The following is a 55872-nucleotide window of genomic DNA, read 5'->3' as shown; positions in this document are numbered from 1 at the left end:
TCGTGTTGCGCCGAGTTCGGACAGGCATGATCAGTGGCAGCTGGTGCCGGAGCACACACGTTGAGGTCATGGATCATGGATCGGTCGGTCGCGGATGCCGGATGGTATGGCCGAGGGCGTCGTGGTCGCTGGCCCGGCGATCGGGAGTCCCGAGGCCGGATCTTGTCGTGCCCCTGCGCGTCGGAGCCGCGCAAGCTGACATGACAGGTGTCGCGTGAGGCAGAGCAGGATCCGTTCCAGGATCAGGACGCCGCCAAGGATGTAAAGCCTGCCTGAAACTGAAGAGCCCGGCCCAGAGATCAGCCCATCTCTCTCTCGCGCGCGCCTTTTTTATTTTTGTATTTTTCAAAAAAAAAATTACAGAAATATATTTTTGGTTTTAGATTTTACGGATGTATACCCCTACCGCCCAGCAGGGGGGCGGTAGGGACCTAGATATAAATAAAAATATTTTTTTTTGCGCATAGGTCCTTAGCGGGATCCTACCGCCCCCTACCGGGCGGCAGGCCCCTGCCGCGTCCCCCCCCCCAAATATAAAAATCCGCTCCTTCCCTCTGCGCCCTCATTTTCTGCCCACGAGATCCAGAGAGGGGAGAGGGAGAGAGGAGGGGTGAGGGAGGTAATTCCACCGGCGAAGCCCTGCCGGATTTTGGATCCAAATCGCAGGTAACCAATATTTCTCAACTATTATAGACTTGTTTCTAAAAAATTATGAATTAGAATAGATTTAGTTTTTTATAGTGAAATCTAGAATAGTAAACTTAGAATGACAGTACTTTATTGTTATTTCAGCATAAGGCAATGGCTGCCTCCAATTCTGTTGGATTTTCATGGACCGAAGAAAAATCTAGTATATTTCTTGAGATCATGACACGTCTTGTAATCAGTAAGAAGTTGGATCCATTAGCGGATGGTACGATAGAGATGGTGTTGTCCAAATTAGTTGAGTTTAAAGATTTGACATTGTTTCGAGGTATTACAATGCAAGATTTAAAGGAACACCTGCTAGAACGTCGGAAGATATACATGAGGGTATGTGAACTAGCGAATCATCCTTATGTTATTGGATTCTTACAAACTACTTGTAAGATATGGATGCGGCCAGAGGTGTATGAGATGCACATTAAAGTAACTCTTATTTAGTTCTAATCACGTCCGTTATTTGTAATCCATATTTACGAAATAGTAAAAATTTTGTGTAATTATATGCTAGGATTACCCCGAGGACACGGAGTTGATTAACAAATCGATACCAAATTTCCGTAAATTGGTATGTATCTTCGGTGGAATTATGCCGCAAACTAGACGAAGGAGGTGGAAAAGATCTTCGGGTGATAGTTCTCGGCCTCCGCAAGAACAGATGACCGGAGGTTCGTCAAGTCATGCTGCATCACCTCGAGCACCTAGTTGTGTTAACTGGGATGACGATATGGATGACTTCATGCCCCCCAAATCATGGCCTCGAACACTTGATGTTCCTCCCCCTGTACATGAACCTAGAACCAGAAAAGAGAGAAAAGGAAAGTCGAGAGGTTCGTCAAGTAATGCTGCACCACCTACAGCACCACCATCTGTCAACTGGGATGACGATTTAGATGATTTCATGACATGATCTGTAACATATGATGGACATCAGTTTTAGATTGTGATGTAAATTATGACGGGACGTCTGTACCTTTAATTGCAATACTTATATGTTTGCTATGTTTGATTGTAATGATTATATTTATGATACAATACAACATAAGATACAATGAACGAAATATAAATAGAACGTTAAACAAAATACCACATAACATATTACATTGAAGGTTTCATTCGTTACAACCAAATTCGAGACAAATACATAATATATTTAGTTTCGTACACACAAATACATTGCAAGCTGTTACGTGCACAACTAGATGCGGCGAATTCTTGTAGGTGGAGCCGATCCATCCGTCGGATTCCCGGAAGGTCCAGTCTCGGCAGCAGCAGTGGGTACTGAAAGCTGTGGGCACTTCTTGTAAGTGTGACCGTCCGCTCCACACAAGTTGCAACGTTTTTTCTTCTTTCCAGCCTTGGACTCGTCCATTCCGTTCCGGATCCGACATGTCTGCCGTCGGCCTATGCCCCGCTTCGTAGCTGCATCAGGGATGAGAATTGGATGGGGATTTTTTTTGAGTGAATGGGCCTAGAATGCCAATGCCGTATATCTCATGACACCAAGTATGTGCTGCGGCTTCTTTTGTGAAATATTGAGAAACATAGGACGCAGCATCTAACCCAGATACAGAACAAGCCGCGATGACATGGGGAGCATGGTAAGTGATGCACCTTTGGCTTCTGACATCGGCAGAACACCCTCCCGTCAATGGTTATCAAAACTTCTTGAATTACCCTTTGTCTGCGGACACCCTGTCCGGTCCTGTCCCTGCATGATACCTCAAATCTTTGCTCATTTGTGCCCATCGATATGACTGAGTGAAATCGAGCCTTTTTAATTTTTTTCTCCATGTACTCATTGACCCTTCTGCAAAAATGCACTCCTGGATCATTAAGTAAGGGAGCGACTGATGTGTATCGCTCCCGAAAATACCTTATACATCCATACATGATGAACTCAATAATGCCAACAAGAGGAAATCCACGAACAAGACGCATTACCATATTGTAACATTCAGCATGGTTGGTCGTCTCGATCCCATAACGTCTCCCATCTGTGTCATACAGAAGTGACCACTTCTCTTTAGGCGCACCATCAATCCACTGTGAAAATGGCTTAGCATGTCCAACTAATGAATCTGTAGAACGCCTCCTGCTGGATGATGAGGCTTGGCTCTTAAGCAATTCAGCGCTCATGTCATCAATTATACCCCACAAAGCATCAAACTTCCTCTGCTGATTCTGAGTGCACAATCGCTTGAACAAATTCATCAGATCCTTATTCTTGAACCGCTCATAAAAGTTAGCAGCCATATGCCTCACACACCACCTATTAACAACATCTGGCCATATAGGAGGTGAAAATTGAATACCTTCTTGGAGCTTCCTTATAGCTGCAAGTAGACATGCATGCCTATCACTGATAAGGCAAACATTAGGCCTTCCAGCAACAACGTGAATCTTCTGACGTTCAAGAAACCAGTACCAGCTTTCTGTGTTCTCATTCTCAACAAAGGCAAAGGCGATGGGAACTATCTGCTTGTTGCAATCAATTCCGATTGCCGTCAATATTGTTTCCTTATATTTCCCTGTCAGAAAAGTGCTGTCAATACACAGAACAGGAAGGCAATAAATGAATGCCCTCACACATGCTCCAATGCAGAAGAAAGCTCGCAGCAGAATGCTTGGCCCCCCTGACAAGCTCGGTACACTGTATGTATCAAAAGCACTTCCATAATTTCTGTGCACAATTGCTTCAAGCATACGAGGTAGGTTGTCATATGGTGCTTCATAAGTGCCAAACCTTATCTCAAATACTTTTTGTTTAGCCCGCCAAGCCTTTGCATAGCTGATCATATACTGGAAATTCTGTTCAATGTCCCTAATTATCAATGCAGGCTCATAATCCATTTTGTCAAGAATCACCCCATACATCTTCTTAGCCACGAAAGTTGATGTGATATTATGATGATGTCCCACAACACCTGTCAATCTACAAGTATGTCGTGTAAAATTGGCACTAGTTGTGAAAATGGGGTAAATATGAACTAATTTTGGATTCTAGCCACCAATTAGCTATTATCTGTACCAATCACTGCATAAGTGACTTATATACTTATTAGTTTCTCTATATCTACGTCCAAATTAAAAATTACTAATCTTAAGGGTTTTTTTAAAGAAAACGATGATGTCAAGGTTCAAACGGAGCCCGTATGTCCTGTATGTGTCTGCTGCGGTCAATTGCAGCGTGCTGACTGCTGATTCTCCTAGGTCGTGGTGGCATACGGGCATAAGGATTGGCAATGGAACGTCGATGCAGATAATGTACTCCATCCGTTTCAAATTATAGGCTGTTTATTTTTTTACTTCAAATTTGATCACTCATTTTATTTAAAAATTTATACAAAATATCACTTCTTTTATTATGAGTTGCTTTATCGATATATGATCTTTAAAAATAACTTAAATTTGACAATGTTTGCACAATTTTTTTAAATAAGACGAGCAGTCAAATTTTTTAAATCAATAAATCAAACAAACAATTTAGAACGGAGGCAGCACTAGAGCGCAACGTAGTCGACTGGTCACGGTCAGCAGCGCAACGGATTCTTGCGCGCGGATTGCGATGACTAGGACAGGACCTGTAAGAGTAGTTTATCAGAGGCCGCTTACTAGTCTTCGCTCATCTCTTGGGCGCTAAGGAATATACATATATATTAACCGAGTAGGTTTGGAGCATATCAGAAGAGATTCTCGGATCGTTTATTTTCCGAAGTATTATATTCGTGAGCTTATTCTTCAAAAAAAAAAATCGTGTAGCTTTCAGCGAGTTCCACAACGCCCCTTTTTTTCTTTGGAGATGATGATGGCTACGTTCCTATCTCTCTTGGAGATATCATCTTTATCAGTCAAGTCTGCATACGAGCAGCAAATACAATATCAGAAGGAAAGCTCCAAGGTTCCAAACAGAAAAAAAAACAAGAAGAAGGATTCACACATGCTCCAATGCAGAAGAAAGCTCGCAGCAGAATGCTTGGCCCCCCTGACAAGCTCGGTACACTGTATGTATCAAAAGCACTTCCAGGATTTCTGTGCACAATTGCTTCAAGCAAACGAGGTAGGTTGTCATATGATGCTTCATAAGTGCCAAACCTCATCTCAAATACTTTTTGTTTAGCCCGCCAAGCCTTTGCATAGCTGATCATATACTGGAAATTCTGTTCAATGTCCCTAATTATCAATGCAGGCTCATAATCCATTTTGTCAAGAATCACCCCATACATCTTCTTAGCCACGAAAGTTGATGTGATATTACGATGATGTCCCACAACACCTGTCAATCTACAAGTATGTGGTGTAACAATTGAATATTCCCAGTGTGTCTTGAACTTTCCCTTGTATGCATGCACTCGCCATGTACAGTCTCTATCTGCACACCTCACCTCGTATTCTTTACTGCTAGATTTCAGTACTCTGAATTCCTTCCTCAGAGATACAGCTCAGAGCTTCACAGCATCCTTCACATCCTCAATGGTACGATACTTTGCCCCTTGTATGACCTCATTCACTCTGTATTCAAACTCCGGACATCTAATATCTTGTACCACTGGATTACCAAAACCCTCTTTACGCCATTCACCTAGCACCGGGAAGCGCTCATCGTCCTCATCGTCCGATGAGTCCCCACATTGCTCTATTATTTGTGCATCCTGGTCTTCTTTCTCCATGTCCTCCACAATTCCAGGTATCCGCTCGCCTTCATCTGCTAAACCTTGTGGTTCTGGTTCTAGTTCTGGAGCTTGCATGTTCTCTTCTTCTTTATCCTCTTCCATCTCTTCATTGCAGTCAGATGTTGTGTGTGTTGACCCTTCACCTAAATCACCGGTCTTCTGGTGAATCTGAATTACCATTGCGAGAGGCCACCCACTTTCAAGAGCTGCGTGCATGTAATGTTGTCATTCTTCCGTACTACATATATGCGTCAACTCCCAGAAATCCCCATTAGTTTTCCAGGAAGTCAAGGTATGAACCGTAAGCAAATGGGTCTTTGGATTCACATTGAACATCCTGTGAAGGCATTTTTTGTATGGACTCAAAACTCCTCTCTAGGGGGTTTATCTAGACTCCACTGTTTTCTTTTCAATGCTGATAGATTTACTCCATAGGAATCATGAGTAATTCTATAGAAGTCACCATAATGAACTTGAAATGCCACTTTGCTCGACATATCTGGCCATGCAAAGACTTCATTTTAATTAATCTAATATCTACAAATATACTATGGCCATAATTATAACCACTAATCCGAACCCTAAGTGCTTACAATAATAAAAAATATTAACCATAAAATTAAACATACAAAAAATCTGGAATGACAAAGTTGAGAAATATTGGTTACCTGCGGTTTGGATCCAAAATCCGGTAGGGCTTCGCCGGTGGAATTACCTCCCTCACCCCTCCAATCTCCCTCTCCCCTCTCTGGATCTCGTGGGCAGAAAATGAGGGCGCAGAGGGAAGGGGCGGAGCTTTATATTTGGGGTGGGAGCCTGCCGCCCCCCTACCTGGTGGGGCGGCAGGGGGACTGCCGCCCGACAGGGGGGTGGCAGGATCCCGCCAAGGACCTCTGTGCAAAAAAATATTTTTATTTATATCTAGGTCCCTACCGTCCCCCTGCCGGGCGGTAGGCCCCCTGCCGCCCCCCTGCTGGGCGGTAGGGGTATAGATCTGTAAAATCTAAAACCAAAAATATATTTCTGTAATTTTTTTTTTGAAAAATACAAAAATAAAAAAGACGCCTCGCGCGTGCGGAGTGGGCTGCTGGGTTGTCAAGCGGGCGGAGGAATTGCAGCATCTCCCTCCAGCGACCCACCTGCCTGCTAACTTGCATGCAAATTGCGCGGCCCACCCGGCGGCACCCGGCACCTGTTTGAAACTTCGAATCGGTAGCTAAAAAATGAGGGATTAAAAATTGGCACTAGTTGTGAAAATGGGGTAAATATGAACTAATTTTGGATTCTAGCCACCAATTAGCTATTATCTGTACCAATCACTGCATAAGTGACTTATATACTTATTAGTTTCTCTATATCTACGTCCAAATTAAAAATTACTAATCTTAAGGGTTTTTTTAAAGAAAACGATGATGTCAAGGTTCAAACGGAGCCCGTATGTCCTGTATGTGTCTGCTGCGGTCAATTGCAGCGTGCTGACTGCTGATTCTCCTAGGTCGTGGTGGCATACGGGCATAAGGATTGGCAATGGAACGTCGATGCAGATAATGTACTCCATCCGTTTCAAATTATAGGCTGTTTATTTTTTTACTTCAAATTTGATCACTCATTTTATTTAAAAATTTATACAAAATATCACTTCTTTTATTATGAGTTGCTTTATCGATATATGATCTTTAAAAATAACTTAAATTTGACAATGTTTGCACAATTTTTTTAAATAAGACGAGCAGTCAAATTTTTTAAATCAATAAATCAAACAAACAATTTAGAACGGAGGCAGCACTAGAGCGCAACGTAGTCGACTGGCCACGGTCAGCAGCGCAACGGATTCTTGCGCGCGGATTGCGATGACTAGGACAGGACCTGTAAGAGTAGTTTATCAGAGGCCGCTTACTAGTCTTCGCTCATCTCTTGGGCGCTAAGGAATATACATATATATTAACCGAGTAGGTTTGGAGCATATCAGAAGAGATTCTCGGATCGTTTATTTTCCGAAGTATTATATTCGTGAGCTTATTCTTCAAAAAAAAAAAATCGTGTAGCTTTCAGCGAGTTCCACAACGCCCCTTTTTTTCTTTGGAGATGATGATGGCTACGTTCCTATCTCTCTTGGAGATATCATCTTTATCAGTCAAGTCTGCATACGAGCAGCAAATACAATATCAGAAGGAAAGCTCCAAGGTTCCAAACAGAAAAAAAAACAAGAAGAAGGATTCACACATGCTCCAATGCAGAAGAAAGCTCGCAGCAGAATGCTTGGCCCCCCTGACAAGCTCGGTACACTGTATGTATCAAAAGCACTTCCAGGATTTCTGTGCACAATTGCTTCAAGCAAACGAGGTAGGTTGTCATATGATGCTTCATAAGTGCCAAACCTCATCTCAAATACTTTTTGTTTAGCCCGCCAAGCCTTTGCATAGCTGATCATATACTGGAAATTCTGTTCAATGTCCCTAATTATCAATGCAGGCTCATAATCCATTTTGTCAAGAATCACCCCATACATCTTCTTAGCCACGAAAGTTGATGTGATATTACGATGATGTCCCACAACACCTGTCAATCTACAAGTATGTGGTGTAACAATTGAATATTCCCAGTGTGTCTTGAACTTTCCCTTGTATGCATGCACTCGCCATGTACAGTCTCTATCTGCACACCTCACCTCGTATTCTTTACTGCTAGATTTCAGTACTCTGAATTCCTTCCTCAGAGATACAGCTCAGAGCTTCACAGCATCCTTCACATCCTCAATGGTACGATACTTTGCCCCTTGTATGACCTCATTCACTCTGTATTCAAACTCCGGACATCTAATATCTTGTACCACTGGATTACCAAAACCCTCTTTACGCCATTCACCTAGCACCGGGAAGCGCTCATCGTCCTCATCGTCCGATGAGTCCCCACATTGCTCTATTATTTGTGCATCCTGGTCTTCTTTCTCCATGTCCTCCACAATTCCAGGTATCCGCTCGCCTTCATCTGCTAAACCTTGTGGTTCTGGTTCTAGTTCTGGAGCTTGCATGTTCTCTTCTTCTTTATCCTCTTCCATCTCTTCATTGCAGTCAGATGTTGTGTGTGTTGACCCTTCACCTAAATCACCGGTCTTCTGGTGAATCTGAATTACCATTGCGAGAGGCCACCCACTTTCAAGAGCTGCGTGCATGTAATGTTGTCATTCTTCCGTACTACATATATGCGTCAACTCCCAGAAATCCCCATTAGTTTTCCAGGAAGTCAAGGTATGAACCGTAAGCAAATGGGTCTTTGGATTCACATTGAACATCCTGTGAAGGCATTTTTTGTATGGACTCAAAACTCCTCTCTAGGGGGTTTATCTAGACTCCACTGTTTTCTTTTCAATGCTGATAGATTTACTCCATAGGAATCATGAGTAATTCTATAGAAGTCACCATAATGAACTTGAAATGCCACTTTGCTCGACATATCTGGCCATGCAAAGACTTCATTTTAATTAATCTAATATCTACAAATATACTATGGCCATAATTATAACCACTAATCCGAACCCTAAGTGCTTACAATAATAAAAAATATTAATCATAAAATTAAACATACAAAAAATCTGGAATGACAAAGTTGAGAAATATTGGTTACCTGCGGTTTGGATCCAAAATCCGGTAGGGCTTCGCCGGTGGAATTACCTCCCTCACCCCTCCAATCTCCCTCTCCCCTCTCTGGATCTCGTGGGCAGAAAATGAGGGCGCAGAGGGAAGGGGCGGAGCTTTATATTTGGGGTGGGAGCCTGCCGCCCCCCTACCTGGTGGGGCGGCAGGGGGACTGCCGCCCGACAGGGGGGTGGCAGGATCCCGCCAAGGACCTCTGTGCAAAAAAATATTTTTATTTATATCTAGGTCCCTACCGTCCCCCTGCCGGGCGGTAGGCCCCCTGCCGCCCCCCTGCTGGGCGGTAGGGGTATAGATCTGTAAAATCTAAAACCAAAAATATATTTCTGTAATTTTTTTTTTGAAAAATACAAAAATAAAAAAGACGCCTCGCGCGTGCGGAGTGGGCTGCTGGGTTGTCAAGCGGGCGGAGGAATTGCAGCATCTCCCTCCAGCGACCCACCTGCCTGCTAACTTGCATGCAAATTGCGCGGCCCACCCGGCGGCACCCGGCACCTGTTTGAAACTTCGAATCGGTAGCTAAAAAATGAGGGATTAAAAATTGGCACTAGTTGTGAAAATGGGGTAAATATGAACTAATTTTGGATTCTAGCCACCAATTAGCTATTATCTGTACCAATCACTGCATAAGTGACTTATATACTTATTAGTTTCTCTATATCTACGTCCAAATTAAAAATTACTAATCTTAAGGGTTTTTTTAAAGAAAACGATGATGTCAAGGTTCAAACGGAGCCCGTATGTCCTGTATGTGTCTGCTGCGGTCAATTGCAGCGTGCTGACTGCTGATTCTCCTAGGTCGTGGTGGCATACGGGCATAAGGATTGGCAATGGAACGTCGATGCAGATAATGTACTCCATCCGTTTCAAATTATAGGCTGTTTATTTTTTTACTTCAAATTTGATCACTCATTTTATTTAAAAATTTATACAAAATATCACTTCTTTTATTATGAGTTGCTTTATCGATATATGATCTTTAAAAATAACTTAAATTTGACAATGTTTGCACAATTTTTTTAAATAAGACGAGCAGTCAAATTTTTTAAATCAATAAATCAAACAAACAATTTAGAACGGAGGCAGCACTAGAGCGCAACGTAGTCGACTGGTCACGGTCAGCAGCGCAACGGATTCTTGCGCGCGGATTGCGATGACTAGGACAGGACCTGTAAGAGTAGTTTATCAGAGGCCGCTTACTAGTCTTCGCTCATCTCTTGGGCGCTAAGGAATATACATATATATTAACCGAGTAGGTTTGGAGCATATCAGAAGAGATTCTCGGATCGTTTATTTTCCGAAGTATTATATTCGTGAGCTTATTCTTCAAAAAAAAAAATCGTGTAGCTTTCAGCGAGTTCCACAACGCCCCTTTTTTTCTTTGGAGATGATGATGGCTACGTTCCTATCTCTCTTGGAGATATCATCTTTATCAGTCAAGTCTGCATACGAGCAGCAAATACAATATCAGAAGGAAAGCTCCAAGGTTCCAAACAGAAAAAAAAACAAGAAGAAGGATTCACACATGCTCCAATGCAGAAGAAAGCTCGCAGCAGAATGCTTGGCCCCCCTGACAAGCTCGGTACACTGTATGTATCAAAAGCACTTCCAGGATTTCTGTGCACAATTGCTTCAAGCAAACGAGGTAGGTTGTCATATGATGCTTCATAAGTGCCAAACCTCATCTCAAATACTTTTTGTTTAGCCCGCCAAGCCTTTGCATAGCTGATCATATACTGGAAATTCTGTTCAATGTCCCTAATTATCAATGCAGGCTCATAATCCATTTTGTCAAGAATCACCCCATACATCTTCTTAGCCACGAAAGTTGATGTGATATTACGATGATGTCCCACAACACCTGTCAATCTACAAGTATGTGGTGTAACAATTGAATATTCCCAGTGTGTCTTGAACTTTCCCTTGTATGCATGCACTCGCCATGTACAGTCTCTATCTGCACACCTCACCTCGTATTCTTTACTGCTAGATTTCAGTACTCTGAATTCCTTCCTCAGAGATACAGCTCAGAGCTTCACAGCATCCTTCACATCCTCAATGGTACGATACTTTGCCCCTTGTATGACCTCATTCACTCTGTATTCAAACTCCGGACATCTAATATCTTGTACCACTGGATTACCAAAACCCTCTTTACGCCATTCACCTAGCACCGGGAAGCGCTCATCGTCCTCATCGTCCGATGAGTCCCCACATTGCTCTATTATTTGTGCATCCTGGTCTTCTTTCTCCATGTCCTCCACAATTCCAGGTATCCGCTCGCCTTCATCTGCTAAACCTTGTGGTTCTGGTTCTAGTTCTGGAGCTTGCATGTTCTCTTCTTCTTTATCCTCTTCCATCTCTTCATTGCAGTCAGATGTTGTGTGTGTTGACCCTTCACCTAAATCACCGGTCTTCTGGTGAATCTGAATTACCATTGCGAGAGGCCACCCACTTTCAAGAGCTGCGTGCATGTAATGTTGTCATTCTTCCGTACTACATATATGCGTCAACTCCCAGAAATCCCCATTAGTTTTCCAGGAAGTCAAGGTATGAACCGTAAGCAAATGGGTCTTTGGATTCACATTGAACATCCTGTGAAGGCATTTTTTGTATGGACTCAAAACTCCTCTCTAGGGGGTTTATCTAGACTCCACTGTTTTCTTTTCAATGCTGATAGATTTACTCCATAGGAATCATGAGTAATTCTATAGAAGTCACCATAATGAACTTGAAATGCCACTTTGCTCGACATATCTGGCCATGCAAAGACTTCATTTTAATTAATCTAATATCTACAAATATACTATGGCCATAATTATAACCACTAATCCGAACCCTAAGTGCTTACAATAATAAAAAATACTAATCATAAAATTAAACATACAAAAAATCTGGAATAACAAAGTTGAGAAATATTGGTTACCTGCGGTTTGGATCCAAAATCCGGCAGGGCTTCGCCGGTGGAATTACCTCCCTCACCCCTCCAATCTCCCTCCTCACCCCTCCAATCTCCCTCTCCCCTCTCTGGATCTCGTGGGCAGAAAATGAGGGCGCAGAGGGAAGGGGCGGAGTTTTATATTTGGGGTGGGAGCCTGCCGCCCCCCTGCCGGGCGGCAGGCCCCCTGCCGCCAACTGGTAGGGCGGCAGGGGGCCTGCCGCCCGGCAGGGGGCGGCAGGATTCCGCCAAGGACCTCTGCGCAAAAAAAATATTTTTATTTACATCTAGGTCCCTACCGCCCCCTGCCGGGCGGTAGGCCCCCTGCTGGGCGGTAGGGTATAGATCTGTAAAATCTAAAACCAAAAATATATTTCTGTAAATTTTTTTTTGAAAAATACAAAAATAAAAAAGACGCCTCGCGCGCGCGGAGTGGGCTGCTGGGTTGTCAAGCGGGCGGAGGAATTGCAGCATCTCCCTCCAGCGGCCCACCTGCCTGCTAACTTGCATGCAAATTGTGCGGCCCTCCCGGCGGCACCCGGCACCTGTTCGAATTAAAGATGGCAACGGGTACATACCCGACGGGTAGTGGCCACCCATACTCGTACCCGCTAGAACTAAGTTTTACCCATCGGGTTACCCGTACCCGTACACGGGTAGGAAAATGGTTCCATACCCGTACCCAGCGGGTAATTTATACCCGACGGGTAACCCGTACCCGAAAACATACCCGAGAATTACATATAAATATCACATATTCATATGAAAAATAATTCATTTCAAACTAAAATTGGAGTGAGTGTGGAGTAGGATTTCAAGTAGAGTCCAACAATATATATACTAGGAGGGATTAATTGGATTTGAGCAAAATTCATGGGCCATATGGGTTTTTGTTCGGGTATGTCTTACCCGCGGGTAGGCGGGTATGGGTAGTATACATCCGCACCCGTACCCGCCATACCCGACGGGTATAAGATTTTGCCCAATAATATACCCACGGGTAGAAAACTTATTCCATATCCGTCTTCTTATCGGGTAAAATCCGTCGGGTACTCGGGTTTCGGGTGCCCATTGCCATCTTGAGTTCGAATCGGTAGCTAAGAAATGAGGGATTAAAAATTGGCACTAGTTGTGAAAATGGGGTAAATATGAACTAATTTTGGATTCTAGCCACAATTAGCTATTATCTGTACCAATCACTGCATAAGTGACTTATATACTTATTAGTTTCTCTACATCTACGTCCAAATTAAAAATTTCTAATCTTAAGGATTTTTTTTAAAGAAAACGATGATGCCAAGGTTCAAACGGAGCCCGTATGTCCTGTATGTGTCTGCTGCGGTCAATTGCAGCGTGCTGACTGCTGATTCTCCTAGCTCGTGGTGGCATACGGGCATAAGGATTGGCAATGGAACGTCGATGCAGATAATGTACTCCCTCGTTTCAAATTATATGCTGTTTATTTTTTTACTTCAAATTTGACTGCTCATCTTATTTAAAAATTTATACAAAATATTACTTCTTTTATTATGAGTTGCTTTATCGATACATGATCTTTAAAAATAACTTAAATTTGACAATATTTGCACAAATTTTTTTAAATAAGACGAGCAGTCAAATTTTTTAAATCAACAAATCAAACAAACTACAATTTAGAACGGAGGCACCACTAGAGCGCAACGTAGTCGACTGGCCACGGTCAGCAGCGCAACGGATTCTTGCGCGCGGATTGCGATGACTAGGACAGGACCTGTAAGAGTAGTTTATCAGAGGCCGCTTACTAGTCTTCGCTCATCTCTTGGGCGCTAAGGAATATACATATATATTAACCGAGTAGGTTTGGAGCATATCAGAAGAGATTCTCGGATCGTTTATTTTCCGAAGTATTATATTCGTGAGCTTATTCTTCAAAAAAAAAAATCGTGTAGCTTTCAGCGAGTTCCACAACGCCCCTTTTTTTCTTTGGAGATGATGATGGCTACGTTCCTATCTCTCTTGGAGATATCATCTTTATCAGTCAAGTCTGCATACGAGCAGCAAATACAATATCAGAAGGAAAGCTCCAAGGTTCCAAACAGAAAAAAAAAAACAAGAAGAAGGATTCAGAGACATTTATCCTGGCCTTCTGCCATCGATTCCGAGCAAGCCAACTGCCAACCTAACACGTACACATTTGAAAGGTGCAGGATACACAGCCACCGTTGCTTTTCCATGGCACATATTAAAATCTAGAGATAATTATTTCTTTAACCTTAAAAAAAGTTATAGTTAGTTTACTGGCCCTTTTTTTCTATTGAACTTGGCTGTTTAGCCCCAAAATGAGTTTCGTTTAGTTTCTGGGCCCTTCCGACACTTGCAGTTAGGTCTACCATCTAATTATATTCAAATGCATTAGTTTAAGTTTTTAGCCAAGAAAATGACAACATAAAGAATTCATAAATTTTTTATATTTACCCACTAGTAAAATAATTTCTAGACTTTTATAAATCTATTTTCAGTTTTAAATCACAGAAAATTGTAGGAACCAGGTAAAACAGTGAAAATTCACTAGAGTCATATATCTAAGAATGCTGGATCCAGCTAAAATCACCAACATGTCATTTGAGTTACTGAAAATTAGATATTGCTATTAATAGATAACTACATGTGACAAAAAGGGCTAAGATCTATTAATAACCATATCTACATTTTAGTAGCTCAAATGGCATGTTGGTGATTTTTTTTTCTAGATCCAGCATGCTTAGATATGACTCCAGTGAATTTTTCACTATTTTACTATGTCCTAATTTTTTTGTGATTTAAAAACTGAAAATAGATTTATAAATACCTAAAAATTATTTAACTAGTGGGGAAAAACTTTATGTTTTTTTGTTGGTTAAAAACATAAACTGATGCATTTGAATATAATTAGGCTGTAGATCTAATTGCAGATAACAGAAGGGCCAAGAAACTAAACGAAACTCAATTTGGGGTCAAATAACTAAGTTCTAGAGAAAAGGGGCCAAGAAACTAACACAACATTTTTTAGGCCCAAGAAAATAATTCTCTCTAAAATCCACTACTAGATTGCAGGGGCGTTGGTCCGGGTATGTATGATCAGATGGCCTTCAAACCTTAAGTTCAAAAAAAAAAAAAGATGGCCTGCAAACTGCACTACATCCACAAAGTGCAGGCATATATGCAGCAGCCCAATGAAAATTAAACCTCATGTCCTCGTCCAAGATGCCAAGATATAGAATCTACTTAAAAGCCTTAACCCTCACAATGCGTCGCATGATCTTGACAAGGACAGGGCCAGGAACATCATGAGTTGATGAGTATACAAGGCTAGGTGAACACACAAAATGTGAACTGAAACCTCTGACTGCATACGACAAATGCAGCCCTGATCGTTCATATCTTCAGCACAAAGAAAGCTCACTGAGGATACGATGATACCGAACCCACTTAACCTTCACAAACTCAAAAGGGTCCCATGTTCTTTATTAACAGGGGACAGAGCAAATGACATCATGAGATGAGCACAAAGGGTTAGGTTAGGTCGTTAGGTGAAAAACTGAAACGGTAAGCTGAGAATCCGGGACTATGAATGTAAATGCAAGGGCGTCTCTTTCTTTGTTGACTTGGTGATTTACTTAAACTACACCCATTTGCGCCATTACAGAAAAAACAAACATCAATCTGTGCCGGACTTTGAGTGTTGTTTTGAACTTTCGCCAGATTAGCCTATATGTATATCGAAAGGATTTATCATTAAATAAATGAATAACCATGGCGACAACTCTTCGATGCGAAGGAAACTAAGTCATGGATGCATGCAGATATAGAGATTAAAAAAAAACCCCACCTCGTTCAGTTTCTTGTCTGCACATGATAGATGCAAGGGTGCTTCCAAGGTGTCACATTGACAAGTGGTGGCCTAGCCTGCGTTTATTTTGGTCTATAAATACGAGCCCATCTGCATCCAACCATCCATTGCTCTGCACAAGGTAGAGCCGTAGAGGAGAGCCGAAGTAGAAGCAGTACTAGCAGCAGAGCTCGATCGGTTATATTAGCAGGAGAGGAGGAGAAGAAGAAGGGAGCGAGGATGTACAACGCGCCGCCGCCGCAGGACATGTCCTACTACGAGCACTGCCAGAAGCGCCACCAGGAGAAGGGCTGCCTCTACGGCTGGTGAGTGAGATGGGCCTGGTTTGTTTAGTTGTCTCGTGTAAAGTTTTTGAAATGATATTTTTTTATATTTGAATTACTAAATATAAACTAATCACAAAATAAATTACAGAACTCGTCTGTAAATCGTGAGACGAATCTAATGAGCATATTTAATCCGTCATTAGAGGGTATTTACTGTAGTATTACTGTAGCAATTTAGCGTCTAATTGCGGCCTAATTAGATTCGTCTCGCGATTTACATGCAAACTGTGCAATGCGTTTTTTATTTCGTCTAGATTTAAGTTTTCATGCAAGTGCCGAATTTTTTTTTTGAAATTTTGAACTTTGCAACTAAAAAGGCCCTAATTTCTTTGACCTCCTCGTCTGTTTGTTCAGTCGTGCTGTCATGGAGTACTAGTGCCTGTTCCGTTTGGTTACCGGGGTTTCAGAGCTAGGGAACTGCAGGGGTTCGGAACACCGTAGTTGACCAACAAGTTGATCGAAGTTTGAATTCAGTATTTCCTTCAAAAAAAAAGTTTGAATTCAGTAAAACATGCATGTATGCGCCACTCTTTAACTTTCTTTATTGGGTTCGGATTCAGCACATTTTCATGTTCGGAGCCACCAGAGATATCTTTCTGCAAATCCTAGTTGGTACTATCAAGTAGTAGAATACAACGAGTACTAGCAATATGCCAGTAGACTGCAAGTTTCTGTTACTACACATAGCGGGCATGATCCCCAGCTTCCTAATGGAGAGGCAAGTTGGAACAAGGATCTTGCTCCTGTTGTGTCGCGCATCGACGGCTACTTGGCGTTGGTGCTCTGAGACCACGGGCTTTTAGCCTTTTTACCATTTTCTGCTCCTTTTTCCAGTCTACCGGAAGTTGAGAACTGACCTGACTTCCATGTAAGACTACCTCATTCCAAGAGAAGTCTATGAAAAATATCCTGAGTCAAATAAACAAACAACGCTCTGGAAACAAAGACTAGAATGTGACACCCCGGCCCAGAGTTTAATGGGATTAATAGGATACTCATACCAACAAGTTGTAACTTCTTTTCCGAAAGCTGGTCTCCAAAAAACTCCGAGGTTAAGCGTGCTTAGCCCGGAGCAATTTGAGGATGGGTGACCGACCGGGAGCAATTTGTGGATGGGTGACCGACCGGAAAGTTCTTCCCGGGTGCACACGAATGAGAACAAAGTGTGTAGAAAAGACTAGTGTTAGTCCATGAAGACAGTCTATATCCTAGAAAGTAGCCAGATGTAAACGGGCCTGACTTTGAGGAGGCGGAACGTTACATAGAACACGCACACCAAGACTTGTCCGTATTCCAGCAGAAATCTAGCCATTTTGCGTGAAATTCATGCTGGCCAAACGGGGCTTTGTGGTAGAAAAAAAGATGACACGGATTCAGGAAACAATCACTGGCAGGTGGGCACACAGTGTCCTACTGTCAACCGCCGGGCACAGTGCACCTGTCTTCGGTTCTTCCCCTTCCCCGGTCTATAAATGCTGTCCTCTCCACCACTCCTTCCTTCCAAGTTCCAAGAGAGCAGAAGAGAACAGGATAGAATCGAAAGAACCCTTGCCCAGTTGCTGCCCCTCCCCTACCTTTGTCATCAGCTGAGTAGTTCACCACCACCAAGTCAGGCAAGATGTACAACGCTCCATCGGCGCAGGAGATGTCCTACTTCGACCATGTGCAGAGGCGCCACGAGGAGAAGGGCTGCCTCTACGCATGGTAACTCCGATTCAGTTTCAGATATTCAGTTCAGTTTCAGTTACGCGGTCTGAAACTTCAGCTGGCAGATATTTCACTCCTTATTTGTCCATATTATTTCCTAGAAATATACTGCTAATATCTGCAGCTTCAAGAGAGCAGCCTTTCTGAACTATTGCTCCATGATCATGAATATTCGGTCCTCTGTGTTTTTCCCCAGAACCATAGAGTTAAAACTACTCAATACATGTCTCCGATCCTTTTGCAGTATGTCAGATAGCTTAATTTTCTATTGATGACTATCTGCTCTGCATACTCCAGTTTCTTCAAGAACTTGCGCAGCTGCGCTTGTAACCAAGCTAATCACACACCATCCAGCATGCCCTCACATCTACTATTATTCAAGTTCTCCGTTGACTTTGTTTATTTGCAAATGAAATCGATTCTCGCTAACATTGTTCTTTGCCAGAAGGCAGGGTATATTTTCCCCCCTCCTTCTGAAGGTTTCATTGTGCTGAAGCTGAACTAACTCTGCTTCCTCTCATGTGCCTGCTCAACTGTCTCGCAGCATCTTCACGGCTCTGTGCTGCTTCTGCTGCTACGAGACCTGCGAGTGCTGCCTCGACTGCCTCTGCTGCTGCTGCAACTAGGCCGCCGCCTGCAGCTCCAGAAGGCCGGATGGAGTTGGAGATGGCCTGTGTCTTTCTTACCTGAAAATCAAGTAGCCTGCTTGGCTGCTTGCTTTAGTCTGGTTGTGAAGAACATAATAAAGCACGTTGTAGTTATTCTGTCAGTATGAGTATTTGTGTGTTCTGAACAAGGTTCTGTTAGTACTGTAACCAATCGTTTGAACTGCCGCATCATATTGTTAGTATCCGATTCCGATTCTGAACCCACTGCATTTCTCTCGCGTTAATTTATCTGTACTGCTGCTACGCGTTCTAATGGAATTTTAATATTCTTCTTCATTTGTTTAAAATCATCTGCGCATTCAGGTTCAGAGGAATATGTTCGACTATCACAGTGCCATTTTTTTGGGGTCTAAATTATCATTCGCCGCGTCTGGTGCACCAGATCTTGCCTACCTGTTGTGACAGGTTCAGCAGGTTAACCTGCCACGCTAATCAGCATGGACTATGCAACTAGTTTCCCAGAAATCAAAAGATGAACTTTTTTTGGTGTACTACTTTTGCAGTTGGTGCACCAACCTTCATGGCAAGACAAAACCTCGATTGGGGTCATTGTACACCAGCACAAAGGTAGATCGACGACAATTTTAGACCATGCTGAGTTGCTGACAATGGTATGGTAGCCGGCATTGAACTACAGTCTACGGAGCAACCGTTTGTTTGCACAGAGCGTCATGGCTGCAAGCCCACACTTCATATCTGCTGGCAAGTCTCAAAAGCGGCTTTGCTGCATAGTCGTCCATGGTTTCAACTTAGAATCATTTGAGAATATGGGGGAAGGGAAGGCTCCTAGGCTTGAACAATGAGCCTCACCTTTATGAGTTATGATGGATCACTTCATTTTTTTTTAATTTGATGGATCCCCTTTGAGAATACATCATAATTTCTCGTATAAACCTTGTTCAATGCCGGACGAGAAATATAGACGCTTGGACGCAAAGATCAGGGGAAACAGAGCAACTGCCTCCGCAATCGGGAAAAAGTATGGATGATTTGTCAGCTAGATGATCTCAATTACAGTTTATAAGTACCAAATCCTTGGAGAATGTGTGCTCAATATCCAACGCTCCTGATGCTTTCTTTCTGGGTTCCCACTGATAAGGAATTTCCTGGTTGAACTTTTACTGAATTGACGGTAGGAGCACAGCTCTTACAATGCTGCTAGAAGTTGTGTAGTTTTGCATGTCTACAGTCTTGTACTGCTGTATGAAACATATAAAAATCAAAATAGCCCCACTGAAAATGTACTGGTGATCTCCTTTAAGCAAAACTAGAAGTGCATATAACTTGACCGGTGCCACTGTCTGATGAACTACACGGTTTTCATGGTCTGCAAATTTTGGACCGCTATAGCATTCCATTCCAATTTCTAAAATTTAACTTCTTTCTGACTGAAAAATCACGCTGGCACACATGCAAAAGATTCCTTAAATTCCAAAATTACTAGGATAAAAGATCCCCTACATCCTAAAATTACTAGGATTCTTCAGCCCCTAAACAAACAATGAACATGGTTCTATTCCACTAAGGGCATGTAGCGAAAATGACCTCTCATGCCATATTTCAATATAATATTTTGGCGATTGATGACACACACAATAATGGACTAAAATGTGTGTTAAGATGATCATTATCAGGCTTATAGGTCCAAGGGATGAAAAGATACAAAACCCCGAAGAAATCAGGTCAAAAGGACCAAGATAGAGGTAATTTGCACTCACCGGTTAAACCGACGTGAGGCAAATTACACTCACCGGTGCAATGGGCTCAGTGGAGACCAAGTCAGCAGATTGCACCGGATGAACCGACGACAGGAAAAATAAAGGCGTCGGTGCAATGGACCCAGAAGCTGAGGCTAGGGTTTAGCACCGGTTAAACCGACGATGCTCAAAATTGAACGTCGGTGCAGTTGTCCAGAGACTCCATTTTTCGGGGGGTTTCTGAGCTTGCACTCACCGGTTAAATCGACGGTGATTTCAAGAGCGTCGGTCGATTGATCAAGTAGCCGTTGGAAGACTGTAACGGCTAGAAGAAGGGAAAGTACACTCACTGGTTGAACCGGTGTTGGCAAACCTGGAGCGTCGGTTTAACCGGCGTTAAGAAATTTTGTAAGCCTTTCCCAACGGTTCTTTTGGGGTGTGTGGGTTATATATACCCCCAAGGCCGGGTCATTTGAGGGTGCTGGAGACTATGGAAGCATAAAAGAGTTAAAGATCATCTCCAACCATCTTAGAGCTTCATTGTACATCATATAGACTTAAGCACACTTGTGAGAGTGCTTAGTGCTTGATTAGGCTTAGTTCTTGAGAGAACTAGCTTGAGCGAAAGTCTTGCTGCGGCAAGCATCTTGTGTACTCGTCGTGTGACCCTCCGACTTGGTGTGGAGAGACAATGACACTTTGTGCGGGGAAGGAGACCCCTCTTGGTGAGAAACTTCAATAGTGAAGACGGTGCCGTTGGTGACGCTTCGAGAGAGACGGTGGCAGTGGTCTTGTCTTGGTGACTTGGGGTCACTTAGCCTTTGCTTGCCATGTATCTTATGGCACTAGGTAATAACGATGTAAGTAATGACTCCTCCTCCAATGATGAATCCGATGTTAAAACCGATGAAATTAGTGAGATGATGACACTTCTCCATAATCAACAAGAATATCTCACTAAACAAAATGAAGAAATCAAAGCTCTAAAGGCTAAAGAAAAACTTCATGCTTCATTTGCCTCAAGATATGAGAACTTGCTAAACAAATATAATTTGTTAGACAATGAGCATGAAGAGCTTAAAATGAAATATGAGAGTCTTGAATCTAAAAGTGAATCATCATCGGATAAATTTTTTCCTTGCAATGTTCCTTGTGCTATTCCCATTGTCAAGGTAGATGCGTCTACCTCTTGTGATCTAACCCCTTGCAATGAGGATGTGATTGTAGAAACATGTGATGATCTCATTGCTAAGAAAAATGATGAGCTTAAACAAGAGGTAGAAAGGCTAATGGCGGACTTGAGGCGACTCAAAGGAAAGAACACTCAAGAGCAAGTCCAACCTTCTCAAGATAACACCTCCGCGGGTGTGAAGAAGCTTGAGAAGGGAGAAACCGTGACTTGCTTCAAGTGTTGCAAAGAAGGCCACAAGTCCTACCAATGCAAGGAGAAAGAGGGCAAAGTAAAGGGCAAAGAAAATGGCAAGCCCAAGAACTTGAACAAGAGCAAGAAGGGACACAAGAAGGCTAAGGAGATCAAGAAAAACACATCTCCATACTTGAAGGCTTCACACATGTACACCAAGTTCACCCACAAGAACAAGCAAAAGAGCAACCACTACTTACTTGAAAAGAAGAAGAATGGCAAGGTGGTGGCTCATATCATGGGGTGGAGAATATATGGATGGAACCGGCCTATTTGGGTGCCCAAGGATATTATTCATACCATGGATGGCTCTCAAAAGGTTTGGATCCCTAAGACTTAGGCGCCAAACAAGATGCACGGGGAATTTGGAGGCTTGACAAGGTTTGGGATGCATGAGTAGGAATGCATCATGCAAAGTTAAATTAAAGTTAAGTTATGGATTAAAGATTAGTGATCCAAATTCCACTCCCCTACATATGAGGTAATGATCAAGGTAAAAGGATGATCTCAATTCATTTGATATACTTCATGCATCATTGTAGCTCAATGCCTCTTTAGGATTGCATGATCTTATCTTTACTTTTGGTCTTTCATTTGATATGTCTTCCTGGAAATTTCATATGATAGTTTGCTTGTGCTAATGTTTATTCTTAAAGCATTGTACATGAGCTTAATCTTGGTGTGAAATGCACCACTCTTGCATGGCACATGGACTTCAAAATGGTACCACCTTCCACAAATAAAATCTTACAAGTGGCATCTCAAATTCAACAAAGATATGTTGTTTAAATTGGTGCCATATTTTCAATTTGTAGAGTTTGATCCCCATTATGTGAAATACAAGTGCATACTTTTAGTTAAGTGATTCAAACACTATTGCACACATTTAGGGGGAGCTAACTCTATAGCTTGTGTTTGTGTGACTAATATACTTTACAAGTGCTATTTGTTGTAGTCACCTAGAGCTATCTCCATGAGTACAAATTTCTTTTGAACACTACTCCTACAAGTCACAATTGGCATCACAATTAGTGTTAAGATAGGATGTGCCACAAGCTTTGAAAAAGGGGGAGCTTGTTCAAACAAAGGGAGATATGCTAAAATTAGTGGGTATAACACTCTATCACTAGTAAATTCTTTTTGCTACTAATACTATTTGTTGCTAGTGGTTATAAAGCTTTTAGGTGTTTGATGACAAAGGGGGAGAAATGTACCCTAAAAGCAAGCAAAATTTTAGAGTAAATGATGTCATTAGTAAGGGGGAGGAATGGAAAATGCAATGCAAAAGGATGCATGGTGATAGGGGGAGGTACTTAGTCAATGTGGGGAGAAGTGCAATTTGATGATCCCATGGACTAAGGTACAAAATTTTCATTGCTCATATGGTTCAAACCACACAATTGTCTTACATTGGCCATAAGCCATTGTTTCACAATTTCTATCAAACCGGAAGCATTTCGTCCTATGGGCTAATCAATGCCGGTAGCTTTTAAAATGAGCATTGAAATGTCATCCGAGCAAGCTAAGTAGTTTCTAACTTTTCAAACTGGTATCAATTTCATATTCTTGCAATTCATCTTGCTTCCTTTGGTTGTGTTGTCATCAATCACCAAAAAGGGGGAGATTGTAGCGAAAATGGCCTCTCATGCCATATTTCAATATAATATTTTGGCGATTGATGACACACACAATACTTGGACTAAAATGTGTGTTAAGATGATCATTATCAGGCTTATAGGTCCAAGGGATGAAAAGATACAAAACCCCGAAGAAATCAGGTCAAAAGGATCAAGATAGAGGTAATTTGCACTCACCGGTTAAACCGACGTGAGGCAAATTACACTCATCGGTGCAATGGGCTCAGTGGAGACCAAGTCAGCAGAGTGCACCGGATGAACCGACGACGGGAAAAATGAAGGCGTCGGTGCAATGGACCCAGAAGCTGAGGCTAGGGTTTAGCACCGGTTAAACCGACGATGCTCAAAATTGAGCGTCGGTGCAGTTGTCCAAAGACTCCATTTTTCGGGGGTTTCTGAGCTTGCACTCACCGGTTAAACCGACGGTGATTTCAAGAGCGTCGGTCGATTGATCAAATAGGCGTTGGAAGATTGTAACAGCTAGAAGAAGGGAAAGTACACTCACCGGTTGAACCGGTGTTGGCAAACCTGGAGCGTCGGTTTAACCGGCGTTAAGAAATTTTGTCAGCCTTTCCCAACGGCTCTTTTGGGGTGTGTGGGTTATATATACCCCCAAGGTCGGGTCATTTGAGAGTGATGGAGACTATGGAAGCATAAAAGAGTTAAAGATCATCTCCAACCATCTTAGAGCTTCATTGTACATCATATAGGCTTAAGCACACTTGTGAGAGTGCTTAGTGCTTGATTAGGCTTAGTTCTTGAGAGAACTAGCTTGAGCGAAAGTCTTGCTGCGACAAGCATCTTGTGTACTCGTCGTGTGATCGTCCGACTTGGTGTGGAGAGGCAACGACACTTTGTACGGGAAAGGAGACCTCTCTTGGTGAGAAGCTTCAATAGTGAAGACGCCGTTGGTGACGCTTCGAGAGAGACGGTGGCGGTTGCCTTGTCTTGGTGACTTGGGGTCACTTAGCCTTTGCTTGACGGGAGCCTTGGTGGCGAACGCAAGACGGTGATCAAGCGAAGAGACTCGGCATCACACTTGTTCTTGTTGGACAAGTGGCCATGGACGTAGGGAGAGACTTGGTGTCCTAACCGAACCACGTTAAATCGTGTGTCTTGGTGTCTTCACGGGAGTTAGCATATTCTCTCCCTTACCTCTTTACTTACCGTATTATGCTTCCGCATTTACTCTATATTGCGTACCTTTACTTTTCTAGTTAGTTTGATTAGGATTGGCTATAGGTTGCAAGTCTTTTAGGGGTAAGTAGAGAGTAACATAGATAAACCTTAGTAATAATTAGCATGTGTAGGACGTGTTAGGTTTATCTCATGCAAATAGTTTGAGTCCTAAGATAAAAAGCGATTAGCGACCCTATTCACCCCCTTTAGGATTAGACACCCCGGTGATCCTTACAAGGCCCTTTTGACATAGTTTCCCGGTGCTTCAGCTTCGTCACGGTTCACGCACTATAGCGAAAAACTGGCTTCACCAGTTTCACATATTCACCAGTTGGCTGTAGCACCTCGGAGTCCGTTTTTAGCTTCGCTATACAGTGCAGTGCAGTACAGCGCCGTAGCAGTGTGGCACGAAGCTGAAACTCTCTAGGCACAGCGGTGCCAAAGGGATCCTAAATCAGAATGCTGGCATGGCTGAAAACTATTATAACAGCACTATGGGGACTCGTACTGAATATGGCCACCTAGAGAAAGTGCCACGGCTTCAAGCCACAAATTTAAATGTTTTTTTCATACCAAACCGCGTTTCAATCAAGAAGTACATATCGATTGAGCCTGACACACACTCACACAGACAAATAGGCTCGAGCAGTCGAGCCCCATGAAAGCACACATGAGATGAAAAAACAGGAATTTGGAGAGACTCGGGAGGGAGAAGGTCTAAGGAGGCGTCACATAGATTTCTCTGGTCACCGTCCAGTCCAGTCAGTTTGAAGTGTGAAATATCATTTTTATCCTCTATCCATAAAACAAGTTTAACACGCGCAGCTTCTAGCTCGTATCGAGCCACACCTCCTTTCTTGCCAGGTCGCCGATCCTCCTAATTAACGCTGTTAGCCATCCTCTCACCGCCCCATCCCTACCAGCGTACCGCCTCCTCTCCAGCCAGCTGGGCTCGCCGCCTCTCACCCACCCCTGCTAGCGAGGCCGCCGCGGCTATAATTGTGTTTCACACCTCCGCGATGCTGGTTAAGGAGAGCAACCTACCTGCAGATGGTGAGCGGCCTGGCTGTGGCGACCTCGCTACCAGGGAGAGGGGTTGGCGAGGGGTGGTGACCAGGGTTCACCAAATTGGTGGGAACCGGACCGGTTTGACCGTCCGGCTCGGTACCAAACCGGCCCAAATTTAAAATTCAAATTCAAATTCAAAAAAATGAAAAATTCTCAAAAAATTCCTAAAAATACTTCAAGGTGCGACGAATTTAATGGTGTCAAATTTTCTCAAAAATTCGTTCATTTATTATAGTTTGCGGGGATTTGAAATTAAACAAAAAAAGCATGCATACAAAAGTATACAAATACAATGTAAAAGTAGTAAAAAAAAGATTGGAGGGTTCATTTAGACTAAAACATGTTATACAAACATTCATTTAGTATACTTTGCGGGCATTTGAATTTAAACCAAAAAAGAAAAAAAATTTGAATTTGGCCGGTAAACCGGTCAAACCGACCGGTATACCGGTACGAACCGTTTGCACAGAGGATTTTAAATTCAAATTTGACTTCGACCGGTTTCCGGTATACCGGTACCGGACCCCGCCGGTTTGGCCAGACCGGTCGGTAATTTAAACCCTAGTGGTGACTCAGCTGGCAAGAAAGAGTGGCGTGCTGGCAGGAACAGGGTGGCGAGAGGGCGATGACCTGACAGGGGTGGAGCTCGATGTGGGCTGAAATTTGCATATGTTAAATCTACTATGTGGATGGATGATAAAAAAAGATATTTTATGCCCCATGATGATTGGGCAGTGACTGAAGTAAGGATGAAGTTGAGCCGTTTAGAATAGTTTATTTATAGATTAAATTGATTGTTTTCATGGTCCAAAAAGGCCATTTTATTTGCGAAAATTTAAGGATCAAATTGAGCCAAATCCATTGTTTATGGACTATTTGCTATTTTACCTTTATATTTTCATGTCACAGTTTTCACAGATTAGCCCTCGCGTAAGCAAAAGGCGCCGCAATTTGGCTACAGCTCGCCGCACTAACGAAGCCGACGTGGAGGGAATCATTGCAAGACAAGACCAATTAACTAGGACTCAAAAAAGATTAGAAATTTCTGCTGGGATTAGCCTCTCTGTCATGTTGCCAGTACATCGCGACACTCCGCATCCACCCAAATCGGAGCTAGGGCTGCTGGCCTGCTGCCCCCCACACGGAAGGCGCCAGGAGCCGCCGCATCCGGCCGCATCGCCGCCGGTCCCGCGCGAGGAGAGACAGCGGCGGCGTCTTCTACCCGTTTGAGGAGCAGGGGAAGCTGGATTTGAGGTAGCCGCGGCCATTTCAGTTTGTGTTTCAGCTAATTGGCAAGTTGTTGGTTTTGGGAGGGGGGAGAAGCTGCTTGCTCGTCAGATTCAGCTGTCTTACTCCAATTCGGGTTTTTTACTTTGTTCATAAATTGGTTGTCAAATCGCAGGATTTGGGGCACCAACTAACGGCCGGCTCCAGCATGGACACTGCGTTTCTTCGTTCTCCGCTTGCTCGCAATCTAGTTTATGACGAGTTTGCCGTTCTTCACTCCCCAAGCTACCGTTTCCATCCTCTGCGCTATTCGAGGTGCAATCCGACAAACTCGACGCCCTGCCAAACGTTGTCTGCTTCGCCATCAAGGGTATGCTCTTTCGAGCGTTGCAATGTGTAAATCACAAGGACTTTTCAGTTTCAGGGTCGATGCTTAGCTCCAAACTTTGCATATGCCGTTACAGACCTGGAGTAAATTCCGAGTTTTGTGATCTGATGGTACAACTCTTGTGCAGGGCTTGACTCAGCGAGTGGCCGCATTACCTAATGTTGATGATTTTTTCTGGGAGAAGGATCCTACTCCGATCCTGGACACAATTGATGCGCCCATTCATTTGAAAAATCTATCTAGTAAGGTCGTCAGAGTCATACCTCTTTTGGGCTTCCTTTCTCATAGTATCTATGATTTGAGAAAATTTTGACATTTGCATTCCTAATAAAAACAGGAGCTCAAGCAGTTAGCTGATGAAGTTCGTTCTGAAATATCTTTCATAATGTCCAGCAAATGCCAGCCATGTGGTCCTGGTCGCTCAGTTGTGGAGCTGACAATTGCTATACATTATGTGTTTAATGCCCCAATGGATAAGATACTGTGGGATGCTGGTCAGCATGTAAGAAATCCCTGTGATAGTGTTTCCAACTATCAGATGTCATTTTTGCTCAAGTTTCTCATCTTCTATCCTTTTCTTTTCGCTCAATAGTTTCCTCTTTTAACAGGCGTATGCACACAAGATTCTCACAGGAAGGCGCTCTCTCTTCCATACTATTAAACAAAAAAACGGCCTTTCTGGTTTCACATCTCGATATGAGAGCGAGTATGATCCCTTTGGTGCTGGACATGGATGCAATAGTCTTTCTGCTGGCCTTGGTATTGCCTCTATTTGTTCATCACCATCTTGCATGTCAAATTATACATATGTAATTCAAGAGACATATTCTATGCGTGTGGAATCGACATGTTTCTTAGGAGTTATTTTCTCAGTATTTTTTCACTACTATGCTTTAATTGATGGGTTGTTTGTATGAGAAATTCAAGAAACTTGGATTTAGTTTCAAATCCAATGATGTATGCAGCACTAGTTTTTTTTTTTTTTTGGATAGAGTCTGATATAAATTGTTATGCTCAGTGCTGTCTGTTCCTATTCTTTATTTTTGTATGAAATTGCATGGAATCCTCACAGTATAAATTGTTTACAGTAGACAGATTAATCATCACAAAAGTTTACATAACTTAATAAAACCCAAGCTCTGTTCAGTATTTCCTAAATCTTGCTTCTTTTGTACAGCCTTTTAAGATTTCTTTTCCTTTCTATAGTTTGAGAGTTGATTCTTATCAGGGATGGCGGTTGCAAGGGATATAAATGGGAGAAAAAATCGAATAGTGACAGTTATAAGTAATTGGACAACCATGGCTGGCCAGGTGTATGAGGCAATGGGTCATGCTGGTTTCCTCGATTCCAACATGGTAGTTATTCTAAATGATAGCTGTCACTCCTTGCTTCCTAAAGCTGATGGCCGGCCAAAGATGTCAGTCAGTGCCTTTTCTAGTGCTGTCAGCAAGATTCAATCCAGCAAAGGATTTAGGAGGTTTAGGGAGGCTGCAAAGGTAAATGTTTATATCCCTTTGGAACGTATTGTGAACACAGCATTGGACCTTTCAGAATGCCTGTAATTTTATAGCTCTGATTTCTTTCTGTCGGAAAACAATTTTGTCCTTGCTACTTTGAGATTTATGGTGTAGCCTTATGCTATATGAATGTTCCTATTTTGATATTTGGACTTTCCTCCTAGGGACTCGCTAAATGGTTTGGCAAAGGAATGCATGAGTTTGCTGCCAAAATTGACGAGTATGCTCGTGGTATGATAGGTCCTCATGGAGCAACTCTTTTTGAAGAACTTGGATTATATTATATTGGTCCTATTGATGGGCATAACATTGATGATCTCATCTGTGTATTAAAGGAGGTCTCAACTCTAGATTCAACTGGCCCAGTACTGGTACATGTAATTACTGGGACTGAAAATGACACTGGTGGAAATATGAGGAGTGAAATAACTCCAAATGACGAAGGTTTGTGATACAGGTCATGAGGTCACTATCAAAATATGTGCTTCTTTACTTTTCTTTTGCTAAACTAGGAGGCGTGCTTAGTGTTTTTCTTTTATAACTCTCTTGCTCTGTTACTACTGCACTGGGGTTCCTCGTGTATGGGAGGAAGAAAGATGGGAAGGCAAGGAAATAGAAGTACTCATGCCAAAAAAAAAGGGCGTACCCAGTGCCATAGGCTTCCCGCACTGTGCGGGGTCTGGACTCATGCCAAAAAAAAGTTTCTTAAAAATCACATGTATGCAAGTCATGATTAGCATTTGGGCTCAATGTCAGCCTGAAATTTTACATGTTCGTTTGCGTTTCTACATTCTAATTAGTACACTACGAGTCTACTGGTGCTACGTACTGATCCTTTTGCAATTGTGGTATTATCGTCCTTTAAGATTCATTACAAAATGTATGTTCCTTGCATATACAAGCTATATGAATCGGAGGAATCTTTTATGGATTAACTTTCTTTTTTTACTGATAACAGGGCCTCCAAACTCAAGTCATGATCTTCTTAAATTTTTAGAAACTGGACTTTCTAGGACATATAATGACTGCTTTGTAGAAGCATTAACAGCAGAAGCTGAGAATGACAAGCGCATTGTGGTAGTTCATGGTGGCATGGGAATGGATCGATCACTCCGCTTATTCAAGTCCAGCTTCCCAGACAGATTTTTTGACCTGGGCATCGCTGAGCAACACGCTGTTACCTTTTCTGCTGGTTTGGCCTGTGGAGGTTTAAAGCCTTTCTGCATAATTCCATCCACATTTCTTCAGCGAGCATATGATCAGGTGCCAGCACATACTGCTGCTAAATTAGTATGGGCATAAGCTCTGCTTAGTTTGGTAAATCTGCAAGGCTGCTCTACTGTTATTACATTACATTTTATAAATCTCGCATCTATGGCAGATAGTTGAAGATGTGGACATGCAAAAGATACCAGTTCGATTTGCTATCACAAATGCTGGTCTAGTGGGGTCTGAGGGCCCAACTAATTCAGGACCGTTTGATATAACATTCATGTCCTGCTTGCCAAACATGATTGTCATGTCACCATCTAACGAGGATGAACTTATTGACATGGTGGCAACAGCTGCAATGGTTGAGGACAGACCTATTTGCTTCCGGTATCCTAGGGGTGCCGTTGTTGGGACTAGTGGCACTTTCACGTATGGGAATCCACTTCAGGTAGGTTCCTTTCAATTTATTTTGCCATGTCGTCATAACTTGTAAATAGTACAGCTTTCATATTTCAAGCACATCTACCGTAATTTATTGCCAGGAAGGATAACTGTTACAAACAGCATACAATTTCTATGTATTTCTTACCATTACAAAATATAAAGCAATTTGTTGCTTTGAAAAACAAAAGATTGCTTATTTCTGCAAAGTACATGACTTTTCATTTTATCTAAGCTCCATGGATATTCATCATGAACAATTTTTTTTGTGAAAGTGTATGTTGTAATGGTCTCTGTGGCCTTTTTCAGATTGGTAAAGGAGAGATTCTTGTTGAGGGAAAAGAGATTGCTTTTCTTGGCTATGGTGAGGTGGTCCAGCGATGCTTGATAGCTCAATCTCTTTTATCAAACTTTGGCATTCAGGCGACAGTTGCAAATGCAAGATTTTGCAAGCCACTTGACATTGATCTAATCAGAACGCTATGTCAGCAGCATAGTTTTCTTATCACAGTGGAAGAAGGAACAGTTGGCGGCTTTGGATCGCATGTCTCTCAGTTTATTTCACTAGATGGTCTACTTGATGGCCGAATAAAGGTATCTTCTCCGCTTTGCTTTGCTGTTTGTAACTACTCTACCTAGATCGAAACTTGGTCTGTGTTTTTGCAATGGAGCCTCCAGCCCCAGTCCTCTTGATGCGCTAATTAGCATTAACTTCAATGTTAGTGTTCGTTCATTTTGTTGGTTCCATATGCTGATCTCAAGGTGTCCTTTTCTTTGTAACTTGCAGTGGCGACCCATTGTGCTACCAGACAGGTATATTGAACACGCTTCACTCGCTGAGCAATTCGACTTGGCTGGCCTAACTGCTCATCACATAGCTGCAACTGCACTGACCCTCCTAGGGCGTCACCGAGATGCACTTCTGTTGATGAAGTAGAGAAATTGAAACAAGAAAAAAAGTTAAAAATCAATTCGTACTGTGCAAAAAGTTTGACAGGAAGAACACTGAACCTGAACCAGTCGACTGTCTTGGGAAGTGGCCAAGTGCACTACTCTGAAGAGCGACGGCAAAGGCAACATTGTGTTTGCCCTGTGCGTACTATAAACCCCAAAGCATTTACAGGACAATACGCTGTAATGTATTGTGGATGTAAATACTAAAACGGTGGTGCTATTTTGGTGATTAGGTGACCCCGTAAAGCATTTACACGATGATACGCTGTAATGTATTGTGGATGTAAATAAATAGTTGCTGAGGTGCCATGTATCCGTCACTTAATAAGGCTACTGAGTTTATGATGTACCAGTTCCACTCTGAATGAAATGATATGGCGAATTTGGGGGCGTGAACACTGAAAAGAACAGATGAACCCAAGAAAATTTTGTGTCAGATTCCAGTAGTTGAGCGATCTAGCTGGGCAAAATTTCTACAGCTATTCATCCAACTCTATCGATCAATGTTGGCAATTGCCATACATAATGCAGGTCGAGATATTACTTGGATAATGTCGAGAATCTTGCTAGCACCCGTCATTTTTTGATGTCAGCGATTGAGATAGAGCAATGTGTGGTTTACGTCACTTGTGCCACACCATTTGCTACTTATCACGACCATTCAGCTAATCTGTAATTCCAACAATTCCTTCAGCTGAAGATCCGTGTCTGGTGCCTGGCGCGAGCCGTCAAGCACGCGGAGGACTGCAGAGCCAGGCTTCACGTCAGCGGCGAACCTCCTGTTGTTTAGCCCAGTCAGCAGCAGCAATCTCAAGCGAACACAGGCCACCAAGGTTGCTCTGCATCACGCTCGGCCATTATAAACTGATTTATCAAACTTGACCGAATGCAACAAAATTTTGTACACAAAGTTAATAAATACTGTACTGTAGATCAAAATCGGACAACACATCGAGGAACAATGGCTCCACTACTCGAGTAATCAAACAATAAGATATTATCAATACAACAAAATCTCTGGCACTACATCATGCCTCATGGTATCCTTGTACAAATCATGGCCTTGAGGCCATCTATGAATACCACACATCATACTAGGGATTACAGTTGCTCAGCTTCTGAGCAAAGATTTAAAGGTTCAGCGACAGCGACACCCGGACAATTGGTAAACGGTGCCCCGTCTTTCATCGAATGAACCAGGTATAGTCAGCATTCTGTCAAAGCATAAATCACAAAATGAACAAGGGTTAGGTTGAGCCATGTTAGCAATAGAAAAGCAATGCAGTATGCTTCAAGCAGGGGTACCAGCAACCACATGCCACTACGAGTGAATCTGGCAAATTCTCAAACAATAGTGAATGGTGATGTTCATTATCCCCACAATGCATTTGCATATGATACAATAACAAAACAATAAATTCAATAATCAAAATTCATAAGCAAATTAGAGTTTTGTGAACCGAACCTTGCTCTACTCCAAGTACATCTTGGTTGTGATTGCTGGATGCTTCCTGCCAGAGAATTCATGCAATTCATATGTGAACTCCATATCCATCAGTCGATGATTTTCCTTTGAGCGAACCATCGAGAAGGAAACATTAACATTGTCTCCTTTAGATACTTTCAGAGGTGGAGTCAGCAAGAATACCTTCAAAAGAAAACAGAAACTGATGAATTTTTTCAGGCCAGCAAACTACTTTAAGAATGTCATGCACTTAGATAATGACACAATCAATAGAAAAGATTGCTGTTTTGCAAAAGTTACCACATCAAATAAAAACGTTCATATGTAGACTAATATCAGAGAAATAAACATGTATATTTAAATAAGTCTTTTTTTTTGCAAGAGAAGGTTTGCTCCCTGCTCCTGCCTATAATAAAAATTCAAAAAGAAAACAAACATTTATTTTCCTTCTATTCACAAATTTTCTTTTGTTATGAGTCAATGTTTACAAGCTGAAGGAGAAGACATGATTGAACAATTTCTAATGATAAGCTAAGCTCATAATTCTAGGAATAATAACCAAAGAACAACGGTTCCAGGAAACCAACCTGCTGGCCCCAATGAGTCCCCCCCTGCTCATCTGGAGCTGTATTTAACTCAACTTCCTCCACTGCAGGGTTTTGCGCACTACCCTGAAATTATTATACACATAATGAGCACCTTCCTTGATTTGTAACACTGTCATAAGATGAAGTGGGCTGATATAAATTTTGACATACTCTGAAGTGAACATCAAACCATCCAGCCAGAGCTGATAATCTAGCTCCTTCCATGCTGATTGGCAACATAACTTGTGCTCTAACTTCTCGAATCTCATCAACAGTGGCTGTTAAGCAATCAATTTCCTTAATAACTGCAGGTTGGCCAATGACTTGGTTTGGATGAAGATTGTTCCATATCGAAGACTGCAGAAGAATACAATCATGTGTACAGTAAGTGAGCGGGAAAGGCCCATGAAACATACCGGCTTAGTCATTCACTACTCTTGCATGCTGATTTCTTAGCAAGAGCTTTTAGGATACCCAGGTTTAGGATAAAATCTAGGCCATACGTCATAAGATGAAAAAGCTAAATGCCTCTAACCATGTAAGCAAGTTAATCGGAAGTATTTCAAGAAAGAGAAAAGGATATTATTTTTTTTCTGCATTGATGTCCCAATTGCTCAGAAGGGCACAACACATTCATTATACTTTCTTAAAACTTAAAAGAAGATACATAATTTACCAATAAAGATATAAGGTGTTCACAAGCTAAGAAAATCCATGAATTTTACATTCCAAGACTGCAGAATGAACTAGAAGAAATAAGGATAACATACCTTGAGATAGTATTTTTCGTGTTCTGCACGATATGGCTTTGTTAAGGCATTCATATTGACCCCATAATAAGTTTGAGTGTCCTGAACAAATAGATTCCAATCATCCATAGCAATATCCAAGTCTTCCATCTTTTTGTCACCCAAACCCGTTCTTATGGGTGCTAGCCACATCCTAGCATGACTAGGATACCTGCAAAAAGAATGATCTTACACTAGGTAAATGTGCGTTGTTGGTGCAGGAACAAAAGATTGAAAAGGGATTTGGTTTTCTATTTAAGAAGAAGCTTGATAGTGTTTGTTAACATAACTTGCAGCATACACTTACATCACACCATCTGGCTTCAACCACCGATCACGCGCACAAATGACAGAATCAAACATGGATTCTCTCAAAAGAAAGTAGCCCATCCATTCTGATATAATGACATCAACTGCAGTTCCAAACAACATACAGAAACATAGTCAATACTTTTTTTTCCAACACGGGCATAGCCCTGATTTCATTACATAGAGTAACGAAATTGAACGAGTTCAGGATCCAACAGTCAATACTTGACACATGGTAACTACCATATCTCAATTAAAGATTGACGAACCACACTACCACAGTAAGAAGAAGAATCAAGAAATTAAGGCTCACCTTTCTCCGGCAGCTGAACGTCTTCCACGGTGCCCTGTATCACCTCGACGATATCCGCCACACCGTTGGCACGCGCGAGCTCCCGCGCGTGCTCCGCCATATTAGTCGCCTCGACAGCGTAAACCTTGCTGGCCCCGGCCTGCGCGCTCCAGATGGCAAGGATGCCGCTCCCGGTACCCACGTCAAGGACTACCTGACAGATCCGCCAAATTCATCAAATCAGACACCCAAATTGCCGGAAAAAAAATCGAAATTTTAAGTGGTTTCAAGGGTCTCCTTACCTTTCCCTCGAAGTGGGGAGCGTTACGGAAGACGGAGGAGTGGTAGGCGTCCATGCGGACGCGGTCGCATAGCATCTCCTTCTGGTGGTAGAGGTAACCGTAGGTGCAGAAGTAGTTGGCGAAGTCCACTTCCTTGTCCACCGGGCGCGCGCCGGAGGAGCCGCCGGCGGCGGCGGCGCCGTTCGGGAGGGACGCCATGGGTGGAGGCGGGAGTTGGGGGCAGCCGACAGGAGGTTTTCGCGTGTTTTGGGAGGAAAGACGCTTGTTTGCTAGGGTTTATGCAGTCGTGTATTTTAAAGGGTGGTTTGGATGAATCTCAGCCCTCGGATCTTGTCTGATTTCGTGCACAGGGTTGATGGTTGCTAAATTTGGAAGCTCAGTATCTTTTTTTTTTAAAAAAAATGGAAGCTCACACTCGACAGTTGAAATCAAGGTTCGAAAAAGCGCGATTAGGTGCGCGGTTAAGCGTTGAGCGGAGGGTCAGCGCGTGGCCTAGCAGCTAAGCGCTCAATTAAGCGTGGCGCCTCCCTGATCTGCTCTGCTGCCCGCCCCGCCCCTCCCCCGCTGCTGCCAGGCCGCCTGCTCTGCTCTGCAGCCCGCCCCGGCCCTCCCCCGCCGCCGCCCGGCCGCCTGCTATGCTCTCCTCTCCCGCTGCCCGCCCCATCCCTCCCCTGCCGCCGCCTGCTCTGCTCTGCCCGCCCCGCCAGGCCTGCTCTGCTCTGCCCGCCCCGCCAGGCCGCGCTGCTCTGCTTTCCTGATCTGCTGCCCGCCCCACCAACCCCCGCCTGCAGGGGAGCAGCACAGCACAGCAGGGGAGGGGAGCACACGGAGGGGAGCAGCACAGCACAGCAGGGGAGCACAACAGCACAGCAGGGGAGGGGAGCACACGAAGGGGAGCAGCATAGCACAGCAGGGGAGCAGCACTTCAGGGGAGCACAGCACAGCAGCACTTAAGAAACTAATTATTTTGTTGCACTTTGTGTAGGTACACCTGCTCTCAAGAAAAGAAGAGGACAAGAGACAAGAAATTACTGCTGTAAGACACCTATCCCCTTTTTTAAGCTATATAATTTGATTTTTAACAATATTAGCAAAAACGCTTAATCGCGCGTAATAACGCTTAAGCACGCTTAAGCTTTTTCACGGTTCGAGCGCGCGCTCAGCGCGTAGCGCTTTTTTGAACCTTGGTTGAAATTCAGGCGATTTCAGATGAACTTAAGATTTGGTAGATTGATATGCTTGTTTCCATTCACATATCTTAAGCGTAACAAAGTAGAATTGCATAAAATTTCCTTTTTCTTCTTTAACTGGTAGGTAATAAACTAGCTTTTATGATATCATACACCCTTTTTGAAAGAACAGCTGGCTGGGCTGAATCTGCCGTTCGGCGGCCCAGCCAGCCGTTCGGCATCGTCGCCAGCCGCAACAGTATACAAGTAAACATCTAGCAGTCCCTAAAAAAAAAAGTAAACATCCAGCACCTTCCCAGCTAGTCTGAAATTCCAGCCTGCCGAAAAGACAATGTTTTCGTATTTATTGCATCCCGATCCTTACAAAGGAAAAGAAAAGAAATAAGAGAAAATTCTTATTTTTCATATGGGCATAGATATCCACAACTTCCACTAAAAGCTTAAAACTCTATATCTTATATACTTTAGGTAGGTGTATGAGACTCTACTAAAAAAAAATATGAGTTATACTTGAATGAAACGTGAAAAGAAGTTAACATGTCTCCTTTTGCCTCGTGGGTTAATCTTACTTATTAAACCCCTTCACCTTTTTATTCACTTAGATTTTATTCACAAAAGTAGGCAACAAACAAAATGCTCTTTGCCTCGTTCAAATCCTATGGCATTTATACGAAAAAAAGGTGCATATTAATCAAGCAATTTAATCTTTGCAATCATCACAATTTGGCGGATCCATCATTTTCTTTGGTAAAATCATGTACCTGCCTATGGTGGTTGTTTGAGTTAGGCATAAAACCTCAGCATCTGTGTTGTGTTTAGTTCCGCCAACTATTCCAAATTTTTTAAACTTTCCATCACATCGAAATTACATCGAAACATTAAATATAACAAATGACTCATGCATGGAGTAGTAAATGTAGGTAAATAAAAAAACTAATTGTATAGTTTTGATGTACGTTGCGAGACGAATCTTTTGAGCCTAATTAGCCTATGGTAGGATAATATTTATCGCATACAAACGAAAAAGTGCTACAGTGCTTTTCGCAAATATTTTTCGCATACTTTTTGCAACTAAACACAGCCAGCATCAACATTATTTCATTTTGTTAAAATTAATATTTCTGAGATTTAATCAACATTCACCCCGTTCGGGAGGCTGGAGCTGGAGTTGTGTGAGAGAAAAATACTGTTGTCTGACTGGTGGCTGGAGGCTGGAGCTGAAATTGTGTGAGAGGGAAATACTGTAGAGGCTGGAGGCTGTCCACCAGCCGAACGGGGTGATTCTTTCAATTTGCAAAAACTTTACACCCAAGTGGGGCCCATATACCGGATGTCAATATACCGTCCACTCGTGCTCGTGCCGTCGCTGTCTCCGCCGGCCGCCATGTGGAAGCGCGCCACCTCCCTCCTCCTCCGCTACCACCGCTCCGCCCTTGCCCCCCGATCCCCGGCGGCCTCCGCCGCCGCCGCGCCTGGCCCCTGCCGGACGCCGGCGCCCCTCTTCTTCTCCACTCTTGGTACCGACCCTTCCCGTTCCTCAAAAGCTTCAGGCGGTAGCCCCGATTTGATGGCAAGGCCGCAAGGCTGCGTTTTTCTTCAGATGCCGCAGGGACGAGGACGAGGGTGGAGGACGTGATGCCGATCGCCACGGGGCTCGAGCGCGAGGAGATCGAGGCCGAGCTCCAGGTCTCTCCGGATTTGCCGCCGCTTCATTTCTTATAACAGGTTATTTGTTGGTAAAAAAAAATAAATTTTGTTGGATTTGGTTTGTTTTTCTGTACAGGGGAAGAAGAGATTCGACATGGACGCGCCCGTCGGTCCCTTTGGCACCAAGGTGAGCGCTTTCTGTCTGCATTTCCTTCGGCGCGTGAGCAATTGGGACCACTGAATCGGTTACTTAGGATGAGATTGTGACTTGTGAGCGTGTGCTGAAATGTCAATCAGTCAATGTGTGGCCATCTGACTTGTGCTTGTGGATGCAACATGTTTATTTAGATTAATTTGTTTGTCAGCGTGAAATGACATACTTGTTTGAACATATACTGTGGAAACATTGAAGATACAACAACAACAACAACAACAACAACAACATAGCCTTTTTTCCCAAGCAAGTTGAAGATACTTATTATATTTTCAGATATTGGGATAAGATCAGACCCGTGTTCATTTGGGCAAATTTGTCACAGCTCACATCTATAGATGAATGTGTTCTCCACCATTGATTGCATTTTCTCTCTTGAGATATGGAAAACTTATATGGCAGTAGTTATGATGTCAATTATTCATTCTAATGCATACTCCTGCTTGGGCAATTAAGTTCCTGGGCATATTAGTTTTGTTAGTTGGGTTGGCAAGTAAGTTTGTATGCTGAGCCCTAATTCAAGTTCCTCAACGCCAATTTTTATCTTAACTTCTGCTTTGTGTTTCTGGGCATAATAAACTTCTAGCTTGTGGTCGTTCTTTGTGGCATGTGATAGATATTAGATAGTTTTTGCTTACACACTTTTATCAAATTTTGTTTTCTTAATATGAGGTTTTATTCTTTTTATTTGTGCTAGCTCTAGTAGATCAATTCCGTTAGATGTTAAATCGACATTTTAGGTTTCCTGTAACATACTAATTTCCATACTCTAATTATGGCACACCTGTTGAATCGTCAATACTTGCAAGCATCTTGATTTTGCTATTTGACCTGTGATATTCTTGTTCTATTTACCATTATTTATCTTTCTGTTCTTGCTTCACAATTCCATTTAGACTTATGTGAATCTACTGTTTCATTTGGAAAACTCTGCAGCCCAAGGCTATATGTGATTCTTCAGTGTCTTCCCTGTTCATGTGAGCCTTGCTGTTATGAACTCTAGTTGAACAACCTATGATGTTGTCATGTTTGTTATGATATACTCAAAAAGGTCACCCTGATCTTGAAGTTGAATCTGACATTTCTTAGACAGCTTTCTTTTATATTTCTCATACTAAGATATGTTATCCTGAATTTGGACAACGCGTTGTGTAAATGGAAGATTGGTCTTGTATGACTGAATCTTAGTGTTTTACTATTGCCATGGCTTTGCCTTTTGACTTACATCAGCTGGGAATTTGGTGGGTTTTATCAGCTGACCAACTGATGCTAGGTTCCACTAAGCTTCAGCCTGCTGATGAAGCACTCTGTAGAGTGCTATATGAATTGTGATTTTGCTTACATGTGTCTTTTTTACCCTTTTTCAGTTAAATTCATTTGATTCTTGTGTGGTTCAGTTGAACTAATATCTCTCTGCTGTTCCCTTTATAGGAAGCTCCTGCTGTGATTCAATCATACTACAACAAAAGAATTGTTGGTTGCCCTGGTGGTGAAGGAGGTACTGTATTGCTCATGCTAGGATATCCCTAAGAGGCTTCCAATTCAAGTCCTCGCCTGTATCTTATCAAGATAAAAAATATTCATTTTTCTGTAAAAGTATTTAGAAACATCCATGAACCCTTCACTTATCTAATTGTCTTATACTGCAATTGTTATTGGCCTCTTGCAGAAGATGAGCATGATGTGGTGTGGTTTTGGTTGGAGAAAGGCAAACCACATGATGCCCAGTCTGTACTCAATATTTCATGGTATGTTGCTTACTGTTGGCATAAGGTCCTTGCATTCCGAGAGCAAATCTTGGCAATTGATATACTGTATACTGTGTGATGCATGCTCCCTCACCTTTTTTTTTTTTGAGTTACAAGCTTCCATCTTTATCTCCACAGCTTGGTGTGATTGGAGGAGGAGGATCCCCTGATGGACATGACGATGATGATGATCACCATCATTAAGGTTCTGTAGGCTATGGCAATAAAATGGGGTTGCAAATACATTTTTGTCGCAGCGTTGTGAAGCTGTGGAAAACTCAGCATTTGGACTTTATAGAGTTCAGTAGACCATGTCAACCCGATTGCCCCACGTCTGGAAACAGCACATGGTTTGTAAGACATAAAAGTCACTTCATTAACTCGGCTATACAAATAACTTAGACAACGGTGTACTTTGCCATTCAACACATGTTCTGGTGAATCAAAGATTCAAAAAATAGTTACTATTTGTCTGGATGGTTCTGTTTCCCCAGTCGCCTTTACCAAATCTGCTGATGGAAGATCTGTAGTCTGAATATTGCTCATACCTTGGCCTGTTGAATTGCAGCTGCTGTCTCAAAAGAATTTATCACATATTAGCAGTAGCTTCAACGAAAGAGTCAAGACAATATTGTTTCTCCTTGATATATTGTTTTTCCAGATGCCAACGTGGCTGAATCACTGATGCTGCTTAAACGTTGAATCGTTATGGATGAAACATTCAACTTTGGGTTTGGCCGAAGTACAGACACCGACACCACACAAATTCACTAGACTGATGTCACTCGAGCCGTTGAATCAGTGTGCTCTTTCCTCAACTTGACCATGCAAGTGATGGTTTCTTCACTGCACACGGAATTTAGGACGAAATCGCTATGACGGAGTAGCATCTGCACTGCCATTTTATCTAGTTCTTCATCTGAACCATTCTTCTCCCCCTCGTACCTTCCATATCATTTCTCTGATCAAGTCAGAAGATCCAAACCTGAACTCCTCAAGGATTGGTCGAGATATCACTGTCGTTAAAATTGTCAGAGAGTTGCATGTCATCATCCTTCATCTTTTCTTTCAAAAATCATCCTTCATCTTCCATGTGTATATATATTTACCGAGCATCGCGTCAAAACGAGCTCGGATAGCGACGACGAACTGCCTCAACGAAATGCCAAGTCAGAGCGAGTGGTGAACTGAACTGGTGAGTGAAGCTGAGCGACGTCGACGCCGGGCGGTGATGGCGTTGGCCTGATCGATGGAGGGCAAGACGGCCAAGATCCTCGCCGGCGCGGCGGCCGTCGTGCTGGTGGCCCTCGAGCTTTCCCTGTTCCTCTGCTTCCGCCTGTCGAGGCCGTTCTACCTCTCGACGGCGGTCATCCTGTCGGTCGTGCTGGCGGGCACTGCGGCGGCGCTGCTGTGCCACGCGCTGAGGAGCCCCCGGGGGCGGGCCGAGCGCATGGCGCGGCGCCCGGTGATGGACATGGACGGCGGCGAGGAGGTCTCGGCGCGCGTGGAGTACAGCTTCTTCCGCAAGGTCGCCGGGCTGCCCCGCCGGTTCTCGCTGGAGGCGCTTGCCTCGGCCACCGACGACTTCCAGTGCGTGGTCGGGCGGGGCTCGTCGGGGACGGTGTTCAAGGGCATCCTCGACGACGGCACGGCGGTGGCGGTGAAGCGGATCGACGGGTCGGCGTACGGGGACAAGGAGTTCCGGGCGGAGGTGGCGGCCATCGGCGGCGCGCAGCACGCGAGCCTGGTCCGCCTCCTCGGCTTCTGCCTCGTCCGGAGCGGCCCGCGCTTCCTCGTGTACGAGTTCATGGAGAACGGGTCCCTGGACAAGTGGATCTTCCCGCAGCCCGCCGGCGGCGCCGGCGGGCGGTGGCTGACGTGGGCGCAGCGGTACCAGGTCGCCGTGGACGTGGCGAAGGCGCTGGCGTACCTGCACCACGACTGCCGCGCCAAGGTGGTGCACCTGGACGTGAAGCCGGAGAACATCCTCCTCGACGAGCGCCGCCGGGGGATGCTCGCCGACTTCGGGCTGTCGGCGCTGATGGGGAAGGAGCAGAGCCGGGTGGTGACGACGGTGCGCGGCACGACGGGGTACCTGGCGCCGGAGTGGCTGCTGGGCGCCGGCGTGACCGAGAGGTCCGACGTGTACAGCTACGGGATGGTGCTCATGGAGATGCTCGCCGGGCGGCGGACCCTGCAGGCGGAGCCCGGCCCCAGCGGGTCGCGGCGGTGGACGTACCTCCCGAAGCTCGTCGCCGACAAGGCGCGGGAGGGGCGCGTGGTGGAGGTGCTGGACCGGCGGCTCGCCCCGTCCGCGGTGGACGAGGCGGGGGTGCGGCGGCTGGCGCACGTCGCGCTGTGGTGCGCGCAGGAGAAGGCCGGCGCGCGGCCGACGATGGCGCGCGTGGTGGAGATGCTTGAAGCCAGGGGCGGCGCGGCCGTGGAGGTGGAGCCGCCGCCGCCGTCGGACATGATCGTGGTCGACCTGCTCGCGCTCGACCCCGCGGCGCACGCGCACCGCGGCGGGCTGCCCACCACGCTGCCGCCGGGCTCGGCGGGGACGGCGTCGTCGGTGGCGAGCATGAGCGATTCGTTCGCGCTCTCCTACTTGTCCGGGCGGTAGCGCGCGTTGCTTTGCCGTGTGCGTCATGGCGTAGTGACCTGCACATCACTGTTCAGAGTCCAAAACTCCAATCATTGATGATCCAAACGAAGGTGCAGATTGTGTCTTCAGTTCAGCTTCATTGCATCGATGCTTGCCTCTGAAGATTGAGATGCAGGTCAGCATGTGTTGGATTACAATCAGGGGTGTCTTCTTTTTATTTCTTTAACATCAAATATGATTTTTTATTCTTTCTTTCTTTTCTTTTATTTTCTTTTCATGTCACCTGTAATATTGGTGATCATATGCCCATATTGATTAGTTGTTCCAGTGTTTGAGAATGAATTAGGATGACAAAAAAGAAAGTAATGAGCTGCGCCCCTGGTGATGCAAGTGGGCTAGCATGCAGAGTAACCCACTCATTTGCATCCCAACGTGTAGTTCACTCTCTTGAAGTTGGAGGGTCTTTTTCCCCTTTTCATGTTTGCAATTTTTTTACTTGTTTCTTTAAAAAATTCTATTTATCTCTCACAATGGACTCAGAATTTCGACTCTCAACCTAAAAGCTAAACATATGTCAATCTTCATTTAACAATATAAATAGGATATTTTACTTAGTGATTTTTTCCAACCTAACCGCATGTCAATTCTCAACTCATCATATATTTTTGTAATTGGAGACAACTTATGTCTGGTTTCTAGGTTGAGCAAGAATAAATCATTTTCCGACTGCAGCAGCAGAAGAAGATAAACAAGATCTTTCCTCATTTTTTTTAGGATCTGTTTGAATTAGTGATTATACAATCTGCTAAAGAAACTTAAATGATGCAAACAAGACAACTAATAGTACAACAATTTTATTAGAAGCGAAATGCATTGCAGTCTTTAAACTTTTTATTATGGAGTATCATCGAGGGCCTTTCGTATGCCGCGGCCCATTCGCAGTCTGTAATTGCTGCCCAAACTATCAGCGCGGCCCAAACCATCGCAGCCAGTGAGATCGATGCCGCGGCCCAAATCATCCGAAAGGCTATATATCGCCTAGGCTACATATATCAGGTCCATCGCCTGAAGCATAGATTGGGCCATTTTTAATTCCATTTGGCCCAATAACATCACATGCAGGTATTGTGCCCAGATTTTACTTTCTCTTTCTATTGCATCCGTATGCAATTCGGTTGGCTAGTTGCATGCAACATGCGCATATGCATGGCAGAACATTATCTTCTTTTTAGTTTATTATTTTTTCACTGGACCGCTCCGATTGTTTCCTTTTCTTTTTTCTTTCTATTTCTTTCCTTCATTCTTTTTTTCTTTTTCCTTTTTTACTCTAAGCTTGCATATAAAGATTTATTTTAATATATAAATAAGCCTTCATATTCTTTTGTTCACGTTTAAAAGCGATTCATACTCAATGTAGACTAATTTATATATATTGTAGATTCATACATTAGTATGTGAAAAAAAATTAGTTCTTTTTTATATGCTAATTTGTCTTCACGTAAAATTATTTGTCTGTGTGTAACTAATTTGTTCGCAATGCTAAATTATTTGTTCGCTATGTTCCGTGATGTTGACCCATTTGTTCGCGATGTTATTTATTCTATACAACCAAATGTTCGCGGTGTGTAATATTTTGTTCGTTGTACATTATTATTTGTTGATTATGTTTAATTTATTGTTCGTAGAAAATAATCATTTGTTCATGTTCTTAAAATATTTATTCCCAGAATATGAAATTCACTATTTAGTATTAAAAAAATATTTTTAAAAAATATTGTGCAAACATAGACAAGTGTGGTCTTGTTTTAAAGATCTTATCGTAAGAAAGATAATTGTGCATTTCAAATTTAATCCGAGTGTTTGGTTTAATAGTTATACTTTTTTTTAGTTTTAGATTTGCATGCATGTGGTGATGTCATCATGTTTGTCCACTTCTGCATGCATGCACAAATTACCTATCAATAAACGCAGCAATCCAATATAAATGGACCAGTCTAAACTATAATCATACTCTTGAGGCCATAGTTCCGCAAAATATCACCTCAGGCGATGGACAGTCGCACATGGATAGTCGCACCCCCAAACCATCGGCAGCCAATTGACGACCTCGCGCCCTCCACCGACCTCCAGTCTCTGGTTATCAGAGAGCACAGCCGGCTGGTGTCATCAGGTTCCTGCCATGGTTCTGAACTTTAGGCCGGTCTTCCTACTGCGAAACCTTCGCACTCGATCGACCCTGTACAAGCCACATGACCTACTGCAGATCGGTGAAACAAGAAAGAGACGAAGCCTTGTGCCAGTTAGGCTCCAAATTACCTATTTTTTGGTATCAAGAAGAACAAAAATAACTCTTCAACTAATCCCCACAGTAATCAGCGAAAATACAGAAACATCCCAACAAAAATACAGAGTAAGCAATTGCGCTACATGGTTTAGTTCTTTACACCATTGATGATGAGCTAAAAATCTACAATATAATTCCGTGACTACATGATGCCTAACTAGTACCAGCAGGGTCCACATGTGGCGTTTCGATATTCAGCGCCAGTATTCGCGCTGTCCAGTAACTGCTAGGCGGTAGCTCACAAATAGAAGAATCCAAGCCCACCTTCTCAGTTAGATTCTGAGTTTCTTCGTGCTTCAACAACAATGCCTCTCTCCAGGCACTTCGTATAGCCTTCAGCTTGTCAGCCACTTGGGTCATGGAAGGCCTCTCGTCCCCTTCCAAGCTCAAGCATCCACTAGCCAGCTCAGCAACCTCTTGGAACATTTCCTCCATTCCCACGGCCATTATGCTAGAGTCCAACATACATCCAACTCTGTTACCTTTCATCGCTTCCAAAAAAGATGACGCAAGATTTTTCCCTTCACCAGGCCTCTCATAGTATATTGCTGTCTTCCTTGTGATCAGCTCTAGAAGCACAACCCCAAAGCTGTAGACATCACTTTTCTCTGTCAATTTTCTCTCTTGCAAGTATTCAGGGTCTAGGTAGCCTAGAGTTCCTTGGACCATTGTCATGAGCTGAACTTCATCCTTAGGAAGAATCCTTGATGCCCCAAAATCGGTCACTTTTGCCATGAACTTGTCGTCTAGAAGAATATTAAGAGACTTCACATCTCCATGAACAATAGGGCGGTTGATGGAAAGATGTAGATATTCCAATGCTTCAGCAGATTCTTGAGCGATCCTCAGACGGTCTTCTAATGAAACTGGTGCTCTACCGCGGTTTTCATGGATCAATTGAAAGAGAGTTCCATTTGGAATATATTCGTAAACTAATATGGGCACTTCCACTTCCAAGCAACAGCCCAGAAGTCTGACAACATTCCGGTGGTTAAGCTGCGACAATATAATAATCTCCTGCACAAATTCTTCGGCATGAACCACATTCATAATCTTCGACCGCTTCACAGCTACTACCTTGTTATCATCTAGAATGCCCTTGTAGACAGTGCCATGGCCACCTATGCCTAGTTCCCTACTTCTATCGTAATTATTTGTCGCCTTCTTTAAATCTTCAATTGTGAATATTATCACCGTATCGATTTGTTTCGAGAGGATTTGTTGGTATAATATATTACCACCATTTTGTTTGAAGAACTTTTCCTTCTCTTTTTCCAACTTCTTTATTTGACATTGGATCAGCAGAGCAGATATACAAACAATGAGGAGGACGAAGCCGATAGAAGTGCCTAAAAGTAGATTGTTACCGACATCATCAGTTCAACACTATTCGTGGCAATTGGGCGCATTTAATAAAAGAAAAGAAAATTAAATAATAGAACACACAAATATATAATTCATAGTTTAGTTCTTTCAGGTTATTTATTGGTGCGTGGTGTCACTGTTCACTAATATTTTTTTCATTATACTGCTATTTCCCACAGTTTTGAATTTAACCTTAATTAGTTCATAGATAAAATACTACAAGGGAAAATTTGATAAAATCATTAGGATAGCAAATTGCTATTGCAAGTTATGTGTGGTATTCATAGAAAATATATCAACATCCACAATATCAAATAAATGCATTATCACACTATGTTTCATAGTGGATTTAATTAAACTAATTTGATGTTATAGATACTGATGCATTTTTCTATAAACTTTATTAAGTTAGAAAATTTTGACTTAGGATAAAACTAAAACATCTGATATTCTGGAATGAATGAATAGAGTTCTTTTTTTAGGAACGGATGAATAGAGTTAGTACGCACGCATTGTAGACGTGAAGAACGTGAAAAAATTAACAGTGCTGACAGAGCTAGCAGTCAATGGGGGGATTGCTACAGTATACCATGCCTATTACCTAGTATAAACATCTGCTCTAAATAAAAATTATACAAACTATCAAACAAATGATTTATTGTGGGAATCAGCTGTTGAGGTTTAGACTTTAGAAGCAAGAGAAGAAAATAAAGAAGCAAATCTGAACTAGGTAAGCAGCCAAAACTGATGATGAACTAGGTTTAGACTTTAGAAGCAAGAGTAGAACTAGTCGAAGGTCTCGGGAACTAGCCGAACCCCTCAGACTAGAATTCTAACAGAACTCGGCTAGGCTTTCCATGTAACCCTGCTCCCTCAGATCATATAAGGGCGAGCAGCGCTGTGTGTGCAGTAGTACTATACTAATATCCAAACAAAGTAAATGAACTACTTGATGAAATCCAAAATGCATGGGAGCAGTGCAGATGCATGCGTCAAACACAAATTGCTGGTGTGTATCCTTTGAAAATTTATCCAGGACAAGTAGGGGCTGGAGCCCACTATGGCCCAAAGAGGCTTGCATGAATGCGTTATCAATTCTATGCCCCTTTAGAAAAGATTAGAAGCCTGCGTTATGGAAATCTTCATCAAAGCAGGATGGAACTTCAGGAATAGGATTCAACACTAGTCTCAGCTGTTTCGCTTTTGAGTGTGGCTGTTAGCTTTGTTTCTTAACGAGATTGGTGTCGGTTGGTCAGGATTGTTCCTGTACTTTCTGACTGCTTTCTGGTGTTGTCGAAGTTGGTGCATGGAGCCTAAGGACTTAGGTCCTGAACGTTGTAATTGTGGTTGTAACCACTCAATTGCGAATGCGGGAGGCCGGATAATGATCCTTATTAAAAAAAAAAGCCCCTTTAGAAAAAATACTGTGCATGCAGAACATACCTATAACCACCTTCACTTGAGGTTGCTTATTGTTCGGGGCAGGAATTGGAGTGCAGGGTATGTTCCTCGGATCATTGCTCTGAGTTCCCGCAGGGCAGGAACAGTTGTAGCTCCCAATGGTGTTGGTGCAGGTATTGTTAATGCAAGGACGATGCTGGAACGGGGAATCACACTCATTGATGTCTGCGGAACAATGCAAGTACTAGCTAGGTAAACGACTGTTTGGTTTCATAGGCTAAACTTTAGATTATGTCATATCAAAAAGAATCTTATCATTTAGAAATATTAAATGAAGTCTAATTACAAAACTATGGGGCTAAACTGCGAGAAAAATCTAATGAGATATATTAATTCATAATTAGTGAATAGTTACTGTAGTATTAATGTAGCAAATCATGGATTAATTAGGCTCATTAGATCCGCCTCGCGAATTAGCGCCCATCTGTCAAAAAAATTATAAACAAATTTTATTTGATACTTCTAAATAATAAATTCTTTTTGATGTGATAGGGGCTTAACAAAAAGTTTCAGGAAACAAACAGCACTTGTCGTTGGTGGCAAATTAAGGAATGCAAGATCGACAAAGCAAGCAAATCAGTTTAACTTAGCTAGAGATAAATAATAGAAAGGGGATGATTATGCTGACCTGTGCAGCCTCCGTCCAGGTACGGGTTTCCCTCGTAACCTGGAGAGCAGTTGCAGCGATACCCTGGAGCACCGGGCACATCGATGCATATGCTGTTGTCGGCAGCGCATGCATATGCTGATCCCATCTGCTTGGCGGCTTCACAGGATGCATTCCCAACAACCCAATCGAGGACCAAGGGAGCCATGTCTTGACGACGATATACCCTTTCAAAACCGTGTGGTCTGACATAGGAAGGATGAAATGTAAACCAGCCTTTCTCAGAGATGAATGCGTAGCTGCACTGGCTGAAATTCGGATCTGTGATGATGATGGAGCTCTGGTTTATAAATATGGGGAAGAACGACCTCAGGTTTGATGGAAGTTCAGACTGACAACAACCTCTGCCAGAACAAACTGCGCTATTATTACTATTAATATAGGTGTCGTCTAGGCTGCAGAATAATCCACATGCACTGACAACGTAGAATTCATGATCTCCTCCACCCCCCTCAATGGGTGTCACTATGTCCCCTGCGATGAGTGCATTGGTTTGACACCCAATTGCTGTGAATATGTTCTTGGTTCTGGAAACCATGAAAGAACGGCGAACCGGAAATAATTTGTTAGTAAAATCACCAGACTCGGTAATGTTGCAGGCCCGTGCTATGTAATTCTGAACGCGAGCCTCGCCAAATGCCAGATTGATCTCTAATAGAGGTGTGCCGAAAGGGTTTAGTATTGCGATGTTATCTGGATGGCAGTAAACTTGGAAGCCCTCCAAGTCCAAGGAGCAGGCTTTCCCGATACCGAACGGGTAGGGGATGCTGACGTTGCCACATTTGTCTGAGCAGCCGGGCTTCGCCAGGCGGCTGCTCCCAACCCCATCATCAGTTGATGCAGTACTGTGCTGCAACATCAGCGTGGCTGCTGCTAGTACTAATAGCAGCCATCTCTTCTCACCTGTCAGCACATATATAATGACCAAATTAAAGCCTGTACGTATCAGATTCAGAGATACTGTCACTACTAAAAAACATTTTTAGAGGCAGGTAAAAATATATTTTTAAGAACGAATGCGCTACCCGCTCCTAGTTTTCACTGTTAAAAATTAGATTTGTAGGAATGGATAACATGCCGGCTCCTACAAATGATTTGTAGCAACGGGCAGGGGCGGGCCCAATTGAATTCAAAGGTATTCAATTGAATACCTATTATTTTTGGATAAAAATTTGGTATATACAGAGTACTCTATGTATATGATTCAAAAAAACAAAAATTACACAATAAACCAAACTACTAGAGTCTCAATATCTATTTTGGCAAACAAAAAAAAACCTCAGCAGCCCAACTTCCTTCCTCCACCACCAGCCCATATACCCCTAAAAGGCCCAAAAATGAGTCGTCGCGCTGGTTTCCCCAAGACCCAATCCCCCTCCCAGGCTCCCGACGGAGCTTGACTTGCAGGCTGCAGCACATCGCCGGCCCCATGCTAAAGACACAGTTACGAGGCCTTAGCACCAAGCTTAATTAACAAGCTGTTGACTCTGATTCAATGTTCTAACCAGCAATTCCCACAGTGAGGAGACGAAAGGCAAGATTTTGCTGTCAGACTCATGAGCAATCCAAGCCAACCTAGGCGCCTTGTCGATCAGCTCCTAGTCCTAGACGTAGTTCTCGCCCAAGCAACGGTGGCCCGCGTCGTAGACACCGCGGACGATGTGGCCTCCACCTCTGCCGCCGGCGCCACCGCCGCCGTGAGGGGTTGGTAGTGGCCTGCTGCGAGCTGCGCTGCAGCGCGTCATTAGCGTGGTATGTGGCGTACGAGAGCCACGTGTCCACCGCCTCCCTGGCATCCCCGCCGAGGAAGCCATACTCCTCGTCCTCGAACGCGATGCAGAGCGGGCGGCCGCCGAGCGGGCGCCCCAATCCCAGCTAAGGAGGGCAGCGCTGTGGCCGATAACGAAGCGCAGGGCACACACGTTGTCCACGGTAATGTGTTCGTGGGCGGGCAGAGACCAGCGGGTAGAGCTGGCGGCCTAGCAGGTGGACAGGGCCAACGCACAGTGTAGGGCGGCCGGGCGTAGGTGCGCAGTGGTATACCGGGTGCTAAAATTTTTTGGCTCTTTAAAATTTTTGAATACCCAGAGCCCACATCTTGGGCCCGCCCCTGGCAACGGGTGAGCCCATGACCCATTGCCACAAATCAATTTGTAGCAACGGGTGAGCCCATGATCTGCTCATACAAATCGATTTGTAGCAACGGGTGAGCTCATGACCCGGCCCTACAAATAATTTTTCAGAATATGAAAAAATTAGAAAAAAAACTCTAAAATAGCAAAATAAAAAAAGGAAAAAAATCTCTTTTGTAACAAATCAATTTGTAGCAACGGGTGAGCCCATGATCCGCTCATACAAATCGATTTGTCCGCTTTTGTAGTTGAAGGTTGAAAAATCAGACTTTTGTGATAGTTCAAGGGTGAAAATCGGACTTCTCTCAAAAGTTATCAACTACAAAGTTTTAGATCTCGTCATTCTCTATAATTTTAATATAAAGTCTGACTTCATCCGAGATCATATAAAAAAATTATGAATTTTTTTATGTGGAACCATTTGTAGGGGATGTTCTCGATCATTGTCAACAAGTAGAGGGAGTGGCAAGAGGTTCTCACCGGGTTCTGCATGCAGAGCTGAAGAAGCCATGTATCGCGTTGCCCTTTCACAACAAGTACACACCTTCCATGTTCTTGTCGACGGCATGCACCGCGCTATGTTTGAGATTGAGAACACGCAACGCAGAGCTGCTGCTAATGCTAGGTTAGCTCTCTGATTATTCTAGATAGGCTGTTAGGCGAGCTATATATACACAGTTTGCCTTCCATCCGTAACACTCCACATTTGCCACATTTGTCCACTAATAGGTCTTTGTTCCAGGCTATTTGTCCCGTTTGTCTTTGGGCCCGGGACAATTGGTGGCTTTTGTCCCGGGTCCAAAGGCTAGTCGGGCCAGCGGGGGACAGGGACTTTTTGTCCGGGTTGGTACCCTTTTGTCCCGGTTGGAGGTACCAACCCGGACAAAAAGTCCCCCTTTTGTCCCGGTTGGTGGCTCCACCCGGGACAAAAGGCCCAACCCTTTTATCCCGATTGGTAACACTAACCCGGACAAAAGGGTGACTCTTTTATTCCGGTTGGTGGCACCAACCCGGACAAAAGGACCCTTTTGTCCCGGTTGGTGTAACCAACCCAGACAAAAAGCCCCTCCACGTGATAGTTCAAAAAGAAGTTATTCTTTACTGAGTCACATGTACTACTTAGGTGAGTTGGCAAGAAAGTCATGCGCTAGGCAATAGGTCTTGGGTTTGAATCCCGCAGGGCGCAAAGATTTTTTAGCGCGAGGAACATTTTGTCCCGGTTCTACCACCCGGGACAAAAGCCTCCCGGCAGCCGAATCCCGGTTTCAAAATCAGGACAAAAGTCTCCTGGCAGCCGAGACAAATGGCCCGATCTGTAGTAGTGGTATCGGAAGACTGCAAGTCGTCGGCTCTGGAGCGAGCTAGCTAGCTGGGGAGACTGACTGCACCTTCGCCAAAGGCCCAACCATGATCGGATCTAAATACGAGAGGTACAGGCACGTTGCCGCGCCATTGGTTGTGGTGGGTGATTATTAGCTGGCGTCAACCCCCCATGCCACGTAGGGACGCGGTGTTAGTTGACCACGTTTGGACACGTTGCAGCTTCACGCGTATGCCTAGCAACAAACGCTGCTGTTACATAATCTGATGGGCACTTCCTCCATCTCAAAGTATATAAGCATTCCTTAGTTTCTCTTAAGTCAAGCTTTTATAAGGTTGATCAAATTTATCTAAATGAACAATAATATTTACGATATAATTATCATATCCTATATATCCATTCAAAAAAAATATTTTCATAATTTGCTTCTCACAAAATATATTCAGGAATACATGAATAGTCCTTCTCACACGAGTCCCTCGGCAGCCTAATTTTCGTTTCCAAATTAACGCTTAAATTTCAGTCTGCCTTTCCCAGTCATCTGAATTTCCACACAAGGTAGAAGAGAGGAAAAATCTCTTACGCGTGAAGCTTTTTGACGAAATCACAATGGAGCACTACCCTTTAGCCGAAAGGCGCATCAGTTGGATCATAGGTACATCTCCACTACTTGCATCGAAAAGCACAAAGCACACTGAGGTCTTGGGTCGTCTTGGTGCCCGGTCGTCGTCGTCGCCGCTGCTCGTCAGGTGCTCACGGTGAAGCAAAACCGAGCTGTCCGGCCGATCCCAATTCTCACACGGTAGAAGCGACACTGCAGCATAACAGATTAAACAAAGAGAAAATTGGTTGTACAGCACCGAAAGAATATTGTTTCCGTGAAATACCATTGAAAAATCTCCGTTCCGTAAAATAGCACCGAAGAATCAATGTTACCCTAAACTAGCATTTCTTCATGTTTTCTGTTGACTTGTTCGTCACGAGGTTCTTCTTCCTCAATCACGATTGTCCACTTGGCAGAGCTGGTGCACGTCACATCTTGCTTCCGCGCGATCTTTCTACTCCACATCGCAGGTGAAGGCGGCCACCTCCTCGGTGAGGTGACCCCCACGGTGACCTCTGCCCAGGGCGACGAGCGCGGGGTGAGAGAGAGGGGGGCTGTTGGGGCTGCCCTTTAAACCGCCACCTAAGGCAACTCCTTTGTGTAAAAGAGTCTAAGTTAGGAGTCTAAGGGCCAGTTTATGAGGTGTAGGGACTTATTTACAGCATCTAGGGATCTATTTGTGAGGAATGTTGAGTACCTTTTCCTGGCTGTGATGAGTGAATTGTCAATCATGCGGTATGATCATGTGCTTGGTCTTTGGTTGCAGGTACACGTACGTCGAGTGTCGACGGAGAGCTGCCGTGGAGGTGCTGTGGCCGATGGACCGTGCGGTGGATGGCGGTGAAGGGCAGCCGGGACCGGAGCTCGGGCCTGGCGGCAGCTGTGGCGTCCACTCCTGGATCGAGAGCGCAAGCACCGGTGGATGGCGGGTTTCTTGGTTTGTGCCACAAAACCAAGCTGGCGGACGACGGTTGAAGACGCCAAGTCGTGGAGGCACGGGTGTCAGTCTCGGGACTAGCGGAGGAACGGGCGTCGACGGCGTCTAGGGCCTCGCTGCGGGCAAGGAGGTGACGGGCGTCGGGCGGCGTCTAGGGCCGTCAGAAGGCCGAGGCGGGAACGGCGTCCAGGGCCATGGCGTGGAGGTGGGAATCTTCCCGCGCGTGGAGTTTTGACGGTTTTCTCAAAACCGGCCACCTACCTGGGTTTCGCGGACCCTCCAAAACCACGGACCGGATCTTTATCCCCACGGCGGCATCGCGGAGAAGACTTCGACTAGAAGAAAGAACCTTGGCCGTCGGATGAATCCTTGTATCTTTTTCCGATTTTGCCCCTACGGGCTTTCTAGTGTCTAGTTAAGTCTAGGAGTAGTTTAGTCTTTTAGTCCTAGAGTTAGTGGGCTTAAATATCCCCTCACCCACTCTCTCTTTTTCTCCCCCTTTACTAGGCGCCCAGACGCAAGCCCCCTTCCTTCTGAGAGCCCTTCTCCTCCCACCTCTGTTCTTCCTCTCTCTCTTCTCTAGGGTAGGATTTGAACCATAGATTTTTGAGACTTTGTACTGAGATTGAATGGGAAAGGAGGCTCTTCCCTCCTTGTGCCCTCCGGGGTTTTGAATTCGATTCAATTTTGTACATCTCTTGCCTTCCATGAGCCAAGTTTTGATTTTCACGTGGTTGTTCTTGGTGCTCATGATCGTGGGTTGTTCTTGGTGATATAGTGACTCCGTGTTGTGATTCTAATCCATCTAGCCTTATGCTAAAACCCACAGAATCACGAGTCCTCTCGAATCCAAGACTTTCACGTTCTAGAGAAAACCCCGCTCTTGCTCCGATTTCCTTCGATTCCTCTTGATCCGTGAGGACCTTCATTGAAATCTTTTGGGGATGGGTTCTTGAAGTCATCATCTTCATCTCCCCAAAATTTGAGCCCCTTTGGACTTGATTTGATCCTCCAATCATCAAACTTTCCAAGGGTCGCGGGCTGAAAAAGTTGCTCTAGGCTCGGGCAGAGTTTTTCCCTATCACCGGTTAAACCGACATTCGAGTTCGATATCGTCGGATCAACCGGTGAGTAGGTTACTCATGAGTTAGGGTTTTTGGGGTTTTCGTTTGGTTGCACCGGTGCATTAGTTTCTACGTGCATCGGATCAACCGGTGTTACCACTGGGTTTGCTATTTTGCCCGTTCAACCGGCGTATAGAATTTCCTTGACGTCGGTTTAACCGGTGCTCGGTGCAATTCGTTTTGTTTCCTCTCTGGACAACAACACCAACACTTGAGTTTGATTTTGTCGGATCATCCGGTGTACTGTCGCCGGTTGAACCGACGTTGTTTGAACCGTAGCATCGGTTTAACCGGTGAGTGCTTCTTATCTGCTGCCGGCTCTGTGACGTCGGTCGAACCGGTGAAGACGTTCTTCGCACGTCGGTTTAACCGGTGTTCATATATCATGCTGTCTTTGCTGCTTGCTCTCCGCTCTTGATCCGATCTCTTTGTGGCTTGTTCCTAGAGTTTTTGCTTGGTGTCTAGCTCAGCTATAGCTACACTTTGCACACTTTAGAAGGGAGGGTTTGGGTGTACTCTTGGGACTTGACCAAATCGGTTTCACTCGTGAATTTTTCAATTGTCTCTCATTCACCCCCCTAGTCGCATTTTTGGTCCCTCAATTAGTATCAGAGCTTGGTTAAGGTTTTCTTTACTCTAACCGGTTCGAAAACTACTTGGCGACCATGGCAAGTCTTGGGAAGATCCCTGTATTTTCCGGCGAGGACTATGCTCATTGGAAGGTTCACATGCGAGCCTTCTTGCAAAGCATGGGAGCCGAGGTTTGGGATATAACCAAGAATCAGGCTTACGAGGTGCTTGCCGTTCGGGTCACTCCTCTTCAAGTGACCGAGCACGAGGCTAACGCCAAGGCTATCAATGCCTTGTTCGCTGGCGTTTCTCGTGCGGAGTACTCACGCGTCCAGAGTTTTCAGGAAGCCCACAAGATTTGGATGTGCCTTGAGAACTACCATGAGGGCACACCTCAGGTTAAGGCTAGACTTTTCGAGACTCACCGGCGTGAATATGAGAACTTCACACAGGGGCCGGGTGAGAGCATTGGCGACATGTTCAGTCGTTTTCAATAGATTGTGAACAAAGTCGGTGCTAACAGATCTGCTGATGCCCTTGACTACACAGAGCATGAGAAGGCTCTTAAGTTGCTCTACGCACTTGACCGCTCTGTGTGGGATCTCAAAGTGAACACGATCATCAAGTATGCAGGCTATGAGACTCTGACCGTGAATGAGCTCTTCATCAAGCTCAAGGCCACTGAGGTGGATAACCAGACACGAGCCAAGCTCAATGGTGCCCCTCCTTCCAAGAGCATCGCTCTTGTGACTGGCCTAGGTGGATCGAGCTCTAACGCTAACTCTGCTCTTGGTTTTTCTCTTGCCTCTTTGCCTTCTGTTACAGATGAGCAGTTGGAGATGCTGGGCGACGACGACTTGTGCCTCCTCATCAGCAAGTTCCAGCATATCTACCACAACAGGCAGAGGCGAAAGAACCCCG

General features: G+C 43.9%; 4 protein-coding genes, 2 long non-coding RNA genes and 1 pseudogene across 7 annotated transcripts; 4 read left to right on the top strand and 3 right to left on the bottom strand.

The window, feature by feature from the left end:
• Window positions 1-17628: 17628 nt before the first annotated feature.
• On the top strand, window positions 17629-19407 carry LOC120702569. Its single transcript, XR_005686454.1, has 3 exons — window positions 17629-17864; window positions 18412-18949; window positions 19039-19407. It is a non-coding gene; the product is annotated as an uncharacterized LOC120702569 (long non-coding RNA).
• Window positions 19408-26586: 7179 nt separating this feature from the next.
• Window positions 26587-31684, top strand: LOC120702566 (probable 1-deoxy-D-xylulose-5-phosphate synthase, chloroplastic). 2 transcript variants are annotated; one of them, XM_039986425.1, is made up of 11 exons: window positions 26587-26793; window positions 26942-27136; window positions 27282-27401; window positions 27492-27656; window positions 27763-27913; window positions 28383-28651; window positions 28837-29116; window positions 29631-29935; window positions 30054-30332; window positions 30635-30919; window positions 31113-31684. In XM_039986425.1, exons 2-11 carry the CDS (start codon window positions 26975-26977, stop codon window positions 31260-31262), a joined length of 2166 nt encoding a protein of 721 aa, XP_039842359.1. In that variant the 5' UTR covers window positions 26587-26793; window positions 26942-26974; the 3' UTR covers window positions 31263-31684. The 2 variants fall into 2 exon arrangements, with proteins under 2 accessions (XP_039842359.1, XP_039842360.1); XM_039986426.1 differs by having other exon boundaries at window positions 26649-26793; window positions 27282-27396; window positions 31113-31675.
• On the bottom strand, window positions 28947-29631 carry LOC120702568. Its single transcript, XR_005686453.1, has 2 exons — window positions 29358-29631; window positions 28947-29293 (listed from the first exon to the last, which is right to left on the bottom strand). It is a non-coding gene; the product is annotated as an uncharacterized LOC120702568 (long non-coding RNA).
• Window positions 31685-32230: 546 nt separating the features above from the next.
• Window positions 32231-35290, bottom strand: LOC120702567 (protein arginine N-methyltransferase PRMT10-like). Its single transcript, XM_039986427.1, has 8 exons — window positions 35023-35290; window positions 34742-34934; window positions 34427-34532; window positions 34102-34291; window positions 33503-33688; window positions 33332-33415; window positions 32745-32927; window positions 32231-32493 (listed from the first exon to the last, which is right to left on the bottom strand). The coding sequence occupies exons 1-7, from the start codon at window positions 35218-35220 to the stop codon at window positions 32751-32753; spliced, it is 1134 nt and encodes a 377-aa protein (XP_039842361.1). The 5' UTR covers window positions 35221-35290; the 3' UTR covers window positions 32231-32493; window positions 32745-32750.
• Window positions 35291-37550: 2260 nt separating this feature from the next.
• LOC120702565 lies at window positions 37551-40298 on the top strand (annotated as a pseudogene).
• A 615-nt stretch (window positions 40299-40913) lies between these two features.
• LOC120702564 (probable receptor-like protein kinase At5g20050) lies at window positions 40914-42904 on the top strand. Its single transcript, XM_039986424.1, has one exon. The coding sequence runs from the start codon at window positions 41071-41073 to the stop codon at window positions 42442-42444; it is 1374 nt and encodes a 457-aa protein (XP_039842358.1). The 5' UTR covers window positions 40914-41070; the 3' UTR covers window positions 42445-42904.
• A 1823-nt stretch (window positions 42905-44727) lies between these two features.
• Window positions 44728-49166, bottom strand: LOC120702563 (wall-associated receptor kinase 2-like). The gene is made up of 3 exons (XM_039986423.1): window positions 48225-49166; window positions 47579-47761; window positions 44728-46119 (listed from the first exon to the last, which is right to left on the bottom strand). Exons 1-3 carry the CDS (start codon window positions 49120-49122, stop codon window positions 44924-44926), a joined length of 2277 nt encoding a protein of 758 aa, XP_039842357.1. The 5' UTR covers window positions 49123-49166; the 3' UTR covers window positions 44728-44923.
• Between the last annotated feature and the right edge of the window lie 6706 nt (window positions 49167-55872).

Source organism: Panicum virgatum, chromosome 4K (genome assembly GCF_016808335.1).
Source record: "Panicum virgatum strain AP13 chromosome 4K, P.virgatum_v5, whole genome shotgun sequence".
Lineage (NCBI taxonomy): Eukaryota > Viridiplantae > Streptophyta > Magnoliopsida > Poales > Poaceae > Panicum > Panicum virgatum.
Note: the sequence above shows the minus strand (reverse complement) of the source record. Positions and strands in the feature narration are given on the sequence as shown.

Coding starts and splice junctions, on each gene's coding strand:
- LOC120702566 (XM_039986425.1), top strand. CDS start 26,975: ATGGACACTGCGTTTCTTCGTTCTCCGCTTGCTCGCAATCTAGTTTAT. Junction 27,402..27,491: donor TGAAAAATCTATCTAGTAAG/GTCGTCAGAGTC, acceptor TAATAAAAACAG/GAGCTCAAGCAGTTAGCTGA. Junction 27,914..28,382: donor TAGTCTTTCTGCTGGCCTTG/GTATTGCCTCTA, acceptor GATTCTTATCAG/GGATGGCGGTTGCAAGGGAT.
- LOC120702567 (XM_039986427.1), bottom strand. CDS start 35,220: ATGGCGTCCCTCCCGAACGGCGCCGCCGCCGCCGGCGGCTCCTCCGGC. Junction 34,292..34,426: donor TTGAAGCCAGATGGTGTGAT/GTAAGTGTATGC, acceptor TTCTTTTTGCAG/GTATCCTAGTCATGCTAGGA. Junction 32,928..33,331: donor GGACTCATTGGGGCCAGCAG/GTTGGTTTCCTG, acceptor TTTCTTTTGAAG/GTATTCTTGCTGACTCCACC.
- LOC120702564 (XM_039986424.1), top strand. CDS start 41,071: ATGGAGGGCAAGACGGCCAAGATCCTCGCCGGCGCGGCGGCCGTCGTG.
- LOC120702563 (XM_039986423.1), bottom strand. CDS start 49,122: ATGTTGCAGCACAGTACTGCATCAACTGATGATGGGGTTGGGAGCAGC. Junction 47,762..48,224: donor CCTGGACGGAGGCTGCACAG/GTCAGCATAATC, acceptor ATTGTTCCGCAG/ACATCAATGAGTGTGATTCC. Junction 46,120..47,578: donor TCAAGTGAAGGTGGTTATAG/GTATGTTCTGCA, acceptor ATCTACTTTTAG/GCACTTCTATCGGCTTCGTC.